General features: G+C 39.1%; 1 protein-coding gene across 4 annotated transcripts; it reads left to right on the top strand.

Annotated features, from left to right (window-relative positions):
- The first annotated feature begins 28342 nt into the window (after positions 1 to 28342).
- N4BP1 (NEDD4 binding protein 1) lies at positions 28343 to 45324 on the top strand. Of its 4 annotated transcripts, XM_059481397.1 has the most exons (8): positions 28343 to 28664; positions 30291 to 32047; positions 36110 to 36240; positions 36629 to 36725; positions 37991 to 38098; positions 39602 to 39709; positions 39876 to 39933; positions 41743 to 41961. In XM_059481397.1, the coding sequence occupies exons 1-7, from the start codon at positions 28422 to 28424 to the stop codon at positions 39892 to 39894; spliced, it is 2463 nt and encodes an 820-aa protein (XP_059337380.1). In that variant the 5' UTR covers positions 28343 to 28421; the 3' UTR covers positions 39895 to 39933; positions 41743 to 41961. The 4 variants fall into 4 exon arrangements, with proteins under 4 accessions (XP_059337380.1, XP_059337378.1, XP_059337379.1 ...); XM_059481395.1 differs by lacking the exon at positions 39876 to 39933 and having other exon boundaries at positions 41743 to 45324; XM_059481396.1 differs by lacking the exons at positions 39602 to 39709; positions 39876 to 39933 and having other exon boundaries at positions 41743 to 45324.
- The last annotated feature ends 26765 nt before the right edge of the window (positions 45325 to 72089 follow it).

Here is a 72089-nt window from a genome sequence, read left to right as displayed (position 1 = left end):
CCTTTTGTACAATCTCACATTAAACATAAAAGTTTTGTTAAGCTATCCATATCAGACATAAAGTATTGATGTCAGATTTATAGTACAGAAAAATAAATTTCTGCCATTATATTAGTCAGTATTCTTAGAAATCTGGTGATCTGATAATTCCAAGATAATCTGTTGGGTATTTTAAACCAGTTTTCTAACCTGGTTACCTGGCTTTAAAAAAAATTAAAGTATGTCCTTTAGAACCCCACAGTCCTTGTAGAAACCATGCACTGGATTCTCTCTCTGCTGAATCCAATGAGAAGAAGCTCTTTTTGGTTCTATCAGTTTCCTTTGAATTATCTTCCTATCAACAGAGGTGGCAATACTGAAGACTATCCATTCAAGCAATATTTCATCTCCTCCCTCTAAATAATGCTGCCCCTTTAAATCCCAGTAATTATGTTTTATTGGTATAAGACCTCAAAGATCAAAAATATACCAATGAAAAAAATTCATGCTGAGTGATTGATACATATTACAATTGTTAAGAGGCAGCTGACACCAGCTGGCTTCATGCTTCATCCAACTTGCCCATTAAACCTGCCCTGCTTCTCTGAATGAGTTCATATGGCCGGGTCTCTGGCAAAACCTTGGAATGCTGACAAGCCACACAATCATAACTATTTAATATAGTGTGCACAATTGTATCAGCAGGCAGACAAAAGATTGTTATTATCACTGAACAACTAAAAGGTACAGGGCTTTTCTCAGTAACAATTGCACTTAAATGCTCTATAGTAATGGTGTCTTTCAGATCACCCTGATTGGAAAATATTGATCTTTTCATCTCAGCAGCTGCTAAGCTTTACTAGGTTGCAGATGACAAGTGCTTAAAAAAAATAAAGTAGAATTTGGAGAGAAAAAGTGGCAGGAGGGAAACGAAACACAAATATGTGCAGTTGATTAAGCAGCTGGAACTACCAGGTTTGTGTCATGTATTGATTCTCACAATTTTTTTATTTATTTGATTGATGTCAATTGCGTTTCATGTCAACTCAAGCCACAACGATATTTTACAGCCACGTTTGTGAGAGCTGAACTAAATGAGAACAATTGGATCAGAAGTCCCTCAGTCACATTTCTTTGATTTAGTGAAGCAGGAGTCCATCGTTATTGTGCTGTTGCTAAAACCATCAGTAATTAAAGTTGAGTGCTTAAATCTTTGAAGTTCATCAAACAACATGCCCAACATGCTTGTTTATTGCTAGAGATGTGCTAAACCATTAAGTCAACTAACCCAGCAAAAGCAGTCCTCTGAACTGTTGAAGAACCACAAGAAATATTTGTTAGAAAAATGCCCATTTTCTTTAAAATATTATTCAGCAAATAGCTCTGACATTGATTGAGAAATGCAGAAACAATATGGTTTCTGCTGAAGCTTCTCATTTGAATTTTTTATAAAAATGGAAAAATATTACATTCAGAAAGTAATAAAAATTAAAAGAACAATGAGGTTCTGATTAGGAAAAACAAACAAACAAACAATAATAGTATATTTGTTGGGTCATTCCCATTCAGCAATACGTTAGAGGAATTTACTTAAGTTTAAGAATTTACTTAAAATAAAGCATAGGCTCAAATGATTCACTCAACCAGAATTCAAAATATCTTTTAAAAGACAGTCCAGCACATTTCAAACTTTGATTTTAATAGCTTCTTTAACAAATGGGGATGAGCTGTGGCATTTTTCTATGGATAGTTCTAATTACCTTGTTTTACTTTAGAATGCCATAGAAATACAGAATTGTTAAGGCTAGAAAAGGTCCAACCAAAGGTTGGTCTGTTGCTCTTCTTTTCAAACTCTGTAAAAATAGATTAATTCCTTCAGTTCTCTACCTGAACCAATCTGCAGAACCTACCTTCTCTTTAACATGGACTTGAGTTCTAAAAATTTCACCTCTGTTTCAAATATATGCTACTTTTAAACATCTCTGTAACTCACCTGTACCTGTCACTGTAAGGGACTTTTTAATTTAATATTTTTGCATATGTAAATTAGGTAATTTATTAAATAACCTGCAGTGGCACACAAGTGAAAAAATATCTTTTGCCAGGCAAGTAAAATCCATGTTTGCAGAAAGAAATAAACCTAGGAACTCACACTAAACTTGTCCTATGGAGAACATCCTATTAAAAATTCACTTCCAAGAAGTAAGACTAAATTTCAAGTTTAATTTTTTTCCTTACTCCAACAATAGCTTGTAAAATTAAACTTAAAGCTTGTGGAAAAAGCAAGGTTTGGCTTTTGCCCCTTCCCTGTGCTACAGTGAACCAGCAGTTCAGTGTGTTTTGGTCAGCATTAGTGGTTTTCAAAGGGCACGAGGAGCAAACTGCTCTGTCCTGCGGGAAGAGCCACTGCCAAACTCAGAGCTCCCTCGGTGGGCATGGTCCCCATGAATCAGGGTGTGAGATCTGCTGTAGGGACAGCTGAGATCACATCCACAAGGGCATCAATAGCAATTACTTCCTATTTTCAAAAACATCTAGGAGCCAGTTAAAACTCAGAATCTTGTTTTCTTACTAAATTTTAACTTTTGACCTTTTTCCTGCCTATATTTTCGCTTCCTGTGAAAGTACATTTGTGAAGGGTCAGTTTCACAATTTTTTATATCTCTGCAAAATACCTTTTTTGTAATAAATGTCAGCAATATAATAGCTAAATAATAAGTAATATAAATGTTTTATTTTCATGTGTTTACAAGTGTTAAAATTATTTCACTTCTTTTATTTTTAATCAACTACTATATTGTCTTGTTAGAATGTAGCAGCAAGGACATATATTAGCTGATATAAATCACACATGAAATTAGGAAAGTATAAAGCAGGAAAAATAAAATATTAACAAAAATATATTTCTTAAAATAAATATTGAATTTTCTCAAATTAGCTTGTCTAGCTATTCTCTGTACTAGCAAAGTTCACCATGCAGTAAAATTATTTTGTCAAACTCAGGGGCAGCTGTGCTGGAAAAAAATGTTATTTAAATAAAGTCACAGCTTAAAATATTTAATTGGATTAACATGAAGTCAACTGTCCCAAATAGCTGAGATGTAATTACCTATGTAACTAACAGCTTCAAACAGTAAAAAACAACCTTTGGTGACCACACTTGTTAGCTGGTGCTTTTTCACCACACCCAGTTGGTAAAAAACCAATTTAATACAAGCTGGTATGCACAAGAGTTTAAAAAAGGGAGCTAGATAATGAGAATTGTAGTTAACATTCAGTAATTCATATGAAGAAACAAAAAGGAGTGCTCTTTTTACCAGCAGCAGATTCTTCTTATGAGTAACAGATTGGAATTTTAATTTTCAGGGCACCACACAGATCTTGCAGTACAAGGACTCTCCAACAGAGTATCCTGATCTATTAGAAGGGGCTTTTCTATTAATTTGTTTTTATCCTGATGGCCAAAAGCTTTCTTTGTATAAATGACCCCCACCATGTTCATTCTGAGATACACCAAGGTCAGTTCTGTAATGGGAGGCATCTTTCTTAGTCCAAACTGAAAATATGCAAGGTGTCTCTATAACTTTCAAGGTAGTTCCAATGCTAATTCCTATCCCGTTCTCTTTACACAATAAATAAATACTTCCACAGCTATTTGTTGTCAGACTTACTTCTGTAAAACAACAAAAGGCAGAATTTAACCACCTGTCAGAGACTTAATCCCTAAGATTTCCCAATATTTTTGTGGACGAGCATGTAAGATGGAATTGAAAGCTGATCTCCCTCAAGCATTCAGCAGACAGATCTGCAGGCTCATTGTTGGTTCTGAAGAATATTTGGACCCCATGGTGAATATGCTGTAACTTTCAGATATTTTTAAGGGGAGAAACAAGTGATCCAGGCACCAGTTTATGAGATGTGGATGCAAACTTTGTGCTTTGTTTTCTGTTACAAAAAAAAGGCTGAGTTAGAAGTCACTGTGAATGTGTAGCAAGGATGTAATGAGGTGGGGCTGTGCTGCTGCTGCCTTGCACTGGCATGGAAATCCACAAGGATCTGAGAGGAAAGACTGAAGCAGCAGCCACTGAAGCCACTAAACCCTGCCTTGAGCTTCCTACTGCCCTGGGCTCTGGCACAGGCTTGGGGGTGCCAATCCAGGACCCTGCTCTGCAATGGTTCTCTCTGCAGAGATACACTTAATGTGCTTGCATTTCTCCTCTCTGTTTGGAAAACAGTGATACAGCAAAAACTCATACTCATGTGATGGGGATGAATGTTTGCTTGGAGGATAAATAAAAATGTAGGTAGCCCAGAATGTAGGAAAATCACTCTTCATGACTTCAGTGCACCAGCTCATACTAACACAATATAGCAACCATGAAGCCTTTCGGTTGTGTACTACAGCAAAAAAAAAAAAAAAAAAAAATGGAAAACCATTTTTAAAAGATGGAACTTAGTGTGAGATATTTAGAAATCTTGTAGAAACTGGATGGGGAATTCCATTACAGGCTGAATCCAATCAAGTAATGATAAGCCATAAAATGCTGTGGGATTCCTTGGGCTCATATTGTTATGACTGTTATCAGTTCTTTTTAACATTTAGGCTTAATATTTACAATTCATGTTCCCCAAATAAGAGAGAAGTCATATCATATATATATTTAAGGATATACAGTAGGTGATGTTGCCATTAATTATCTTTTAAAAGATACCAATCACTTTAAGCAGTAAGAGAGATATTACTTTAAATTAGTTTAAAAACATTTTTTTTTAATTCATTAGTTGCAGTAGTTAGCAAAACATACCCCACTGGTTGTTTTATCATACTAATGCCTTATCTGCTGTGAAGCATATATTTAATACCCTGAGAAAAATCTTGTATATTATCAAATATTCTGCTTTATCTGGTAAAAAGGAGAGAAACAGATTGGAGAAAGAGGCTCAGTATGACCAAGAACCATTCATTGTAGTTCCCAGTCAATGTCAGGCTTTATTGTTCTCTCTACCCAGCTGCTTGACCAGTTGCTTTAGGCCACAGGAACCTCCCATTCTCTCAGCCTTGCTGGGCAGCAAGTTTTCTGCCAGACGTGGTGGACACATCCCATCAGAGGGATGTGGGCTCTGGAACCTGCACTTCTGCATGAGGCAAACATTTCTGGCTCCTGCTCTGGTGGCATTCCTCAGTTCACCTGGCTGCACACACAGACCTGGATCCCCTATGACCACCTGAGTGTACTTGGGCCCTGGTTCCAAACTCAATCCACAGAATTGCTCCCACTGGTGCTGGCAGACTCCAGTTTAGTCCTTTGCTAAGCATTTATAGGAGGTATCCCCATCCCACACAAACAAATCAAATCTTGTTCTGATGCCAGATAGTGCTGTGCAATGCACAAATAAGATATAGGCTGAATACTTAATATTTTGAGCTGACCATAGGGAACAATAATCCTGTTCATGCTTCTCAGGTATTTTACCAGCTATGCTGATATAGCACTATTAAAATTCAGGAACATAAAAATCCTAATGCAACCACTAAAATTTTGGCAACATATTTTTAATTTAGATAGTTACTTTGAATGCAAAAGTATCTTACTTAAATCTATTCTGGCAAATAGAGTTACAAACCTGAAATGCACACATAATTATCAGCAAATCACCAGCTAATGATTTGAGTACCTTTATCTACTTCATCTAAATACCTGATGTGTGCTTGCCTGTCTCTGATTGTGGGGTTTTTCCTCTCTTTTTCCAAGGATTTACAATAAAAATCTGGTATCAGTTACGTGATAATAAGGTGTCACAGGTTATGTGACACCTACTTATCAGACATTGCAGTAAGTAATCTGCCATAATGCAGAATGGAAAGAAACTGCCTGAATGCTGACCTGTTCTTTTCCACTCTTAACCACTGCATATAATTTTACTGACAACACAAGAATCCTTCATGTTGTAGAAGTCAGAACTGTGTATGCACCATCCTTGCCTCAGAAGACATATAAATCTAAGTCCTGGGTTTATATAATATGATAAGTAAAGCCAAGTGCATCTCCTGGGCAGTTCCACTGAACTCATCCTAAACTTTAAATATATCTGCATATATGACATAAATACTAAATTTCTTAATTTCTCTCACAAAAATGCTACATGAAACAAGAATGCTACATTTAAGCTACATTTAAGCTTTAAAAAGCCCTGTTTTGGCATTGTTCAACTTAATAAAAGAAAGAGTACTTCTGCATTAGTAAACAGTTAATGAGCAGTGATTATAAAGCTTTAAGAAGTGTCAAATACATTCTAGAAAACTCTAACTAAATTATGTATTCAAAGACCAGAAAACCCAAGAAAAAACCCTGTTATGGAAATCTATAGGGATTATGGAAATCTATAGGCATGACATGGGAAACATGCTGATCAAATGCTCATCTCTCCATCATGCAAACGGTGGTTCTTATCATTCCAGAAACTGCTTATCACTTGAGGGCTCTTTGGCAAAGATTGTTCTTTGCATGATCAGTCTTCCAAGACCTTCACATTACTGAAACATCCAGCTATTATTTATATTTGATATTCAATTTTCCATGCAAATGTAATGGTCTTCATCTTTGGGCCTCTCGTTTTAAATGTTTTGGAAACATCAAGCGGAAAAGCTAGAAAGCTGAAAAAAAGAGTCCAAATTTACCAGGGTAAATAAATGTAGGCTTATATCAAACATGTTTGACATTGACATGTTTGAGAAAATAAAGTGGCCATATTTATTCACATTGCTATCTTCTTTTCAGCACCCTGTGATAACCACATTTTTAAAAGACCAACTCACTAAAAGCTCTCTAAATTCCAAATAAATGTTTAAAGAACATCAAAAATACAACAGAAAGTGAACATGGATGATCAAGAGAGCATTTTTCAAAAGTATTTATGATCAACAGAAACAAATTTCACAGAGATTTTTTTCTCATCAAAAAAATTTCAACCTACAAAACCAGAAGCACAATAGATTTCATTTCATGTTAGCATGAGCTGATTTGTATTGGTTTATTGAAATGACATGAAGTTTTTCTTTTCCCTCAGATCATCAATGTGTAAATGTGTCAGTGTGTCACAGGAGTCCCCTGGCAGGAGGCAGTTAACAAGAGATGTCTGTATGTAGTGCATTCCAAATGAGGTGTGAGCAACTTCACAATTGCAAAAGCAATTTCCTTTTAAAGACTCCATTTGGATCAGAAGCAAGTGCTTGATTGTCCCATTAGAGATTTCTTGAGCACGTACAAGCCTTGAGTTGGTAAAGTCCAAAGCATGCAGATGGTCCTGCTGCCTATTCTGGAGTTTTTCTAACTTAGCCTACACAAGTACTCAATAAAATTAGACATTGCTACCAGGGTAAAGATGAAACAATGACTCACTTGCTATGGGGAATAAAGGAAAACCACTCAGCATCATGAAGGATGATGTCCTGATTGCTGGATGTGAAGTAACCAGAAAACCATGCATAGTCACATCCAATTGCTCAAGCATAAATGTGAGGTTTAGAAATGACACAAATAAAGAAGTTCAGAAATGAGCAGTAGATGCACCACAAAATGCTCCTTACCACCTCATATGCTTCATATTCATTTTTTGCACCTTATTATCTTTTGTGGCCTGTGTCCATTCTATATAAACACAACAAAACTAATTTGGCTGAAAGCCAAAGCTTTGGCTGGAGACAATGGAATCTTATTGGCCAAATACATTCTGATAGATGTGTCTACTTCTCATGTCCAGCTCAACTGTCTTGATGATCAGTCTTTTCCAGAAATGCCAGCTAACTTTAATATCCGTGAAATTTTTCATTCTAACTCCTGTGTAATGATCAGAATCCAGTATTTACTCTGAAGAAAATGAGGAAATAGTTTTGGGCATGTAAGAATTATCTACAGTTCTTGATACTAGAGCAGGTTTTTGTAAGTAACTATAAAAAATTTGATAGCAATCATGGAAAAAGTAAACTTGCTAAAACATCAGTCCTTATGTATCTCATCTAGTAATTATTAAATAGTCAGTATTTTTATCAGAAGGATTTCTTGATATTGTGTTATTTTAACAACACCCATAGAGTTCTAGTACCCTAGTGGTATATGCCAAGCCAAGTTACCAATAAAAAAAAAGTTATACAAAAAAAGTATTTAGCAGAGGAAGTAATTATCAAGATAACTTTCTACCTCCTACAAATATTATTAAGGAATCTGGATGGCTTAGCTGAAGATACAATAGTGATGCACATAAATATCTGTGACACAGGAGACAAAATTATTTGACTGTCAGATAGCAGGTGGTGCGAGCTCTTGTTAGTGTTCTAACAGTTGAGAGATTGTTAACATTTTTTATCAGTGTTGCAAAGTTATTTCATCATTCTCAAGTCTTTGTTTTGGTAGGCAAAATAAAAATAAAAATACACAGTACAATACGTCCCCACTCTAACACCTTTACATTAGTAACAGATGAGTACCATGGGATTGATTTTCTGAAATGCACAGGAAATCTTTGAAATGAAACAATATTTTTAGAGAACTCATACAGATCTAAAGCCTGTGTGGCTGTCAGAAGCTGCTGAATAGAAAACCTAAGGAGTGCTCTGGGAAGGATGGTAAAAGGTTTGGGAGTGTCATGTGAAAGTAACCCTGGATTTAATCAATGTTAGTCTGACCAGACGAGAGCTCTAACAAGTGAGCAGCAGTAACGTTTGCCTGGAATGCTCCTGCTGAGTCTCTTGACTAACTGAAGCAACTTATATTTTTCCAACTGGATGTACTCAAAAATAGCTTTAAGGGAGAAAGGACACAGAGACAAATATTTTTGAGCTAGGATCCTCATAAACAGCCATCCCTGAGAGGAACTCAAATGAACACAGTCTACTTTGTTGTTATAAATAAAATGAAGCACCAACTAGGAAAGAGACATAGCATGTGGGCTGGATTGGTGGAACAGGTTGGAATGTTTGTGCTTATCATATCACACAATATAATACAGGGAGAGATGGAAATTTTACCTATTTGATTCTTTAATGTAAATTAATTTTTTTACTTGTCAAAATTTTATCAAAAACCGAGTGGAAAGAACAGACTATTATTTTTAAAAGTAAACAAACAAACAAGACAGCTTTGATTTGAAATGAAAACAAACAGCAGTGAAAGGATAAGCTTTCATCATTTTGGAGACCTTGGCATTCTTGCAGATATATTCATGAATTAATCATTGAAAAACTTAAACTCAAAAGATCATGCATTTTCCAATGCAAGTAGTCTCTAAAGAGTACTCAAAATGGTTATTAAATTATAGTTCTTTAAACTCCTTGCATCAAGAATCTGTTTCACACACAGCTAACTGAAAGGATAGCTTGATGCTAAAGTCCCTGTGATCTTACAAAACCAAAGAAAATTGTGAGCAGGAACTAGCATTATGTCACCATGTATAACAGTACTAAAATCTGTTAACAAAACTACCATACACATAGTAAACAGCAGGAGTTTTGGAATGCCATGCAGCTTTTAAATTATTAGCACTAATTAGCTAAGTCAAAAAAAGAGATCAGGAAACACATTAGAAGTGAAGACAAGTCTACCTGTATTGCTGTGTCAAAATTACATTTCCAAACAACCAATTAGTAAAGACAACCTTTCAGCCCAAGGAGCCATATGTAAAGTGGGACGGCTTCATTACAGTGGCTCCCTAATTAAAATGTAAAGGCTGCTGATCATTGCATAATTAAACAACATGTCATGTGGTTTCATCTGGCAATTGCAAGCAGCTAGGCCTGAAATCATTAATGACTAAGATGTCGTCTAAATGAGTCCAGAGACTGTAGAACTACATTCTGTCAGAATGGAGAGCATCCTATGGTCATTATGGAGATAATATCCTCCAAAGGGACTGCTCGGTACAAAATGCTGAAGTTCTTTCTCTTAAAATGACTTTGACTTTTTATATTCAGTTTTCTTACTAATTAGCCCAAAAGAAAAAGGCTAGCAGGGCTAATTAACTTCCAGCTACAGTAATCTAAATATGAAACTGAAGAACCAAAGATTTTCCCTGTGGATATTCTAAACGTTTTTCGTAAGTTAAAGCTCTGCTATTGAGAAAGTATTTTTTAGGTAACCTTATGCCTTGATTGAGTATTCCTTATGTGGCTTCCCACTTTGCCCAAGGATCAAAAGCATTTGCAGCACCAGTTCTCTGTGTTCTGCATACCACAGACCATCCATTCAGCCTTCACAGGTGGTGCACAGAGATATTAAAAACATAACGTGAATTTGTAGTTCCATGAATTTACTGGAGAATTTTGAGGGTGGAAATTGTTTTGCAAAATAATAATCCCAGTCGCAAGAAAAACATGTACTATGAAAACACACACATTCCCCAGTCCATGCTTTTGGAGTTTCAAAGTGTAATGGACAAAGCTACATGAGTTCAAGATCCTTTGAAAAGCTCAAAAAAACAGCAGATGTGCTAAGTCTGTAACAGACATATCCTATCATCCTATCACTTTCACTCTGAGTACAGCTGGAGTCTGACTCAGGTTTGGAAGTATTCTTTAAGTTATTCCTCAAATCAATAGAGATAGCAGCCATTATTTAGCATGGAGCTAAACACCAGACAGTAAATTTACACTTAATTTTAAACTGTAGAGTATAATTGGACATGATTTTTCTTCCTTATACTATTCATTTTTATCACCACAATGTACACGGAATTCTTTCTCTGGTAGGATCAGTCTGAGAGCTGCCTGCAGTTCAGTGAAACCCTGGCAGACAAGCCTGTCCCTTCCCTGCTCCATGCAACCATTCTTTCAGTTTTGAATTTATCAATCATGTCACAGATAATTATCCTACAAATATATTAAAAATAAATAAATATAAAATCATGGTGAACATGAATAGGTTGCTTTTCCATATCACACAAATAAAACAGAATTTGGTTCTGTATCATAGTTCTTCAAGGGCAGTGCCCCAAAGAACTTTTTAACAAAGTATCTTACTAACAGCACATTGAGTACAGAGAAATGTGGCAGCCAAAATTCTCTCAGCAAAACCTCAAATGTGTTCATAGGCAACAGAAGTTCTTTTATTGAGAAGACTTGTTGCCCAGGAAGACAGTTTATTTCTGTTCTTTTTCACCAGAAAGAAAAGGCCTGAGACAAGTTTTTCTTCAACAAGCATCCTCTTAGATTCTTCACATCAGATGTGTTAACTGGTTTCAGTTAGAAGACATGGTGTTTCACACCACCTAACACAATATTGCAAATGGAGTGCTGAACAAAACTGTGGTGAAAATAGTACTAAACTATAGGGATTCTAAAGAAATGAGTAGCCTATGCTGTTCTGCTAATACCATGATGTCTTCTGGAGTCTGAAAAAATCTCTGATACACAACTCTGCTGATGTTATTAGGGATGATAATTATCGGTGCAGACTCTTGAATTTGCAACAGTCAGTAAATGAGGAATGTATCAGCACATATATTTCCACAATATGTTGCATCCTAGCTATGGTACAGGAAACACTGGAAGCTACAGGCAGAACTAAAATAATGGGACTGACACTGACAGTCACACTGGAAATGTTCACTCAAACTCTTGCAGTCCTTGAGGATATATCTGCACATTTTTGGAAGTGTGAATGTTTTTGTCCTGTTTTTATCTTCCCTGTAAATATCAAGTTCCACAAAATTTAGCCTCAGATATGGGTACTTCCTGCAGCTTCCTGTGAAATTAGAATCATGTGCTCGTTTTACCACAGAAGTGGTCATTCCCAAGGCCAGCTTTACCCTATCTACTCATATTCCTCTGTCTCCCATTCCTAGTCCATCCACAGATCGCTCAAATTGCTGCTTAAATGACTCCTTTTTATTGCCTAATCTTGCTACAAGTTGGGTGGTTTTGCAATCAGAGTCACCTCAACTGCCAGGTTCTTGAATGCAGAGACATTGCTTTTGTGGGATGGGCTGGACATCCTGGAGAATGACAGGTAAAACCCTCAACTCCAGCATTTCATGAATTAACATCACTTAGAGCAGTCCACTAAGGGCCACAAACAGTGCTCTGGGAGCTCATGGGAGCCTTCTGCTGTGCCAGTACTGTCCAAACCATTTTGGGTTTTAGCTAGTAAGATGTATCTTCCCTTCAGGGCTCCAGCCAAACTTAATTACTTGGCTTACCCCCAGGCTGCAAACTGAGGCAGCTTCAAAATTAGGGTGGCTTATATTAACTATATTTTAATTACTGTCTTCTGCACCATAACAGTAATGGTGGTTCTGTTAATCAAGGGAAATTAATTTCCCTTCACTCAGGTCAATAATAAGTCCATTTTGGACTTTCAATGAGAGAAATTCCTGCTAATTTTTTTATAAGATAGATATATATATATGTATCTGCTTTCTTAAAAATTAAGAACATCCATGGAAATCAGGAATCATAAGTCTGTAAACAAAAGATGCACCCAGATTTTCTACTATCTCCTGGGTGGTTACATTATAATTAGGAAATAAAAACAGCTGTTAATTCTCCTGGTCTGTAGAAATTCAAGCTTCTGTGCAGAGGACTACAGTTAAAAGCTGAAAATGGGCACTGCTCTTATTCTTGCATGTTTTGTTTTCAAACTCATTTTCACATTTATTGAAATTCTTCAATGCAGCTGTGGAGCTTCCTATGACTTTTTTAACTCCAACTGAAGAACCATAAGCATATCCCATACTTTAGCCAAATGAAGCCTGTCAAACTAGAGGTCAAATTCATCCCAGCTATCTCAACAAGTAAAATAATTCCTAAATATCAATTTCAAGATCTTGCAGATAGAAAGACAAATAAAACAGACCTTCACAATGTCATGAAAGTACAGAAGAAGGATTACAAGAATCTGTGAAGTCCAGAACCTTTTAAACAGTGCTGTTTGCTATAAAGCATGACAGCATCAGAGAATGTTGAGAGATTCTGCTGGTCACTTTTCAAACATTCTGGACTATAGAAGACCAAAACAGATTTTTCTGTGCTTAATTTAGTGCTCAGTGTTAAGCAAATAGCTGTTTAACTGAAGCTTCAAACTTCATTTTTTAGAAACAGAAAAATTTTGTTTGAAAGAGGAAAATATTTAAGTTATTTGTGGCAGGATTTTTAAAGAAATACCTGCCCTTGTTGCACCTCTTATACTGTTAGGCAGCATTAGCATCATATTTCCATCCCTATTTTAATGCTCTATGGTGGACTTAGGCCTGATCTTAAGGAATTACAGGTCAGACAGCATTGCCACTCAGAAATTGCTACTTCTAAGTACAATTTAATAAAATTTGAAGACAGAAAACTAATTAATCCCAAGTTGAAAATGTCAGCCAAAAATGAAAGAAGGTAAAGGAAGAAATATTGGAGTGATTATTTAAAAATTCAAAGTTGAATCTCCAGAGAGATGATGAAAGTCAGAAGGACAGCATAATTTCGCATCCTAAATAATGTTTTCAAACAAAACAATTATCATGTAGGCATATATTGAGAAGACCCCAGCTCTCCACTGGCTAAGAAAGTTACTGAGTAGCAACCAGGTAAGATGCTTTGGAAGATCACAAGTAGAGCAAAATTCACCAGCATAATTTTTGTCCTATTTTAGCCCTTGCTAAACTTCATTTTCTCCAGCCCTGTATGCCAACTAACTGAGGGGGTTGAGGCTTGTATATTAACTAAGGATTAACTCATTTTTCCTCAGGTACTTGGGTAATTTTGACCCTTTTTTTACTTTTTTTTTTTTTAATAAGGTCTTGGCATTAAAACAAGTACATTAGAGGAGTTGAAAAGAGACAAAAATCTTCTCATAATATTCAGGTCAAGGTCCTTTTATGGAGTTTGCTGATTATATAACTCCCTGTATTTTCATATTCTACGACTACAGTGGGAAAAAAGGCTCAAGCCCATAATATCCTATACTTTCTGACAATCAGTAATATGATCCTAAGAATATGATTCAAAGTCCACAGAAATCAATGGCAGCCTCACCCACTTGTAACATTTGTCATGATGCTCTTCAGTTATTCATCTAATACAAGTGAATCAAAGAACATAAGACAAACTTTGCAATTTTTATTTAGATAAGTTCTGCCTGTACCCTTTTGCTATTTTCAAGCCACCTACCACCATGTTCACCAAACCTGAAGCTGAAGAATCTTATCTGCAGCTGATTATTTAATTTTGAAAAAAGAGCTGGCTATTCCAAAAAGTCTTGCGGAGGTACATGGAGATTGTCAACTCTTCAAATAGAACTGAGACAAGAATAAACCTAGACATTTTAAATATCATTATTATAAATATGCACTAAATTCAGTTGCTAATTGGATTAGAGTTTCACTGACTACATTTAAACTACAATCCTGACTATGCAGTTAACCTAGATATGAGGAGGTTTCCTAAAGTAAATCCATAATTTACTGTGCTTCTAATGATATATTCAGAGGTCTCTGCACAACACTCAGTAATAAAAAAAAAAAAATTCTCTTATGGAAAATAGCTGCTGAACAATGACATCCACTGATACTGTAGCCTGCTATCCCTCTTATTAGAAACCCCCTATTCTCTCCCACATTCATCCTCCTGTAGTATCCTGTGGAGCATCTCCAGTGCATCTAAGAAAGGGTAAAAGCTTTGGGTTAATAATTCATTATGAATAGTCTACATTTTCATGCAGTGTGTATCCATGCTTAATATAAATTCAAAATGTCAGCTTTAAAAAAAAAAGGAAAGAAAGAAGAAAGAAAGTCTTTGCTTTTGTTTTAAATGTGAACCCTGAAATAATTTATTCATGGTACCATAATAAACTGCCAACTATCTTGACAACTAAAAATTAAGTGCACTGTACTCCTTGGAAATTCCCAGAAATATTTTTTTTTGTTACAAAAAAGAATAGAGAGAAAAGACAACACGTTGAAACCCACAGCCAGACTCCACATGCTCTGAAACTTCATTCAGATGCCACTGCTTAGGATCTGTAGAGCCCTTAAGTCATAACAACCTATCAGAAAAAAATCACCTGAAGTGATCTCAGCATACCTAAAAATGTTCAACTGTCCTTTTGAAGCAGTAATTCAAGTATTTAAACTCAGGAAAAAAGAGGCTTGATGGAAAATACAAGGGGAAAAAGCATGTTAGTGGAAGAGAAAGTGCCTTAATTGGGTAGTTAGGAGTATTTGATAGGATTATAAAAAGGCAAAACTGTCAGAATGCAATTCTTCTACTGGCCATTGGCCAAAGCAGTGCAAATTTTAGAGGGAAGAATAAACCTCCACAATTATACAGCATCTCCCACACAAGATAATTTTGAAACAATTCTCAGCATTTCAGTTTCATTTGAGTGAGAGCAAATTTTCACTCACTTTATAGTTTCCCACTGAATTTCTTCATCATTTAACTCTTTGTCTATAAAAGGGAATATGTTCCAATGAAAGGCCACTGAGAGCAGCTGAATCAACACATATGTCTAGTGTGGACAAGCAAGTATCCTCATTGCACCAGAATTTATTCTTTTTTGAATCATTTCACTCTTGCAAAATGCATGTACCAGAAGCTGTATCAATTCAGGTACACCAATGACTCAGCTGCAGCTGAAGCAAATGTCCACCCCAGAAAAGCTCTGGAATGATTAGAGGTAACAGGTCAGCAGCAGCTCCCTGCTGTGAAACTTTAATTCATCTTCAGCTACCAAAGTGCTTCTCTTCTCTACATGAGCCAAAACTTTCTCTCTCCCCAAACTTTAACCCTCGATTTTTAAAGGCTAACCATTCTTCTGACCTAAAAACCCTGCTGTAAGTAAGGAGAAACTCACCAGGAAAGGAAGATAGAATGAAGATCCCAATACTGTTGAGCACTGTTGGGTTTATTTTCAAAAAGAAAAATCTTGCATTCCTTGATGTGAACATTGAAGAGCTGTCAGAACTACTATCCATCCAGTGGAAAGATATTTCTACTCAGTAAAATGGAGGGTCTCATGATAGACCTTCATACCTGCTGCCTCTGACAAGTAAGGAAGCTTTTTTTTTCCCCATGCTGGTAGCACACATCTCTAAATATTCTGCCATAATATGCAGAATATTCTGTATGCAACGGCACAGAGGAACACACAAGAAAAATTGCGTTGTATATTCAGAGCTCAGAGCTACATTTCACTTGACCTCAGCTTTTAAGTGGCTACTGATAGATTGCTAATTTGTTGCTTTATATTCTATATATATTATCTATAAAGATATAATATTTTATATATTCACTGTATATTATATATTACATACATATAATATAATATTATATAATATATGCTAGGTATTGTTATATAGTATATTTTAAATGTATTTCTATTATATATATATGTCTTTCTTTCACAGTAGCCATTATGTCATGCAGTTTGCTCATTGCTGTCTCAACTTTTTTTATTTGATCAAATGAAAAAAGAATTTGCATTAAGAAAGCTGCTTTGAACTAAGTTTTTTATAGTCCATACCATTTGTTACAGTCCATTCTGAGAAAGAACAGGAAAGATGGAAGTCCAACAATGCAAATGTAGGACCAACACCTTCAGATCAGGATTTTTCTTTCCATTCCCTTCCCTTCTACTACCAGTATGACTTTCTCAAACCACTTGGCAAAGATACAGAGACAGCAGAGAAGCAACAACAATGTTAGAATCACTTCTGTTAGGTCCACAGGGACAATTTCAAGCAGATGAAGTCATAGAATCATAGTGTTTGAGTTTAGAAAAGACCTCTAAGGCCACTGAGTCAAACCATTAATCCAGCACTGCCGAGTCCATAACTAAGCCATGTCCCCAAGTACCACATCATTTAGATACCTTTGGGGACAGACTCCACCACATTGCTGGGCAGCCTGTTCCAATGCCTGAAAACCCTTTCAGGGAAGAAATCTTTCCTAATATTCAGCCTAAACCTCTCCTGGAATAACTTGAGGCTGACTCCTCTTGCCTCATCACCTGTCAATTGAGAGAAGAGGCTGACCCCTACCTGGCTCCACCCTCCTGTAAGGGAGTTGTGGGAAGTGAGAAGGTTCCCCCCCTAAGCCACCTTTTCTCTAGGCTGAGCCCCCTGGTTTCCTCAACCACTCCTCTTGTGACTGACCCTTCAGACCCTTCACCAGCTTTGTTGCCCTTCTTTGGACCTGCTCCATCACCTCAGTGTCCTTCCTTTAGTGAGGGACCCAAAAGTGAGCGCAGGATTTGAGGTATGGCCTCATCAGGGGCCAATACAGGGGAAGAATCCCTGCCCTGGTCCTGCTGAGCACACTATGGCTGATACAGGCCAGGTACCCTTGGCCTTCTTCATCCCCTGGGCACACCTGGCTCATGTTCAGCTCTTGTCAACCAGCATCTCCAGGTCCTTGCATGCTAGGCACTTTCCAGCCACTCTGCCCCAGGCTGCATCCCTGGATGGGGTTGTGGTGGCCTGGGTGCAAGACCCAGCCCTTGGCCTTGCACCTCAGACCACTGGCCTTGGCCCATTGATCCAGCCTGTCCCACTGCAGAGCCTTCCTACCCTCCAGCAGACCAGCACTGCTGCCCAGCTTGGTGTCACCTGCAAGGACGCTGATGGTGCACTTGGACCCCTAGTCCAGATCATTGATACAGATATCAAACAGGACTGGTCCCAACACTGCAGTCAGTTTTTACCCACCAAACAGGGCACCTATCCAAGCCACGAGCAGCCAATTTCTCCAGGACAATGCTGTGGGAAATTGTGTCCAATGCTTTGCTTAAGCCCAAGTAGGCAATATCCACAGCCTTACCCTCATCTACTAAGTGGTCACCTTGTCACAGAAGGAGATCAAGTTACTCAAGCAGGAACTGTCTTCCATAAACCCAGGGTGACTGGGCACAATCCCCTGGTGTCCTGCACGGGCCTGCACCTGCACTCAGGGTGATCTGCTCACAGCAGTCAGAGGAAATATCTGTCCTGGGAAGAGTCCTGGGATTTTATCCTATATTGTTTTATCATAACTACACATTAAATATTAATAACTGCAAAAAGGACAGAGAAAAAGGCCTCTTGACTTATCCTGAGGATGGCTGCAAACTGGGAACTATGACATTTTACAGTATATATCTCTTAACTGTACCACTTACAGGGGCAGGCTAATGCATTTTAGTGATATGCAGTATCCTCACATCTTTTTATCCCTCACTGAAGATTTTAAGCTTCCAGATTGGAGTTTCCAAACACAACAGTTCTGATAACAACATCAGATATTCCAAATTCAGGGGGGGATAGCTGGTGCACAGAAAGAGATCCTTTTTAAAAACTGATCAAACCCCAAGTGACAGTTTATTATCACTAGCTGAAAAACACATTTTGCCACAAGTGGAAGTTACCATTCCTTGATGTTCTAACTCTGTGAGAAGGATTACAATCTTAGAATTTGGTATTTATTGCAAATATTTGATATGGTTTGTTACAGTATGAATAACAGCTTAGTGCAATACATTTTATTGGTTCACCAATGAGGAGCACACCCTTCAGCTCTCACACAGCTTCTGTGTTCTCAAATACAACAGCCCACTATTAAAAAATAAATTGCCTTTTTTAATGTCATATGTGTGACATTTGAAAAAACTAAAAGCACTTCCTTTCTTCTTTCCTTCTTCTGTGTCACTAGAACAATTTCTTCCTCCTCAACTCACATTTAAACACGTTCTACTCAACACAGCTGCAGTGTATGAAACTGGCATAAATGATGGTGTCTTCAATTTTTACTATTACATGTTCATTATCCAAAACAATTAAAACTTAAGGGAAATTACAAAGAATATCTGTGAAAGTCATGCTGCAGGAAGATTTTCAAAATTACTCTTCTAAGATTGTAAGGAGTGTAATTACTCTGACAATCCATCACTGTCTATTGTGTGTCATGAGATGCAGCTGTTACTGTTGGATTTGCAATATTCTGCACATCTCTTACCTGTAACAAGCCAGCAGGAGCTGAGCTCATCCACTCACCGCTCCTCTATTGAGAGCAAGCTCAGCCAGAAGACAACTTATATCAAACAAACTGGAGAAAATTCAAATACCAGCACATACTACAGACACTAACAGTCTCTTCAGTTGTCAAATATTTAAATTTATGAGCAGGATTGAAACTACCATCAAACTAACCCTTGGTGCTATGAAGACCAAATAAAGTGATCCTGGGCTGTCCTGACATGGAAATGATGCAATTACACACATATTTTCTATATAAGCTTTCATGGAAAGAGTGCATAAATTGTTTGAGCTTCTTCATCTGTGTGGTTTAACTTCCTTTTTTCATTCAAAAATATTAATTCCAGACTGGAAAACCTATTTTAGAATCCTACCAAACAGCAGTACTCTTCCAAAATAGGATGACTTTTATTTTTATTCAAGTTTTTCTGCCCTTTAACTTGCACACACTCTATATATACTGAAAAATATTTTTATATGATTACTGCTATGATAAACACAGGTCCCAATAACAAAATACAAAGCCTGAGATGTGGGAGAGATTCAATATTCTGGTCTTACCACGAGCCTGAATAATCCTAAACCAAATCACTTATGAAATCAGCATATACCTCACACCCCATCCAAAACCTTCTCCACATGGACATAAAGAAGAAGTAATCACAGTACACAATTTAAAAATTTTGGTTTTTTGCTTGAAGAGCCTGGAGATTAGTAAACTTGCTATAAATTTGTTCTTCACTTACAAACTAAAAGGCAACTCAAACATTCAATGCAAATTAAAATGCAGTGTTTTTCAAAGAAAGAAAAAAGTTAAAATTCATTCACTTAAAATTTAAAAAATTATAAATAACATATACATTATAAGTCAAGGCAAGGGCTAAAGAAACAATTTATTTACATGCTGCTAGTTGTTTAATCATCTTTGAATTGACTTTGAAAATCAAATTTTAAATGTTTTCCTGATCTCAGTTATTTTGCAAATAAATATTATGCATATGAGTAGCTTGCTTGCTTTGTTTCCACATTTCATAAAGTTTCTATGCATTTAGACATTCCAGGATTTATGTTTATTGGTTTGAAATCTGTGTGAGGGAGCAAAGATTCTATGAATTACAAAAATGAATTAATAAATCAACCAAAAAAATGTTTGCACTGTTTAAAAAACATAATCAGAGGTTAAAAAACTAAGCTAAGACAGTAAGTAAATTAGATTTATGTCTTGCATGTAAAGATCACTGATATCTAAATCTCACTTGTCTCAATTTATTTTAAGAAGAAGTGAGGGCAGTGGCACTCACAAAGAGTCTAAAAATAATAAATTACATCTTATTGCACAAAGTCAAAGGTTAAACTTATTATTGCTCACCACAGGCCAACCTTAACCCCAGGATTAATGCCATAAACAAAACGAAAATTCAGTTTGCACACATAATGCATGAGGTTAATGTCTCTGAAGAATTACAAAAGGGAAATGATGCCCCCTACTGCTCCCAGAAAATGTTTCTGTACAAACACAATATTTTGGTTCAAAGGGAATTATCATGTAAAACCAATGAACATGTATTTTCAAACTAACTAGTACTCATTAGCATGACATATGCCAAGGACAATTTATTTCTTCTTTGGACTTTAATTAAAATATATGAAGGGCCTTTCCTTGTGCAGGAAACTCTCAGGAGCACAAACAGCTAGAGGATCTATAATCTAAGTTGCTCAGGAGTTTCACATTTTGGTGAAGAAAATATGAAGATTCAATTCAATTTTTTTGTCTTCATGCATTTTTGATTACATCAAACTTCAAATAACTTTTCTGTAGCAGTGATATTTTGCAAACAGCAAAGTTGATAGGATGGTGTTTGATGTCTGGTAGCAATTTGACACAATTCATTAAAAGCTAACAAAGCCCATGCCATGCCTTGGGGTTGTGGAAGACCACAGCTCAATTCCTAACCCAGTTTTATGTTCTGGTATCACAGACACTGTTGTAATGGATTTCTTGGTGGGCAGGTAAAGTAACAAGGTTATTGTTTGAAATACTTTTCAGGGAAAGAGAGCTCAAATGCTGAAGAGCTTTTACAGGTGTCTCATTTGTTCTGCTTTTAAGCCACAGTAGACCCAATGACATCAATACTGTTAAGTCTTGATTTCCACCAGTGTAAGTGAAAAATAACCCCCAAATTCTTAAAGATATTGGACACACTGAACTTCTCCATTTCCAAGTAAACTACATAAATATTATTGAGTACATTGTTGCCTTTGATCTGACCTTCAGCACCCTTGTGACTATTCCTAAACATATCTAATCTTACAACTGCTATCACCTACCTTTGTTCAAGGCTTGCAAAGTGAAATGGCTGCAGTTCACAAGTTCTTACGCCACAAAAATAACCAAAATTTAATCAGTAAGCAAAGCTAATGAGCTAACATGAACAGGCATGCTTTTCTTATTACTAAGTCCTATTTTATTACAAATCTTACCATGGCTGATGTTATTTAGACAGAACTACTGGGACCTTGCATGGATCATTTTCAGCTCAAAGCACAATGAAACACTGATACAAGAGGAACAATTTTACCTGATTCTTATGAGAATGCTTCTGCAGTAGAGTGTGAGAAATGAAAAAATTTTGTCGTTCATTGCCAGAGCACACAAAACTGAAATTGCAGCACCTGTATATTGGGAAACATTTGGTTAGAACCATTTCTGCTCATTCATAGTAACTTTACAACTCATTCAATTAGAGAAAAAAATGTTCATGATGGTTTACTGTTTCAAAATGAACTAGACCCAAGACAGGCTCAGTGATGAGGTTTAGCAAAATAAAAATTCTATTCAAACTTGTAAGATTATATGTCATAAACATATGTATCATGTTTTCCCAAGAGTATATTTTCAACTGAGCTCAGAAATCAGGTTCCATCCCAGATTTTTCTTTTTCTCTTTACTATTGATGGTTTCTAGCAGGAAGTTTGGCCCCCACAGTACTGCCTCAGTAACACTGGTTCAGGTTTGCAGCATGGCTATGCTCTTCTAATAAAAAATAAACAATAATATAAATCTCCCTGGATTAACTGGACTTAGAAGTAGATTTAAATAAATATATAATGTTCTAGGGTCAAAGGAGATGATTTTAAACCAGTCAAGAGTAGGCATTTTCCAGGGAGGAAATTCAAATAATTGCATTTTATTTCTAAGGAAAATTTGTATTTAACTGTACTAAAATACAGCTCAAATGCCACTGGGGATAGTCCTGACTTATACATGTTGCTACATGCCTGATGGAAGTGTGCTGTTTGAGGATTTAATAGTCTGGAGAAGGCTGCAAACTGACAGAACAGCAGTGTGAAAAGGTGGATAACATGAATGACAGAGGTTCAAAACATTTTTTCAGTCATATAAAGCAAATTACCTCCAAGTTATTTTTCCTAGATAATGATGTAGGACTCTCCAATAAATACTAACACTTATAGTGGAATAAGCTGAAATTGGATGGTATCATTCTGAAAACATTTTACTGTTTTTCTACCACTGTGAAAGCAAGCACATAAATGGAGGCATCCCATTTCTCTAAATATGCTTTCTAAATGTTAAAGGGTGGAAGCAATTTCCAGAGGTCTCTGTCTAGAAAAAGCCTTCCACTGATATTTAACTGAACTGCCTTTGCTCTGAGACATGCAATAAAATACACTGGAATAAAATGTAAATGCATCATTGTGCTTTATGTAAAGAAAATCAGCTTAATTTGCTTTTTTCACCACTATTACACAAGCCTAGCATGCCCAGATGATGTAACTAAAATTTTATAGACATTTTTAGAAATATTCTGATTTACATCATCAAGCCTTATTCTCACAGGAAGCCTGTGAGTCCAATTTTTGACTGCAGTGTTTTCATATACCCCTCAAGAGAGGATCAATTGCAGTGTAAATATATCAGAAACATCTTCACACACTTAGCGTAGAAATCACTGTACAGAAAGTCTGGCCCAGCTTACTCTGCATACACAAAAGTTAAAAAACTTGCTGTATTTAGAGGGAACTCATCTGTAATTGAGGAAAAAATATTGCTCTATAGAAGAAAATATAAACCAAGTATTACCATACTGTTTCAGACATTAAAATAATACTGAAATTTAGGACCAGATTCTGGAAACCATTACTGAAGTAAATCAACATTTAGTCTGCTCAGCAGTCAAACTGAAGTGAGCAGGACCATACATTCAGGTGAATATTCACTTATCTTGGTCTTAACCTTATAACAGTTAGATTTTGTGCAAGTTATCTGCAAACTGACATCATTCAGACACAGATGTCTCTATGCCTATTCTCATCCTGCTTTGCACAAATAGAAAAACAAAAAGCACATCACCCACAGTAAGGCACACTACAGACTGCAGCTTTAAAAGCATTAAAAAGCCATTGTAAGCACATCTTCACAGCTCATTGCACCCCTTGTACCTTCAATTACTGGTGCAACTTCCCACCCACGCTGAAGCTGAACTGAACCTCCCAGAACAGAGAGAACTCAGCTGTAAGGTCCTGTCCTGTTAGCAGTCAGCCACCTAACAGGTACAGCACATGCAAGCACATTGCTCAGCACTTAACCATACCTAGTGCTTCACAGAAAAAAAAAAAAAAAGAAGAAGAAAATTAAATTCCAGTAGTCAGAGTAGTAGGAAAATGTTTATGAAAATTTTTTAAAAACCCAAACACTTGGCTGCAAGAGTCATAAAAACTTAATGATGCTCAAGAATCTCACTTTTGATAACCTATAAAAATTATTTGAAAGGGCTTTATGAAATCCCTAGCTTTTAGCAAAATTAGCAAGAATGCTGCTTTAACTTTTTGTAGTTTGCAGAAACTTTGACAAAGTACTCTATTTTAAACTAACTTAGGGTGGCACCTGAGCATGGCTCACTTTCTGCACTGCTCAGAGCCAGCTGCATGGTGCTGCCACCCCTTCAGACACCAGCTGGCATTTCTGCAACTTGTTCAGTACTGTTCAATCCCCTCTCACAATAAAGATTGTACTCTCAGGTTATCATTTGTTCTGTCAGTCATCCAAGTGAAGCTGCAATGTTTACTGTGTGACACAGCAGTCACACAGTGTGGAACCTTTAAAATTACAGGTAATAATATAGCTAAATATTTACATTAGAAAAAAGCCCCACAAAACTGTCTCCTGGAACATTTCCCAGGCTAAATAACAGTCTTTGCCAATACACCTGCAGCTTTTTGTAACTAATTAAGAAACTTGAGCCAACACACTCAAAAAGCCTCAAAAAATCCAAATGCAGAGTCCAGTACTTGAAAAAAAATACTACCCACTCTCAATAATTGATGTATGTGTAATTGCAGTACTTTTCTCTTTTCTTCCCTTTATAAAGACTTAATTATTTACAACAGGGTGTTTTGAAAGGAAACGGGTTATTTTGAAAGGAAACAGGTTATTATGAAAGGAAATTGGAATTAAGAGAAGTAATTAATTCTAAAAATTAAGGGATCAAATAAGTTTCAGTTATAGAAACTATTAATTACAGAACCTATACCTTGGTTCATTTTCAAAAAGTTGGCCTCTTGAGACGAAACTTGATGATCTAAAGGTTCATTAAGATGGCAGCATTGCAATAAATTCTCCAAAAGGGAAACCTTCATCACCTTCTTAGTCACCAGGGCTTCAAGCACACATTAATGTCTGTCACACCATAACTATAACTGGGGACTTGAACAAGATGTAAAAGTTTGTCTCTATGAAGCATCTTAAATAATTCCATTTCAAACCATTTTTGGCTTTTTTCTCTGTAGTTCTGTAAACAACAAAAAACCCAAAAGAAATTTAGTTTAAAAATACACAATTTCCTAATGAGAATTTGGGGTTGCCTTAAGTTTTAAGGCTATATTATACACAAAACTTGAGGGCTCTAGTCACATAATTTCTGTATATTTCTTTCTGAAACACATAGAATTTATTTGAGGTATCTCTCTTGGAATATGCTACTATTTGTGCTAAGACTGCAAATTAAAGCTTTTGCTATTCATATTAATGCAGAACACTTCCTATACCCTAGTATTTTAAGCCCACATCCTGCAATCAAACAAATATTTAAATTTATGCATGCAAATAAGCCCACTGAAGACCATAACACTGAGGATCAGAGCACCATCTGTAAAGTGCATTCATAGACTCCATAGCTCATTTACCCAGCACAGGTCTGAAAAACAGTTTGGAAATTTGTTCTCCTCATTGTTTCAACCAGTCCAGCTCCTGTTTCAAGCATGCAGCCAAAAACCAAACTACTCAGGAAGGTCCAGTTTCATAAAATCACTCACACAACCAATTTTCAATTGCAGAAATTCTAATAAAGAGCAAGCAGTTGCACCAGACAGCTGAAGCAAGCTATTGTGAAACATCAAAAAAACCCCACACCTACTTACATATCACCATTACAGTATTTCCTCAACAGTAATGCAAATAATAAACTTGGCATCAGCTCACATTCAGGAAAATCTCTAATATATCCTGCAGGTGTGCCAAGCAAAAACCAAGACCAGGCATTGGGTGTGTCAAATTCCTTCAACTGCTACCAGCAAAATATTGCACTTTTCCATCTCTAAAATAAACTTACAAGATACAAGCAAAGATCCAGGAAAGTGAAACTTCCCCTGCAATTAAACAGAGTCTGCCCCTTTGGATAATTTACTGCAAAATAAATTCCTCCCACAGGAGGAAAACAAAATCATTCTTTCTCAACAAATTCACTTGGTAAGCAGCCTAATGTAAGATGTCAGAGAATTTCCAGTGTCCTCATCCTAGCTCACATATAGGGTTTGTACACCTGCATTTGTGCTTATGGCAAGAGGCTTGAAATTTCTCCAAAGTATGAGGAAGATTGAGGCCGCAGTTCCGAAACAAAAAAAAAATAGGTAAAAATATTATATTTTTTCTAGTCTGTATCACAACAATGCAGGGAGAAAGTTCCTACTTGTTTTAATAATTGTCCCAGGTATATAATCATTAGTAAACCTTTTCCATAGCATCTTTTTTTCCACCTCAAAAGGGCTTTATTTGTCTTGAATGTCACAATGTCGGGTGCTACCTAATCTCAGCAGGGTGGGTCATACAGCCACAAACGCTCGTACAGTGACCTCCCTGAGAGCAGCCTCAGAGCACTGTAATGCATTTGAATAGAGATTTATCAGGAATATATCTAGAATTATACTCATACAATAAATTCAGCAGTGAAACTGTGTTTTACAACATACAGCATGACACAACAGGCAAGAAAAAACCCACAGCACCAAGCATTATCCACATCATTCATAAGTCAGTCAGCCTTCTTTTATATGAGAGATTCCAAAAGGCTGTGTTGATGAAAATAAATTTTCTTTCTGCTTTTGAATGATATTTTGTGTCTCAAAATGCTGGCAATTTCATTTTTATTATGAAGTTCCTTGCTTAAAATATCGTTTTTAAGTAATAATAGCTAAAAGAAACGTTGGCTGCAGTGTCTGCGTTTTAACAGTGGATGGCACCAATCACCTCAGAAATTGCCTCCCTAAATGGTAGATTGCATTATGTTTGAACTTTGTAGCATAATTCTACGGGAAAGCAAATAGCAAATGTCTAAACAACAACAACAACAAAAAAAATATTGTCTTCAGGAAAGTACTTCAGGGAAGCATCTTTCTTAAATATGACACTCTCTGTCAAAACCATCCTGTGCAGAATGAGTGTTAGTGTGCAAATGCAGCCTGTGTACACAGATTTTTTTTTTTTTTCATTTTACCACTGTCACAGACAAATATTTTATTTGGCTCAAAGAATGACTTCAAATTCAGATCGGAAAGTGTATATAGCAATATTTGGACATAAGCTTTTAGTGAGATTTTCCTATGGACTAAGAACTGCAAACTGTCATTTGCTTAAGTTCTAATGGGGACACAAGTGGCTTTATAAAAATGATATTTCATATTTCTGTATTAAGCCTTTCCTGGTTAAACATACAAGTAGATTAAAACAATAAATGTACATTTAATTGCACAAGAATAAAACATTTCTTCAATGAACAGCTGCTAAAGTCTAACTTCACAGTGATGCTAAAGAGATGGCCAAAACATTCAGGAATCAAATAGTTCCAAGGGGAACTTGGAAGACACTAACCTGTGTCTGGGACGGTATGAAAGGAGACATTTACTCCTTTATACAACAGCTGGTCTGAATTGTCAGCTCCAGGCACTTAAAAGTCAACAGCAGTCCCAGAAATACTTTTTAAGACCTAATGTTATCCTTCAGGTCTCTTTTACGGCTTGGGGATAGGGTGGGGGGCGCTAAGTAAAAATGTGCCCTCTATATTTTCCCAGCTATCAGAGTTAAAGATTTGGGGATGGGAGCTACACTTCTGTCCCCTGCCATCAGAAGGGATAAAGTTTGCATTTATTTTTAAATTAAATCCAAGTAGACAATACCAGAGCTGCCTGTGCCAAGAGTGTGTTACACCAAAGTTTCCCCGCCGGGCGGGCGGGACCCTCTGGCTGTGGCCGCGGGGCGGGGAGCGGCCCCTCCGTGGGGCTGTGCCGGGCGACAAGGGCGATGAGGGCTGCAGGGAGCGCTCGCATTCTCCCGGGACACATAGACGGGGACGAGAGGAGCCGTGGGGCGGGGAACGACCGGGAGGCGGGGACGAGGGGCCCGGGAGGCGGGGAGAGATTGTCCGGGAGGCGGAGACAGGGAGGCCGTGAGGCGGGGACAGCGAGGCCGTGCCGTGAGGGCTCTGTGCAGTTCCGGGCCCCTCAGCAGCCGAGGCGGGAGCCGGTGGAGAATGGAGGCCGAAGGCAAAGCACCTCCTGGAGCGGTCCTGCAGAGGGTGACAAAGCTGCTCAAGGGACTGGAGCATCTCTCTTACGGGGAAGGGCTGAGGGAGCTGGGCCTGTTCAGCCTCGGGAAGAGGCGACTGAGAGGGGACCTGATTAATGTGTATAAATATCTAAAGAGGGGAAGCCAGGAGGACGGACCAGGCTCTGCTCGGTGGTGAAACTGATGCACAGGAAGTTCCGCCTGAATATGAGCAAGAATTTCTGTCCTGTGCAGTGGCTGCGCACTGGAACAGTTGCCCAGACAGGCTGTGCAGTGTGGAGCTGCCCCAGCACGGCCTGGGCGCAGTGCTGTGCTGCATGTCCCGGGACAGCCCGGCCTGGGCGCGGTGCTGTGCCGCGTGCCCCGGGACGGCCCGAGCGGGCATCCGGTCCCGCCGTGGCCCCGCCCCGCGGCCCTCAGAGGGCGGTTCGGCCCCGCCCACACGGCGGCGGGGCGGGGCCAGGCCGCCGGTGCTAACCATGGCGGCGCGGCTGCGGGCGGGCGCTGCCCGGCGCCGTCGCGGGCCGATGACGCGGGCGGTCGGTGCGGCGTTTCCCGGTGTCGCTGTTCCCGGTGCGATGGGATTGCGCGCCCCGCGCTGATGGCGGCCCGCCGGACACCGCACGGCTCCGCGCCGGAGCCCAGGGTGGATGAGTTCACCGTCCCCGCCGAGAAGAGCCGCCTCCTGGAGCGCAGCCGGGACCGCATCGAGGGCTTGTTCGAGGTGCGGCTGGCCGTGCTGGGGGCGCAGGGGGACTGGCGGCCCGCGCTGCAGCCGCCCAACGCCAGCGCCAGGATCTGGGTGCAGCTGGCGGGCTGCACGAAGGCCGTGAGCAGCGCCAAGGTACGGGGCCCGGCGGGGCGCTGGGGCCGGGGGCAGCGGGGCTGGCGTGCGGAGGGGCCCGCCGGACCGGCACTGCCGGGACCGCGGCTTGGAGGAAGAAGGGGTGGGGAAAAGCCGAGTGCCCCAGGAGGAAACAGAAACGGCGCTGCCTTGGCAGGTGGGTGTGTGCCCGGTGCCAGGGAGTCTCCCGCCGTGTTGACATAAGCGCAGGGAATAAAGCGAAACAACTCAGCTGGGAAGAGCGAAGTTCACGGGCAGCGCGTTATGAAATAGCCCGGCCCGCAGCTGAGGGGGAGCAGCGCTGGGGATGGGCCGAGGTTTGTTTTAAAGCGAGATTAAAATGTTTCGCTTTCCTTCTTCCTCCCGGAGACAAGAAATTCCTCGGAGTTGTTTGGGCGTTGCCATGTTTTGCCTTACGGACTTCGCTTATTCTGTGGCATTTAGCGGCTCGTTGGCAAAGCTCTCGCTAAAGCTTAACGCATTTATTATTTCCTTCGTGTAAAAGTTGTCAGATCTGAACAGTTTCACCAGGCTGGAGCAGATAGTTCTCTTTTCAGCCCAGCTGTGATGAGTTAAGAGAACTGTCTGTGCGGGTTGTGTCTCAGAGGGGGCAGCAGTTGCTGTGGAGTATCTTCTCGCGTGTTAAATGTCTTGCACAACTAAACTTTGGGGGGAGTTTCTCAGCAGTGATGCTGAAATTGATATTACTCATAATGAGCCTGGCAAGTACAGCTGTTGTGATGAGAAGTTTGATGTGAGCAGTAGCTAGGCTGAGGGTGCCTTTCCAACCCAAAATCTCGATGTATGGGCGTTGGGCGGATCCATCCGGAGCGTGTGTTTTGTGACTGATTTCAGACAAAAACTTGATTCCTTACCTGTGTCATACACGTGTTCCTCAACGTGTTCCTTCAACAGAAGGAGGCAGTTTGGGAAAAATAATACTATCTGAAAGAATAAATAGTATACTGTATTGACCGAGTTTTGAACTCTTGACACATTTAAAACTACTATAAGGTAGTATAGTGAATTTACCTTTACCTGTAGTAGTTTACAGATGGCAGAAATAGCATTGGGATGATTTTTTGTTTGTTTGTTTTGTTTTTTTTTTCTTTTGTGTTTGAAAATCTTGAACTTCACAAACACAGAAGTATCTGGAGCCTGGAGTTTTCTCAGTCAGTAACAAAAATATAGGATGGATGCTAGCATTGTAAGCCTTAGGAAATGTACTTTGAAACTTTTTAGAAGTTCAGGTTTATGGACTAGGTAGAACCCTAGTGAAAGGCATTTATTCACAAAGAGTTCTCTTTGACCAAAGAATAGGGATAGGAAAATAAATCTCTTCTGACAGTCTCTTAAACTGTTTGATCTACAAATTTTGTTACCTGTTACTATCAGGTATAAACAAGAAAATATAAAAGAGCCTTCTGTGAGAACTATTTAAAAATTATTTTAGATATTGGTGTTTTATTTCTATTGTCCTGTTTACTGGTAGTGTTTACTTTCTCACATGACTTATGCTAAGTTTGCTTTGTTTTCTAATGTTTCTGTCCATTACTGACCTAGTAAAAACCAATGGGATATGTTGGGATTTCACAACTATTCACTCTGCTCTCTTTCTCCCCTTAGGAGTACATCAAGGGAGTGTGTGAACCTGAGCTAGAAGAAAAGGAGTACTACCCAAAGGACATGCACTGCATCTTCGTTGGTGCACAGAGCCTGTTTCTCAACAGCCTTATTCAGGATACCTGTGCTGATGTAACAGTGCTGGAAATGGGATTGCTCAGTATTAAGGGGGGTGCAGAAGCTGTTGTTATGGCACAAAGTCATGTGCAGCAGTTTGTGAAGCTTTTTGAGAATAATGAAAGTTTATTAAATGACAGTGAATCAGAGGTTAAAAAGCAGTTCAGACAATTTGTGGAAGCACATGCAGATAAGTATACAATGGATTTACTGATTTTGCCTAGTGCACTAAAAAGAGAGCTCCTAGCTCTCACCCAAATTGCTGTTTCTGAAGGGAAGACTGATATAATAGACCTCACAGGCTCTGACAGCCCACAGCAACTTGGACAGAACAGCACCTCCAGAGTCATTGCTGCAAACAGAGACGGAAGGGCAGGTGGGGAGGAAGCAAGAAGCAATGCTGGCACACCTGTAACTGAGCTGACAAAACAAATGGACGCTGTGCTTTCTGATGCTTCTGAAACAAGATTTGTTCCCATAAAGGACCCTCTGTTAGAGGCAGTGGCCTTTAAAGAGAGGCAGTCATGTAAAAGAAGGTCCTCTGATGAGGAGGAAAGGCTCCCTAAAAAGCATTTCTCTTTGGAAAAGGATCCACAAGTGAAATCTGCTTTACACAAGAATCCTTCGGACCCTGATGCAGTTATTGATCTGGTTTTGGATAGCTGCATTGAATCAGATGGTCCTACTTACTGCCTTAAAGAAGGTGATGCTCTTACTGAGGAAATGGAATATAAGATTCTTGTGAACTTTTTCAGAACAATGGGATATTCCCAAAATATTGTAGAAAAGGTTATCGGTATCCTAGGACAATCTGCGGAACCGTTACTATTGCTAGAAGAAATTGAAAAGGAAAATTTGAAGTTTAAAAAAGAACATGAACAGTCGTCTCAAAAGCCTAGAACTGTCAGTGTTCCTTTAGGAAATAATGTAAATAATTCACAAAAGCTAGAAGACAAAGGCATTTCTGGGAATAAAAGTCCACTTAAATCCAGCCATACTTCAAAGGAGACAAAAAATGAATATCACCAAGTGAGAGGTGCTTCAGACACACAAGTTGGTGCAGAAGATAAAATGCATAGATTGGTATGCAAATCTTCTCCTCCCAGCAAAAATTCAGTTCTGTGCTATAAACAGAGAGATGTTTATGGCCCTGGTAAGAATCACAACCCAAGGTTAAGCAGTGTAGAAACTGACAGTGGGGTGACTTCCAGCACTGTGCACGCCGGAGCTCTAAAAGATGTTGGCTTTGTAGCCAGGGGGAGCTCAGATGTGCAGCATATCTCAAGTAAGAGTAAAACTGCATTTCAGCAAAAAACTTCAGGGCCCTCAACTGTACAGAACAGCCAGCCTGGTTCTGAGGAGCAGCTGGGACACTGCAGCTCTTCCCAAGCCAGGCCTCTCCACCAGCGCCTTTCCCAAACCTCGCATTGTGACAATCCTGTCCCAGACCGGTTACTGTCTTCACAAAAACACCCTTCAAATCCAGACAGACACACAATGGGACCGCATCCAGATCATTCAGTTACTGGAGTTCAAAGATTTTTGGACTCTCTGAAGAAGCCATACAAACTGGAGTTGATAAATGAGCCTGGAAAACCATATCTAAAACATATAATTATTGATGGAAGCAATGTTGCAATTTCGTAAGTATTTTTCTTTTCAGCTATCTTTTTATTAACAGTTCACTGAACTTTCAGATGAAATGGGGGCTAAGAGGTTGCAGTGGCATGTGTTAAGGTTTTGCTAGCTAGGTTTTTGTGTGCATGTACACAGTTGTGCCATTTCAGTGTAACCTGATTTGAATCACCAGTGTTCAGCTCAATGTAACACTTCAGTCAGAAGTAATCTCAGGGCAAGCTTTGCTCTGTTGCAATCAGTGTTATCATGAAGTTTAATTTGCTTTGCCAGTGCCTAACAACGAGGCTAAATTATTGTCAACTTAAGTGGTTTGGGGGAATTTTTTGTGCTCTTAACATCTTGTAGTCTTAAAGTGGAGGTTCGTATCTAATAGTGACATATTTCTCATCCAACAGCATTGCTTGGATCCTGTTATGCTTTGCAAATGTGTATATTTATATTTACCAACTCTGAATGTGCATTGCTGAGGTTCCAATATTTCCTTCATGCACGCAGGTTGATTGGCTGCACACACCCCACATTGCAGTTGGGCATAGTAGCTGGGTGCTACTGACATAGAGTCCCCAAAAAGGCTATATAACATCTGGTGTCTCCTACCCAACCAAATGAAAACTGGTTATGAGACATAAAGGACAGAGCTGCCTCAAAACAGCAGAACCATTGAGATATTCAAATGTCCTACTAAATAACCAGTGCTTGGGGGGCTGTTAGTTTGATCCTGGAGGTAATTCTGCAGCTTCCCTCTGGCTAAATAATGCCTCATTTGTTTCTTGCATTTCATAAAGTGAAGAGTTGTTTGCAAAATTGCTTTGAATTGTTCTCAGTTTTACTGCTCAATACCTTGAGAACTGCTTCCATGCCTGTGCTGGTTCAGGGTTCTTTTGGCCCCCTTTTTTGATGGGGCTGTGGGTATCAATGCATTACCCACATGCATAGACTAATGCTGTATGGGTTCCTGAATCAGTGCTTGCCTCATAAGTCTAGAAAGCTGCAAAAGCTGTAGAATATTTTCGTTTGACACGTGCAGCACATTGATCTGTTATCACATTGTCTCAGGGTGCCTGTGGGATGAGAGAATGTCCAGAGTTTACCCTAGCTACTAACAAGTAATTTTTTTTAATTGCCTGGTTTTGTATGCTGAAAACAGGCCTTTTGAAGGCAGACTGCAATATCCAGTTGTTGGATCATTGAATTTTATTAAAATGTGGAAGAAACTCAGAATGAAAGAATAATTGAATGGAATTATATCTTCCTAGAATAGTTCGTAAATAATATGTACTTGTGGTGGTGCATCCAATCAGAAACATCAGGTACCCCAACAAGGTGGGAAGCAAAGGGTAAACAATTATCCTTTGAAGCCTTGGTAAACTGTTTACCTGAATCATAGCCCAGGTGGAGGGGCACCATTGCTCCTACACTTTGGGAAAGAAAGCCCAGGAGTTACTGGGTTGGGTTGTGGCCAGGGGGACCCTTCCTGCTGGCCAAAGTCGGTCCCCCTGTAGCAGCAGTCCTGAGTGAGGCCCTGTGAGCTCTCCTGGGGCTCAGCAGCTGTGCCAGCACCTCCCTGGAGTGGGGGACGCTGCTCAGAGCTGTCAAATCCTCACCTTCGTCATACTCAGAGGACTGTTCCTGGTGTCAGAGCTCCCACACACCTCTCCACATTTCCTGAGGTGTGACCCTTGTCTGTTGGGAAATGCAAAGGGACTTCTGGGAGCATCTCACGCTGAGTGGAATTTGTTGATGAGTTCCTTTAGGCACTGGGAATTAGATGTTCACATTGTGTACCTGTGTGTGTGTACTGATCATGGTTTGAATGGTACTGCCTCAAATCTACCATTAAGTCATTGTTACCACTAGAGCCAGCCCTATGGAATTGCTTTGTCAATGTCAAAGTACTCCATGATTAAGTGCTGCTAAACCCTTTTGCACCCTTATCTTGGCATCCATTTGCTTTGCACCCTCACCCCCTTCTGCATTCCTGGCTTCTGTGTAAATCAGTGCAAACTGATTCTAATTTGATCTTTGTATGCCTTAACCTGTGCAGTAAATAATGAACTTACTCTTCACAAGTTCACAAGAGTGAATGTTGCCTCCAAACTGTGTGAAGCCATATTTTCACAAATTCACATCAAACCTTGCCTTTGGCGATGCCTTTGACAGTGTTTCTTTAAGTAGCCAAACCACTCATTTGTGACAGTATTTACTTTAGTCACAAACCAAAGGGAAAGTGTTACATGACCCAGAAGGCAACCTGCTCTTTGCTGCTTTGTGCTGCTTGTGATCATCTTTTGTTTAATTTAGGAAATACCTTTTTAGGGTCTTCACAGGATTTTAAAGAACTGAGACAGGCAAAGGCAGTGTTTGCAGTGGCATTTGGAGAATAGATGCAGTCTTTGAGATGGATATCTTGAAAAAGATCATCTTGCTGTGGTGATTTGCTGTCCCTTCAGGTGTTTATCTAACTCAGTTAAAACACTTCTAATTTAATGTAGTTTCACAGTGACATATTTTTTCATATTATAGCTTACATTAATTCTACATGTTATTTGATGAAGTTGCTTCTATTTGCATACTCTTTTAAGTTGTAGCAGAGCAGAATTTTGTGAACATTCAGGACAAATTGGCAGCTCTTTGTATACCTTATGTCCCATAAGGTATACAAAGAGTAACTCTTCTATGAAAATTGCCTTTTGTTTTTGACTGTTCTTGACACCAAGAATGCTTAATTTTATTAAGGGCAACTGTGGCATAATATTTTTTTTCCTCTGGAAATTCTGTTAGTAAGTCAGATTTTTTTGCCTTTTGTATTTCAGATATGGCTAATTCATTTTTCTGCCTTTCTACATAAAGAATTCCTCTTGAAATTCAGAGAACCTTAATAGATTTACATTTTGATAAACATATTTTTTACAGAATTGACAAAACTGGAAAAGGATAAATGAATGCTACTGAAGGCTGAGTAAAATATTTCCATGGAAATCCTTTAATAACCATTATGTTGGGAAGATTTCTTGGTAGGTTAAATTAGGGTTTAAAGATAGGATTCTGTTCAAAACTGACAGGGCTTACTATTAGGGTTAATAATAAGCACTTGCCTATTATTTGGGAGACTGGTTTAAAAAAGGAATACCACTTGCTCACTTATTGTTATAAGTACTTTGTAGTGATTTGGCATCTAATTCAAAACATAGATTATACACTATTTTGCAAGACATGCTTTGGCTGTTCATGCCATCAGTGCTCAATCGGTGTGTCTTTTCTAGGGAATCATATCTTTGTTTTGTCTAAGTGTAGCCTCTCTGGAAATGCTGGAGCCTGGTTAGACAGTTAATTGTGTCATGTGTTCAACAGGCAAATAGGGTCAGTGGGATAATTCCAGTTGGGAAGGGCCTCACAAGGTCATCAATTCAAATCTTTGTGTCCCCTCATTTTAGGCAGTTGCTGGTTTTTCTGGAAAGTCACTTAAGGGAGTTGTAAAAACAGATAATGAATATCTTTTTTAATTGAGAAAAAGATTAATGCCAAAATACAATGTTTTGAAAATGTTTCTCCAAAGAAATTTAATTATTTTGCTTCAGAGCAATTGTTCAGACTGTTGAAATGAAGAGAGAGGAGGCCCTAGTGGTTTTCAGAGAGCTGTTCAGATGCAATCCTCGGTAATCAGTCGAACCAAAGGTGTTCTATTTTGTAGTAGGACTGTATTTGGAACTAGTACAATATTGGATTATTATCGTTTTAATCTATACTCAATAGAGTTCAGAAACCATCACTATGGGCCTCTTTTTTTAAAGCTAAACCCGCTTCTGATTACTCCATTGTTGTTGTGCCCAGGAAACTGAAAGGAGACTGAGCTATGAAGTTGCCAAGTGATGTATTTGTTATCTTCTGCTGAAGAGCTCTTTCCATTTAGAACATTCCTTATCTTTAACACCATCTGCCTTTTCTTTTCCTGAGGCTCTGTGTGAGACTTTCAGCTTCACTTTGCAAGGTTTTGTTCCATTTTCTTTGTTTTCCTGGTAGTAAAACCCTAGTGAATTTAATCTCCCTTCTTTTTGTTTCACTCTCAGTCATGGTCTGAGGAAATTCTTCTCCTGTCGAGGAATTGCAATAGCTGTTGACTACTTTTGGAAACGTGGCCACAGAAATATTACTGTGTTTGTTCCACAGTGGAGAACAAGACGTGACCCTTCCATTACAGGTGAGGGACGTTTCCTAATGTTTCCTTAATTAAAGCAGGCTGTAACTTTTTCTTTGGGACTTCTGTGAAGAATAAATGGAGAAGAAATGATTCATCAAATGTTGAGCAGGAGCAATCTGGCTGCTCAGCGTGAATAATTGGGTTTGCATACCCAGTGTGAGAGATCCTGAAATGCTCTTTAGGCTAGCAGGTGTGCCATCAGTGGAGGCCTTTTTGGGTTGGTTTTTTTTGCTCTTTAATTTCTAGTTTTGACCTCCCTTTTCTCCTTTTTTATATGAGCAATTCATCACCTATCAATGACATTTCTCTAGCTTAATTGGTACAAAAATAGCCCATCTTCTCTCTGGTAATTTTATCTCAAACTAATTGTCAAATCATGTTTTAACAGAGCAGAATTTCTTAACGCAGCTTGAGGATGTTGGAATATTGTCTTTAACCCCTGCAAGGATGGTTTTAGGAGCAAGAATTGCTGCTCATGATGACAGGTACAGAATATGTGTAGTTTTAAAGTCTTTTTGAACATCTGAATAATGGTTGTAAAAGCTCTATATTTCATGAGCAGTTCTGTTAGCTTGTTCTGCAACCTTTCTAGACAGAGCTAAGCATCCAACTTAAGAGTGAATTTTACATCTGTTGCATTATTTCACTGTTGTAGGAAATACTATGATGTATTCAGAAAGTCATGGAGAACTACAAATTTTCATGGCAATTAAAAAAAAAAGGCTATCTGAAGAAATTAATCCTCCAGTAATGTTTTTATGCTTTCCTAGTCATCATTCTATCCCTGATCTGCCTTTTATTCTTGGGGCATAAATCAGCTGCTGATCAGAGAGCATTTAGCTCCATTTTCTTCTTGATGCCACGTTGGTACACAGACCTTGCTGTGTGTTTGGAGCAGTGTATTTGTAACAATGCATAAGCCATTGAACCTCCAAGTTAATTTGACCACCAAAGATCAACTTTAAAATGTGGGGATCATCTGTCAGTGAACAAGACACAGTAAGCTTTAGCAGTCTGTGGCAGTTTCCTAGTACTTCATTAATGTTTTATATATACCCAGCCTTTCATAAGAAATGCTCTGGCAGTGCAGTTGAGATTACTGTGGAAATAAATGGTATAATAACATATTTGCACTTTTGTTAAAAGCATGCACTTTCCTTTAAAAGGACACCATCCGTTATCTTGTGGCTAAAATTGATTCAAATGGCAAAAAATGTATTTTCAGAGACATTATAAAAGAAAGCAAACATTTTTTCCTTAATAAATCAGTAGTTGTTTTGTCATAGTTTAACAGAAGGTTTTTTAAGAGGTTGACAGAGCAAACAACTAATGTGCAGAACACTGACTTGCAGAACACAGTCATTAATGCTAAGCAAAAAAGTTTATGGCAATGAGTTTGTGTTGGATTGTGTAATAAATACTGTACTGCATAAAGCATGCCATTTACTTGTGTAAATATTTAGATCATGGGGTTTGGGGGCTTTTGTTTGTGTGGGATGGTTTGTTTGGGTTTTTGATGGGGAAGAAAACATCCCATGAAAACTCTGCTGCACTAAATAAGTGCATGCTACCCAAAACATTGTTGTAAGTTTAAGGTGGGTAAAATCAGAGTCATTTCCTGGTAATGAAGGTGCTTGTTTTTATGCAAGTAGATTACTTTGGGATGATGAAATGTTTAGGTTTTTTTAAGCCTTTGGATTGTTTTCAGCAAAGCAAGCTATCTTAGTGATCTTTGAAATTAATTTTACAGATTTTTGTTACACCTTGCTGCTAAAACTGGAGGTGTTATTGTGACTAATGATAACTTCAGAGAATTTGTGACAGAATCATTTGCCTGGAGAGAAATTATTCAAAAAAGGTAATTATTGAATTTTTGTCAAGTCTTAAAAGGATGTCTGTCCTTGCAGTTGTAGGCATTCTACCTACATGTGGGATTTTGCTATCTGTAATTAATCTGTCATGCAGTTCTGCTAGATCCAAATAAAGTACTCTGTGACTCACTGTGGTGATTCATGGCCTTACAGTCATGTGTTGAGTAGTCCAATACCCTTGTTATTCATACATTCTGTCATGTATGAGTGCTAATTGCTCTCATAAGCAGTAGCTTGGTGTAACAGCATGTGTGTCACTTCTGAAGGTCAGTGTTGAGTCTTGTTTGAGCAGTCCACTTCCACAGCCTCTCTTGTCTGAAAGCTCATTTTTTTCAGGGACCCATGATAGCTGATGAGGATGTAGTGTCACTTTAATTATTCAGAATCAATCACTCTTTACTCAAGTGGGACAGACTGTCACAGCTAAACAAAATTAACACTTGTAGCATATCCATGTAGCCATTTCCCTGCAAGTGTTGTTCTTTGAGTTTAGATGAGTTCACTTAGTTGTCAAATATCCCTTCTTCATCTTGTGGACTTTGTTTCTGCTTGTTTCTTCTTGTTTATTGGGTTTGGGTGTTTGGGATTTTTTTTTCCCAGTTTCAGTTAAATCAGGTTATTTTACTGCTGAGGTGTGATCTGTTAGTAAAATTCCCCACTAATCCCTCAGTGTCCCTGACATTTTCTGAAGGTACATATGTTACAGTGGCTGGGGTCAGTATAGCTCTAATGAAATAAGGAACTAAAAACTTGTCCTGGATTCTCAAAGTATGGCTGTGAGACCATGGAGTTGATGCTGGCTAATCATGTATGCATTTACATCATTTCTTGAGTGAATTCTACCCAAGTCAGGTTCTGTTCTTCCACAGAACTTTAGCAAGAATACTTGATGTGGCATCTTGAGTCTACGGTTTTTAAAGAGCTTATGTTAACATCTGCTATTAGTTTTACTTCTGGGGAAATTCCACTGTACCAAATCATCTCCTTACAGACAAATTTCACTTGAACTCAATTTGGTTTTTTTTTTAATACAGATTTCTACCTGTCCCAAAGTGACTCCAGAGAAAAGGTTTTGTGTCTTAACTGTAAGCATTTAATGCTGTATTTGCTAGTTGTGTGGCTTTCTGCCAACACAGGCATTTCAGCTACATGACTGAAGATCCTTGCAAGGAAAAGGAGTTAAAACAACCAAAAAAATTCTGATCACCTGGAAAATTCCACCATAGTCTTGTTGCAAATCTTCAGTCATAAAACAGTTGCTGTAAAAAAAGAAAGGGGGAAAAGCTGTGTTCTGCAGTGTAATAGGGAGAATTCACAGCTCCCATGGAATTATTTTGACAGGGAATGCTGGTTGTGTCTTAGCTGGGTTTACTAATTAGTCTTTAGGGACTCCTGATGTGGTGTCTACTCTAAGGAAATTCATCCTGTGCTACAAAGGTGAAGGACAACAAGGGTGAAATACCTTGTTATTTAAAAGAACTCTCTTGCAGGTTGCTCCAGTACACTTTTGCTGGTGACATATTTATGGTTCCTGATGATCCTTTGGGAAGAAATGGACCCAGATTAGATGACTTCCTTCGAAGTGAAGGCTGTTCTAGGTATAAACACTGTTTTCACTTTTGTTTGACGCAGTTGTTTCACATTTGAAATAAACTGTTCTCCTGCTTCACTCACACACCTGTAGAGCAGAGTAAAGTTAAGCAGGAACACTGTAGCATGTAGCAGTTTAACAAAAAAAAAAACACATTTTTCCTGTTACTTCAGTTCATTCAGAAACTGCTGATGACATTTGCCTCTGAGAGCTCTCTGAGAACTGAGATAAGTATGACAAAAGCTTCTTCTGAGATTTGTTTCTGGTGGCTTTCATGCACGGGTGTGTTAGCAGCACCCAGAGGTGCCAGAGATGTGGGTGTGTGGTGTTAATTACTCTGATGTTATCTACGACACCTTGGTTGGTCACTTCTTCATCGTGGGACAGTAGGTGCTACAAACACTCAGGTTTTCTGTCATGGGGACACACTTCACCTCAAGGCTGAGGGTACCTTGCTGTTGTCAAAACAATTTTTGAGGCATTGTTATTAAATCTTTGTATTTGAGTAATAATTATAAATGTTAATGAACATAAATTGTTTAAGATTAATGTACTTTTTAAATGTGCATGTATTCAAACTATGAATTTGCTTTGCATGAACTGCCAAGATTTGAGGATTAGTTTGCTCTTTAGCAAAAGAAAATAGCATTCTGTTCTTTCACCAGTTTGGGAATTAGAAATGCTAAGAATTCTGAGGCGTAGTGAGAGGTCTTTTAAAAACAAGTGAGGTAACTTAAAAATTATCAATAGAAAAGGCAAGCTATTCTTAAGGATTAATACAAAGAATAAGCAAGAATCTCATCTATTGTAATCATTTGAGGAAAGTAGAACATTGTTATACTATAGATTGCAAGCTGATTTGAAAATAAGTGTATTCACATTAAAAAACCAAGTGCAGTGCTAGGACTCCAGAAGGAAATGCTGAGTGTTCAAGCTCTTGTACAAAACCTTTGAGAAGAACACTGTGTTTTACCTGCCTGTGTCTGAGAGAAATAAAATGAAAACAGAGTGTTCTGAGGTAGGTGAATGTGATGATTGTAGAAATGGAGAGTGTCTTTTGAAAAGACCACAGAAAAGCTTGGTTTCATATCTGTAAATTTGGAACTGGAACTGGGTTTGAGTGTTTGTTTTGGGGTTGGGCTGGGGGGGGGGGGGGGACCAGAAAGAGCAGAGAAAAGCTGCCAGTAAAAAAGAGTTAATTTTATTCCTTCCTTGTGACTTTTCTACACGATTTAAATGATGCAGAAAGCATAAATGGCACCAGGAGCAACATCAGAAACTGGCAGAATCTTCAGCAATTAGAAAATCTTTCCACACTGAGTAACTAGAGGTGTCATAACCCAAATGCTTTTAAAATAGAGCTCTGTAATTTAGGTACTGTTTCCCTTGGTGGTAGGAAACTAGACTGTAACATGAGTTCCACTTCACATTTCTCTGATATCTGCTGGCGTCTGAAGTAGACTGACCTTTATATTTTGTAGTGCTAGCAGTGCATAGATTAGCATAACTTTTTAAATTTTGAAATGAAATTGCAATAATTAAGAGTATTCAAGTCCTGAGACTGCTAAAACAACTTCATTGCCGTGTTAAGGATACCATACAAGGGAAACAAGGCCTTGATCTAAATATGAGCACAGCTCAGTCCAGAGCAAAAGTACATGAGGAATTGTCTTGTGAAGCACTCTTGGAACTGGTCTGTCAGCATTTTCACATGCTCCATGTCAGTGTACATGTATTCAATTTATCTTTTTATCTATACCTTCATAAAATTTGCTATAATCTGACAAGTAAAGGACTCACAGCATACTGATGCTATTCCTGGGTGATATTAATGTTAATTGTGCTGGATTCATATTGAGAACTGTTATACCCTGTTTTGTTTCACTTTGAAAGAATGCTTGTCATTTGATTCCAGTCAGTAACTGGCTGAGCAGCAGGGATATTTAAATTATACACATTTGTCTCTTCTCTCTCATGTACAGAGAGAATTGCAGCTAGAATGTCCTTTAGCTTAATTAAAATTTTTATTTTGTTCCACAGAGATTCCTGGTCAACCCACAAGGCTTTACAGAACAGTGGACAATATTATTCTGAGACACCCTCTTTCCTCCCCAGAGTGAGCAGTAGCAGTCAACAGCCTGGAGGCAGAGTGTATGATGATCGTTCATCCCCATTGCTTCCATGGGAAGAAAACACAGAGCCTTGTCCAGCAATTCCACCACAGAGATCTCCCTCAGAAACAGCCCAGCTAAGAGAAGCCCTGATCAAAATTTTTCCTGACTATGATCAAAGGCAGAAGATTGATCAAATACTATCTAATCATCCATTCATGAGAGATCTTAATGCACTGTCTGCCATGGTGCTTGACTGAATGCTTCCACAGCTTTATATCACAACTGCTCTGACTAACGATTATCAATGTGAAGAAAAATGTTGCTCTTTTATGTTACTTTGTGAATATTAAAAACCTAATTTTATTTGTATAAACAAAGATATTTTTGTGTATGTTCTGTTGCTAATAGATGCCAGGTTTTGGTAAATTAAAAACTGCTGCTACTACAGATTTTTAGTAATATTTTCTATGGAAAAAAAAGTCTTCTGCTTCACTGGAGCTGCTTGTTAAAGCAGTTGCAGTACTCCCTTTTGAGCAGTGTTAGTACTTTTTGCAGAACCCTTTTCCTGAAGGCAGAATTCCCGTCGTTTGGAGACCCGTGCGTGGGAGCAGCTGCCAGCAGGTGGCGGCTGTGGGTCCGTGAGGAGCCCCGCGAAGGGCGTGACAATCCAAGGAAATGCATTTGCTCCTTCAGGCTGGGAGCGCTGTGTGGGGCAGTTAGAAGAGAAATTGTGAGTTCACAGCTCTCATCGGGAGAAGGTGTTTTGAATTCTTTAAAAGATCTGAAATCTACACTTGTTTTTAAATTGGAAATTATCTTGACTATCTTTCAGGGTATTTTTAATATCTAACAATTGCACTGATTCCTTGTCTGTTCAAAGTGTGAATGGTGTGATGTTAAAGAATGAGACACTGTATGTATAGAAATGGCTTTTTTGTGCAGACCTACAGCTGTAGTCACCTCTTTAGATCTGTTCTGGGATTTATCCCAAAAAGTAAGGGGCAAAAAGGAAGATAATTTATAAAAGCTGACCAATAGGACCACTTTCTAGAGCAGAGCAAAGTTAAGATTGTCTGTATCTCTGTACACACTTAAGTCTGTTACTCCTTCCTTTTAACCAGTCTCTGGTGCCAAGTGTTCAAGTGAGTAAAATCAAATTAGCCTGGAAAGACAACTTGGGCTCCAGAGCCTACATTCAACTTCTGATGTACTGAGCCTTACCCTAAAGCATTAGTGGCTTTCTCTCCAGTTCCATGGGGTCTGAAGTCAGTCTTTGTTTATATGCAAAAGAACTGAAATATACTTCAGGAATTGGGCATTTTGAAAGACTGTTTGAAAAACTTTTTTGCATGGCCCTTTCACATTTTGTGAAGTCAGAAACAGAAGGCAGTCTTGCTCTTCCCTGAGCACAAGCAACCTGGATGAGAATTGCAGCAAGAACAAAAAAGTTTTATGAGCAGTAGTTACAGCTTCTCAAAAATACAGGTGGTGATAAAGAGAGGCCCTTAATGTTTCTGCATCCAAATAGACAAATCTAAATTATTCTTTTTTCTGTATAAGTGAGTGGGAGATTTGCTATTCAGGTGGGAGAGTCCTGACCAGCACATTTTTGCCAAGAACTAGTTCTTACCTGTGAAGTGTTATGTAATCTCTGAGTTCTAACCCCATAAAAACTTAGGCATGTTCTTAAAGCCTGTTTCACTGAATATAGTTGGTATACTTTTAATAAATAGTAAGAGAATAATCACCAGCTCCCTCAAACTGCCTGGGGGGCCTGTGTACATGTGTGAACATGTTCCTTGAAGAACTTGCCTTCTTTTCATTAGATATATCCTTGGTTGCATATGTTGTTTCCACTTTATAGGTGCTAGTGTGGGGATATAAATATATTGTAATCTTTATTTCATAGAGAATTGCTTCATGGAGTTGGAAGAGACCCACAAGGATCATCCATCTCAACTCCTAGCCCCCCACACTTCAACATTCCCACCCCATGCCTGAGAGCATTGTCCAAATACTTCTCGAGTTCTGTCAGGCTTGGGGCTGTGGCCACTTCCCTGGGGAGGCTGTTCAGTGCCCAGCCACCCTCTTGGTGAGGAGCTTTTTCCTGATCTAACCTAAATCCCCCCACTCAGCTTCAAGCCTCAAGTCCTGTCACGAGAGCAAAGAGATTGGTTCTCTTTCTCCTTTCTCTGTTTCGTTCTCCAAAGTCTGTTTCTGAAGCATGCCTCGTGCTATTCAACCTTGGTTGCTGCAAAAACTCAGCGAGAAGCAGTGTTTGGAGTGGAAAATACCAGGGACTTTCCCTTACGTGTGAGTGACCTGGCATTTCCCCTCCCTCCCTTTAAAGGGGTAAAGTCCCGAGACTGATTCCTGGTGTGGGGCCAAGTGCAGGATTTCTGTGACAAACACAAGAGTTTACTGCCAAAAGGAGTGTTTTCTCTTATGTCTTAAGAGCATGTAATGTAAACAATTTCATTGCAGTTGTCAACAAGCAAAGTTCAGATGAGCCCCAGTAGTCGGTGCTAGTGCTGCTGTTTTCCTTCCTGTCTCAGTGCCTTTTTGGGGTAGCTTGTGTTTTGGAAGAGCATTTCTGAACCAGAGAGAGTGCCTGTGAAAGTTCCATGACAAACAGTGACTCACAGTGTCTTTCTAACGCTGGCAGTGTTTCCTTCTGTTTTGCAAGCTTGCCGGCTACGTTTGATATGAATGCCTTTCCTGCTAGAATTCTGTGTAGCTGCATTAAATTCTATTTTTAGATCTGGGGCTGGATTATGTTCTGGATGGCTCTGTTTTATTGGAAAGGAGTAGCTCTGCTATAATTCATGTATAAGACCTGTTATTTTCACAAATACAGTTTAGAATAATAATGACTTTGCAGATTCTGAGACCTAATCTGCTGTCTGGTATTTGGAGGGGTCTGGTTATGTAAGCAGGTGTTTCTCTGATGTGTTCAGTTTCTCTTTTTTATCACAGAATGGAAACCCAAGTGCCTTACAACAGTGTAACTCATGGTGTCCAGACTATTCCTACCTTCCTGACTGCTACTGTTTGTGCTCGATTTTGTACATAAATCTACCAGTTTTGGATATGTTGGTATGTAATTCTGTGCATACAGTGGAAATACTGCAGTGCTCAAGTAGATGATGTAGATGATAACTTTTAAAGAACAGATGGATTTTAGATTTGTACATTTTTTATCTATGTATTGTGTGCATTTATGTTTAGAATGTGGTTCCATTGCACTGTTCAAACTCTGCTGAGGTGCATATGACAATCTCAAATTTTTCTTGTCTGCCTTGTGGCTCACCAAGTTCTGTCAGATTGCATTGTATAATTTTTAAATGACTAATTCAAAGGAAGCATTTTTTTAAGAAGAAACTGGGTTTGAATGCACTGGATCCCCTTTTCAGTCTCCACTTGAGTATTTTTAACTGTTTCAGGAATGATATTTTAAGTGTACATAAGAGAAATAAAATATTACATATTTTTAATTAAACAGAAACAACAGTCCAAAGACATCAGAATTCTGAAATATATCAATTGAGTTTTATTATCATTTTTCACTGTGATTCAAGTCCAAAGTCAAGTATAATTTTTCTCCCTGGTTGCTGAATGAGCATGCGATATTTAAAGTATTGATTCTTAGTATTGATAATTTTAAGATAAATCTTTACTGAGCAAAATATTAAGAGTCTATTAATCAAAAATAAAAGGCTGGCTTGCATGTGTTTTATACAGAAACGCACGTCCTTCTCAGTAAGAAGGTGAATCCAAGGCGGGCGCTCCAGCTGTTGGACTGCAGGGGGTTGTGCGGGCGTCCCGCGGGGACAGGAAGGGACAGGAGAGAAGGGACAGGAGGGAAGGGACAGGAGGGAGGGGACAGGAGAGAAGGCACCGGAGGGGACAGGAGAGAAGGCACAGGAGGGAAGGAGCAGGAGGGGACAGGAGCAGGAGGGGACAGGAGAGAAGGCACAGGAGGCAAGGGACAGGAGGGAAGGGACAGGAGAGAAAAGGCACAGGAGGGAAAGGGCAGGAGGGGACAGGAGGTGGCGCCGCCGTCCCGCGCCTCGCCCGCCCCGCCCCGCCCCGCCCCGGGAGAGCCGGGCCCCGCCTGAGGGCAGCGCTGGGTCCGGGTTTTGCATCCCGGCGCTTTCGCGGTGTCCTCACGGCTGCTGCGGGGCAGGCTCCGTCTGCCTCCGGCTCAGGGACCGTGCTCTGGTTTGCTGACGGTTTATGTTTGACAGGCACATGAAATTGGTGGTAATATATTTAATATATTTACCTTTGATACGAGTTCCTTGAATTCAGAAGTGCGGCCAGGAGTCTGCTGTTTGAACAATTCTGATTGCCAGGAGTTTAAGATATCGGCGCATGAGAAATTATATTCTTAAATTTAAAAAAAAAAAAAAAGGAAAACAAAGAAAAATAAATTAATTCCGAGATTCAGAAGTATTGCATTAACATCGTGAGGGCAGAGCTGGCTGGCGAGCCTTGGTGAGGGGCAGAGCAGGAGCCAGAGGCCGGAGCCGCCCTTTGCTGGGGCAGTGACCTGGAGCACACAGCCCTGGCCAGGCTGGAGGCACTGCAGGGCGATTCCTCCTTTTTGTGAGCAGCATCCCTGCAACGCGAACCCAAACACACCCAGCTCAACGAGGGGTTTTGCAGACAGGGAGATTGGGAATATCTAAAAGGCAGAGTGTGAATGTCTGGGATTATTTTCTGTGAGGAGAAGGAGGAGGTACACTGTAGTTTATAAATACTTTGTGTGGGAGATCACAGCAGAGGGCCTTGAATTGAAAGAGGCACATCAGAGTCTTTTGCCAGATCTACTGGCAGAACACCAAGAATATGGATAAGGGCATTCTTGACATTCTGAAGTGAAGGGGCATTAAAATAGTAATATTTGGCATTCATTGGGAATAAATTAATGTTTTCTGTCATAGTTGTAGCTATCCACGGATTCTATACATTAGGAAAACAGAACTTGCCATATTTTAACTTTTAACAAAATTTTTATTCTCTTGGCCTGTGTGCCGATCAGCTGCTCACACCTAATCTGAAGAGAAGTTTCCTGGGCTGAATATAACTTATTGTGAAACATATACCATCAACACACAGCCTCCCAGTGTCCAAACTTGTTTCCCTTCCAGACTTGAGCCAGAAACAGACTTTTGAGTATATGAATAAGATAGCACTAGAAATGAAACAGTGTAAGAAAAGAATCGTGGTGATCAGGGTGATCATGAAAATAATTTGCAAAGTCTCTATCAAGTCAGTGTGTGCACATGATTATTTTTTTGTATAAAACCCTTCAATGCATTGATTTTGAATAAAAATTATTTAGGTCTGTGATTCATAAGCAGTAGATGCTATAGTGGCCTAAAATGCTGTTGGGGTGATTGCAGGAGGTTGACTGCAGCTGCCCTTGCTGGGTGCTGTGTGCTGGTTTCTCTGCTGTCACAGCTGGCACAGTGGTTTAAACTCTGGTCGGTCATGAGTCTGAGCCCTCTGTTCTCTGCTGTCAACAAAAATGCAGAGAAGATAAAGATATAGTAGCTAGATTGTTATCCTTTGTTTTATAGCATCCATCAAAGCCCTACTTTGTAAATGGAAATCAAATTAAGCTTTCCAATATTACAGCAGCTATGAGTCTTCCAAATGATGATGGATTGAAATAATTCATGCAAAAGCCCAGGATATCTCATCTATCCCATCTGGTGGATTTAGTCTCAGGGCCTTTCAGGGACATTATTCAAATGTTTCTGGTAGGAGGTGAATGTAATTGCTGCTTGAGGAGCTATTTGGGAAGAGAGGCTATGATTTCTTTTAATATAATATTTAATTATATACAAATAATAAAGCAGCTTAAGTAAGTTTGTAATGTTTCTGTAGAACTATTATAACCCTTTCTTTCTTTCCTCACTGATGGGCTCTTGCTTGTCTTTTATTTGTCTCATAATGCACCAATGGTGAGTGATGCATTGTGAAAAGGATTTAATGGGACTCTGCCTAATATTGAAGTATCTGATCAGTGTTTAGTCAGTGTTGCAGGGGCAGAGACAGAAATACTCTGCTTCTTTTTTCCCCCCAGCTAAGGTGTATGTGACACCTTCTTCTTCAGACTGCTGTGGTGGTTTTGGATTAAATACTAGTGCTGCATGCAGATATTCTCTTTCACCCATAAAACAAGGGGTAGGTGTACATTGATTAGCATATCTCCTAAAGCTGTAAACATACAGAAACACAGGCAAGAGGAACTCAGCTCAATTAAAGCAGGCAGGCCAGTGGGCAAGGAGGAGCCTTGTTTGGCACCAAACAAACAGAGGCTGTGTGCTCTTGTGACACAACAAAGTCAATAGTCCTACACCCTGCTATGAAAGTGGGGCTTTTTCTAAGTATGAAAAATTGAAGTTATGAACATTGGTTTCCAGTTTCTTGCTGGGTGAAACAAGCACAAAATCTGTGCATTAGAGTCTTGTTTCAGGCTATCGCATGGTCAGTGAATGCAGGGGGGCTGATCAGATATCAATGTGCAGAAGGGTGGGGAATATGATCAGAAACATTCAGTGCCTCTGAAACACATGGGGTGGGTGTAGGGAGCAAGTTCTATACCACGAGTAAAAATCTGACAGTCTGTTTGAAAACTGTGTTTATATTCAGAAAAGACTCTGTAACAACTTATTAAAGTACCACAGGCAGTGTTACTGTCTCACTGCACAGACTGCAGCTGTGAAAGGGCTGGGTATTGAGTCATATCCTACTGTAAAGCACAAGTTCAACAGGCATAAAATTTTACACTGACTTTGATCTGATTAAAGAGCCTTTCTGAGTGTTCTGTGTTCTACTAAGTGATTTCACACTCTAGGCTACTGAACAGTCTTGGAAACAGGTGCACATTTTCTGTTATGTGTATCTTGGTAGAAATAAGGTATATGTATGTATATATGTGTGTGTGTACAGGGCACACACTGTGGTGGCTGCAGCCTTCTTTGTGTTCCTTTTTGACCAGGTTGCTCCCTGAAGCTCTCAGCAAACACCACGTTGAAGAGATCTGTGATAGCCCACTGCCCCTGGACTCCCAAAGCAAGGCTCTGCAGACAAGGTAATTTAGCTCCCAGCTGACTAGAATAGCTACTGGAATGATATGTAACTGATATTATGGAAACACCTGACAGAGCAATCTGAATTAAGGTTTTTCTATGCACATGTTCTGTAAATCCACAGTGAAAAAGAGTCATGTTTTGGGGGTTTTTCTTGTCTTAACAGGGCAGCTTTAGTTCAAGAAGGTACTCAGAGCTCATGGCACTTAGGGGCCTAAGGATACAGAAGGGATCTCTGTGGCATTTTCAGAAATACATAGGTACATAAATACTTCTGAAGGACCACAGTGCTTCAGGTGAAGTGTTACTTCAGCACATAAGCACTTACATTTTTGATAACCTCATATTTTGTCTTCATAGAATATCACTAAAATGTGATATCCCCAGAAAGGAAATCAGATGTAGATTTGCAGTGGGAGGTAAATGTATTTTAGATCCCATGCCATTAGCACCATCTGGAGCAGTGTGTCATATGCCACAGGAAATGCACAACTGCAGCCACGTGGCTGTGCAGCATTTCCATGTAAACTGCCCCAAAAGTGGCTACAGTTTGTTGCAAGATCCATGAAACTCTGAGAAGGAAGAAAACACCAGTGAAACTGTGGGCTTGCTAAGCTGGGGGCAGCTCCAGTTCTGATCATTGCTTCCATGAAGCTGGAAAGGGTCTCAGGAAAGAAGCTCAAAGTAGAGGTATAAACATGAAGGAGCTGCAAGGGAATGAGCAGTTGGAATTTTGGAGTATGTGGGGAGGCTGCACTGCTTTCATTACAGCTGTTGATGCAGGCAGAGGTTATTTAGAGGTTCCACCCTGTGTTTGGTGCTTAAATAAAGGAGCACGTAAGAAAATTGTGAGTCCTGAGGTACTGAGCATCAGGACCAGTAGTTGTCACTTGCTGGCATTAAAGGAGTGAGTTCAGGGTCTTGGTGCAGAGACCAACCTTGAAATGCTTTCATAGGAACTTCAATGTGCATCAAAGTGTCTGCTTTTGTCCAAAACCTGGCACAGGATGTTACCTTTCCAAAGCAGAAAGTGCATTTTCATCTGAAGTATTCCAGAGTCATTCTGAATGTCTTTGGCACATTAAATTTGTTGATGCTTTGATCTCACATTAATGTGAAGTCAGAATCCTCTTGGCCTGAGCTTGTCAAGAAGATCCATCTCCTTCTCCCTCATGAGTTTTGGTTTTTTTTTTTTTTTGCTGGTGGTTTCCAGGCTCATAGTTCATCCTCCACCATAACTCGTGCACCTGCTGTTCAATACAACAATTAGCATAAATGTTTGCATTGCTTACTTGAAGCATTGGTGCACAAGCAGGTGTTTTGGTGGATTTTTTTGAGTTTCTGGGTTTGTTTTATTTGGGTTTTTGTTAAATATATCATAGAATGATTAGGGTTGGAAGGGCCACAAAGATCATCCACTTCCAGCCCCCTGCCATGGATGGGAACCCCTCCCATTAGAATAAACTGTTGTGGGTTTAAAACACAAAACCAGCAAGCAACAGAAATCTTGCATAAAAGTGAGGGAATGTGGAAATACAGCTTGAGAGGAGGACTGAGAGCACAGCTTACCTCTGTGATAGGAGTGGCTGTGTTAGCCACAGCAGCCATAAGCCTTGGCAAAGGAAAGCAGAGCTCTGAAGGAGGAATGAAGAAGTTCACTTGGTATGATGTGCTTAGCATGCAGGAACCATGCAGGAACCATGCAGGAACCATGCAGGAACCATGCAGGACCCTGCACACCTGCGCAGCTCTGTGGGAGGCTTGGATTAAGCAATGTAACTTAGTTACATAAATGTTATGGCTGTGCCATTTTTAGCTACACCTGAAAAGGTACAAAAACTGAGCTGTGTGGATCAATAAATGGCTCCATGCATGCAAAAATCACGGAGCCCCTGTCTCCTCAATGGCCAGCAGGGGAGCAGCCTGACAGTGCTGTTAATCTGCCCGGCCTGGCAGGGGGAGGAAAGCTCCTTACAAGTGTTTGTCTCCTTAGGAATTCCCCTCTGCTCAACCAGTGATAAAGAGATGATGGTCCATTTAACCATAAAGGCCTCTCTACCAGCTGCCTCTGTATTTATTAGCACAGATTCTATAACGTGAGAATAATTTATAGTACAATGCCATATCTGATTACACAAGTGTTTGGTGATATTTTCTGTTTCTTGTGAATTGTTTAATATGAGGCAGCCATGCAGAAATGCTTGGATGTGTGAAGTTAGTGAGGCATTTAATTAAGTTGCAAGAGCCAATGCACTCACAAATGGAATATTGAACATACCACTTATTTCATTCATGGAACAAAACTGCTTGTGGATCTGAAAATGAAAAGACTTGCAGGCAGGCATGTTTCTCTGAATTCTAGAGGTATCATAACTGATCTACAGTTTGGGTTTAATTTGTAAATGCCCTAAAGTGGGGGTTTGTGTGTTAACTAGTTTAATAAAGCAAATCCTTCTAGCAAATCCACTCTTGACTTTGCTTCATCCGGACCAAAAAAAATGCAAATCTCTTCCTTTCTCTTTGCAATAAAAGTATGCTATACTTAAAAAAAAAAAAAAAAAAAAGTTTTGTTTGAGCTTGCTTTTTGGGTGGGCGCATCTTATGTTTTGGTGGAAGGTGTATTTTGGAGAAAGTAGGGTTTTTTGGGGGGTGATTTTTGTTATCATAGTGAGGGGTTTCTTTGAGAGAGAAGAGACTCTTAGTTATTGCTGCTGCCTACAAAAGTGCCATGTGTGGGGTTTGAGTTCACACAAACTGGGTTAATCTGGGACTGCCATAGAGGGCATATGGTCTCACAGGGAGCATATGGTGTGCAAGAACTCATCCATTGTAGTGCCCCAGAACCTTCCCAGCTGGTTTGTCCATGGGGTGACTGAAGTGTTCACTGGGGCAAACTGCACATTACCTGGGGAGGCAGGATCAGATTTCATTATCTGAGCCAGGATGCACAGTTCCCATTGTAATCTATTTACTGGAACTTTTCCCTCAAAAAATAGCTCAGGAATTAAAAAAAAATCTTGGCACAGAGACTGTCTTTGGAAATAGTCCATGTAACAGTGAAATTGCTATTTAGGAAGCTTATAGCCTCATGAATTTCATTAACAATGTCTATTAAATACTCTAAAATTATACTTGAATATCATAGACCATCTTTCCAGTTCAACAGATGTTATTCAGCTGACCTTAACAGGATTGCATGCTTGTTTGGTTTTTTAAAGTTTGGAGAAGATTGTCTCAATGGCTGAACTTTTCCCACTAAATGTATTATTGAAGAGGCTGATGATGTTTGCTGTGTACATTAGTTCTGTTTGGCCCATTGTTTGCCTACTCAATGGCAAACATAAGGTTTTGAAAAAGAAAATAGAATAGAATTTCATTTGTAGAATTGAGGCAGCAATCTAAAGATCCATGGTTTTCCAGTGCTTGTAAAGTTCTAAGCATAAACACAAATTACTTGGATATTTTTTGTTCCCATCTACAGTAACTTACATCTCTTCAAATGCTTTTGCAGAGTCCTTGAATCGTGATGTATCTATGTAAACAAAATGCAGCATGGCCTTAGAGATCCTCCTCTATTGGTAGATTTTATAGCTGTATATATGCAAATTAGGATTCAAGACTCCCCATAAACACAATAACTGTGAAAATCCACTGTTATTGAAGCAAAAATAAGGCTCCAAGCTTGTGTGGCAGACCCCAAGATAATTTTCCAGAACACTCTTTTGATAAAAGGTGTAGAAGAAAATTAAGTCCTCATGTGTAGATACAAGAATTTGGATATGAAAATTCTTGTTTCCATGAATATTAATATTAGTGCGGACTTTTTAATTTTCTTTGGCTTTTTCAGTACTCATGTTCCTTACATGCTCTGCAGTGAATGCTTTTGTGAATTCTAAGCATGTTTAAATAAAAGATCTTAAATTTTTTTTATTGTCCCTGCTGTTACATTTGGTTAACAACTAGTGCAAAGTAGGGCCCAAATTTGCTTACTAAGGCAATATAATCTCAGATCAATTTGAGTCAGAAAGGACCTCAGGACATTACCTAGTCCAGGCTCTTATGGAAAGGAAGTTAAAGTTAGTGCAGCAAAACTTGGGTTGAGAAGTGTGACGTGTTCCCGTGCAGGAACAATTAAATCCCAGCAAGTTTTGGTAGGATCATCTTTGCATGTTGTTTTCCTGTGTGTACATTAGTTGGTACACAGAGCTGCAGACACAAAATATCTCTCATATATTTTGTGGGAAGGAAATAATCTCCCTCTGCAGCATTTCAATTTCATCTGGCATTTTCAGAATGGCCAGGACGTGTAAACGGGGAGATCACACACATAGAAAACCTGCATGGCAGTGTAAGAGCCTCAACATTCCAGTCTTTTGGCAACAGAAAACCCTGCCAAGGAAAACTAGCTGGATACCTAAGCAGAACAAGTCAACAGGAAATAGCCCATGGAAAGGTTTCCAGCAGAAAGCCATTGGGGTTTCTCAGCAGAGCGGGTACAAATTTCACAGATTATACGCTTGTTCAGTCATCACGGTAAATCTGGGGGAGACAAGATCTCTTAACACTTACACAATTAACAAATGGTATGGAATTGATCAATGCTCTGTGTGTCACCATTTTGCTTTTAACTCTGACTTTTTAAGATGTTCTTTGCCTGTTGAAGTGCACTACATTTGTTAATTAACTCCATCTGCTGGAAGTCTGGTCTGGCAGTTTAATAATATAATGAGTTGCTTTATTTAAAAATTGTGCTTGAATGTGCTACTGTTGGTCAAAACAAAGAGAATTTAAGGTGAATATATCTTGTAAATATCCTCATTGTGCAGGTGATGTCACATATCTTAACCTATTTTATCTATAGTTCTCCACATTTGAGATTTATAGGAAATGGTATGCCATGCATTCATTATGCAAAACATTAAATTTAACAGAATAATCTTGATCACACCAGCTTTTCTATGTAGATCATGTTAAGAAATATAAATAATCCCACTGAAAGCATGAATGGGCTTGAATTTTGCAGCTTTGAAGAGTAATTGTTAATATTGAATCCCGAGCAAATTTCTGACTTATTTTTAACTCTGGTTTCTTCATTACATATACTTAATTGTAAATCAGAAGTACATTTTAAAATACTTAATGTTTATTATTCAAGGAATCCCTGTGCCTGCTCCTGCAGAAGCCACAAGCATTCTACCATGTTCATGATTAGCCTCATGCTGCTGTGTTGTTAATAAATAGAATTATATTGCACTTCAAGAGAGTTTATAGCCAAGCAGTAGATTGTATAGCCTGACATGTGGATGACAGGCAATTGTAGTTCACCTACTAATCTGGATGCTTGTCCTAGGGCTCAGCTTTTTACATCCTGGGAATGAAATGTTGCAGATAAAGAATTAGGAGAGAGGATGCCATGATGACCCATTTAATGATGAGTAAGTGGCTAGATGAGGATCCTTCTGCCACCCATAAAAAAAAATCCCATGACAAAAATGTTTATTAAAACCAGTGGAACCCCACTGGTAGGAAATACTGGCTTTTTCTTGCATCCATTTCTGGTTTTCAGAAGAACTGAAAAGCACTTTTTCTAATCTGTAAATACCTATGCTTAGAAATTGTCACCTATCAAAATTTTGTTTGACAAAACTGAGGTTTGTTAACCTTCTTCCTGCTGTGTCACTTTTGTACCATAAGCTTTCCAAAATATTTTTATAGTTGAAGAGAAGCTGTCTTTCCAAACATTTGCAGATGTCGAGTGTTGTTTCCAGTTGATATTCTTGTGTAGAAATATGCAAAAATCCATTGTAAAGACCTGATTAAATAATCCAATTATTCGTGTGGGTATTGCAGACCCTTTGTATTACAAGGCTGCACAAAGAGCTGAGCTGTGCTCGTTGCAATGACCCTCAGGTCTTCCTGTCACTTGCTGCTTTTCAGGATGGCTTCTGTCTTAACCATACATGTTTGTGTCCTTCCTTCTTCCTTCCTACATATCTTGTAATGCAGTCAGTGTTAGGAATATTCAATATAACCACCAAACCACGTATTTAACATCATTATTGGAACTTGCTATCCTATGAAGTTATTGGCAGTAAAGATTTTGTACAACTCTTTAGATTGCCTCCATGAGTATAAACAGCAGGGTCTAGCATGGATCACCTGGCAACCTGCAGGTGTTGGGTGTTATGTTTAAAATTTATTGCCAGCCTGCTTTTAGTCCTTTTATTAGTATTTAATAGTATTGCTCCTATTCCAAACAGAATATGTTATATACATATATCTCACATCTAGATATGTCATATGCATTTGTATATATAATAAATGAAAAGCTCTTCTACACACAGGTGAAATACAGTTGCCTTAACCACTGGTATTGTCCCCTATTTGTCCCGGCCTAATCTTTCTAACTGAATGGAAATCTGACACTGCCAGGGTGTGAAGACTGGCAGTACTTGCACCAAAATAAGTTGTAGTTGGTGACAAGCACACAGTATTCTCTCACAAATCTACCTGCTATCTGCTCCTAGGAGTTTATAACTATGATTAATCTACCTAATTCAAATTGCTCCTTAATCACTGCCAGAGTTCATTAAAAACATACTTAAGCTTAAAAAACCCTGTATCTGCAATAATTTATTAATCTCTATTTAATAATAAATAACTAAACCTTGGGGAGTTGACCTGGACTGTAACCATTAAGAAAATCCTGTCTGTAAGTAGATGCAGCTGTAACTTCTTTTGTTTCACTGAAAGTGTCTGGATGGAAAATAAACTCAGGCTATGTAGTGGAGCTTGTGGAGATAATTAGGTTGAAAGTCATATTGCTGATTAAAAATAAGACCCACAGGTTCCTTATGTCTAATGTAGCCTGGCTGTATCTGTATACACCTGCCCTAATGTATTTTTGTTTCCTGGGAATACAATCCTTTTTATCAAAAACATGAGTAATTTATATGTTACACCAGGACAATCTCCATTGACTTCTTTAAAGTCATGCAGAGAATACATCTGGGTATCCTTTGCTTCAGGAGATCTGTGTCTTTTCTTTAAAGTACAATCCACAGCATTAGCTACCACAATGGATTGTAAATATGCAATTTATCCAGACCACTCTAGCTCATTGAAAATTCTGGCTATAAATATATTTCTGGTAACTGAATATTCAGATATATACCTAATGGAATTTTCAGAAGTGCCTAACTGGCTCCTTCCCATTGATGTCAAAGGAAAACAAGTGCTTTTGGAGCACTACCCTTCTGCCAGAAGTTTTTATTATTAATTGAAAACAGCTCAGGTTATATATTATGAGCACATTTCAGTTTGGCTTCCCGAAGTGTCTCCATAATGTCCAGGCAATATTTATTTGGCTTGACAGAGTTAAAAGGGATTGCACAACCTGAGTAATTTACTGTTTTAACGGGTGCTTAGCAAAGGGCGTGTTGTTTGGCACAGGTTCAAACAGGCACTAATTACAAAACAATGTGAGGGCCAAGGCGATGGCTGAAAAGGCCTTACTTTGCTAAGCTCCACTATGCATTACCTAATTTTGTCAGTGTTTAAAGAGACTTTTAGAACACTGTGGAAACATGTATGGTCAAAATGGTTTTCAGGGGGAATTTTAGCATCTCAAAACAAAGCAGCTGGATTTTAAACAACTGGGAAGAAATGACAGTAGTCAATAAAATTGGAAAGTAAAGGGAATTCTCTGTGTGCCCAAGGTAAGATCACAATGCTCTGACTAGTGATTATTAATTTAATAGAAAAACTAATTGTGAAGGGGAAAAAGTTACTTACCCAGAGCTGGTTTGCATTATAGATAGTCAGAAATGACAGTTCCTACAGTTGGTTTGTGCCTTGTGTATAACATGTAATATTGCTTCTTCTAATTCATCATTAATCTCATCATTTTTATCTTTGCATTTGGTTATCTAGTTGTTTATAGTAAAAACCACACTGAGCTATGACCAGGATAATTGAAGGAATCTTAAAGATGTCTATGATGGGTTGCTCAATCACTTTTGTTGTGCAATCTGACAGAAGGGAGAAAAGGGGATTTGTGCTGATTGTGAACTTCATCAGTTTTAATGTTATACATCTAAGGAATCCTAGAAACCAAAACCATAAAGGACTTTTGTTTTAGTTTTTCCTGTTAGCGCATGGGTCTTTGATTGCTGAGTTCTATATTACAAACTTCAACAACATTGCTTTGCTTTTTACAGTTGCTTACAGAGACTTAGAATGAGTCTCTGGGTAGGGTCTTTTGGATGGTGGCTGATTGTGTCATGTCAAATGTGACACATAATTGTGCAAATTTTTCTTTTGGATTACTGCAGCTGCTTTCTTCAGATATGGGTGTGATATTTTGCTTTAGGATTTTTATAAAGGAATTGTAGCTCAGGTCTTTTTTGAGCTGTTTCAGCTCTGCTGAATGATTTGAAGGAAAATTATTGACAAAACTGTATTTCTTAAGAATAGCCTCAGCCTGAGGTCTGAGTGAAACCTCCAATCCTTTCCAAGCTGAATGGTACTGAAAGGACAAACAAAAAGAAATAAGGAAGAGGGGGAAGTGCTCAGAAACTACAACGTTCATATGTGTCCTTTGCATGGTTTTGGCTATGGAAAATGTAATCCCTGAGCAGACTTGCCCAATGGGTTCTCAAGACTTAGACTTGGGATCTTTCCTTCTCCTTTCGCCTTTTACTGTTAGGAAAAGCAACAGTGCAGCATCCTGCATGTTGAATCAGTGCACAGACCAGTAAAGCTGAGAACAACACATGTGCAGAAGGCTCTGGGAGTGCAGCACTGACAAATGAGGAAGAAAAACATTAATGCTCAAGACAAAGCAGGTTTACATGGGAAATGGAAGGTGTGCCATTTTTCAGCTCTATTATTCTGTGTAACCTGGCAAAAGTTTGGCATGCCCTGTAAGGGGACTGAGCTACAATCTAGAGAGAGTACAGCAGAAACATGGTAAACAAATGTGTGAGGTGTCTCTTGATCTCTAGGGGACCACAACACTTTTTCATGTCTGTATAGATCAGCCCTAATTTTTTTTTTTTTTTCTAGTGGCTTCAGTTGTTAAGAGTGAGATCAGTAGGTTTTGTCCCACATTTGAGGAATTTAAATATTCGTTGAAATATTTGGTTTTCTTTAGTGCATTCCATTGCAGAGCATCTTGTTTTGCTTTTGCCTCTCCCACTTCCTTTCAGAATTGTACCAGCAGCCTACAGGCTTGTTCAGCATTTCAAAGGGGCAATATGATTCCAGCCTAGAATGGTGTCAACAGGAGACAGTCTGCCCAGTGTCAGGTTTTTTGTAAGTTGTTTCTTTGTTTACGCTGTGAAATGAGAAGGGGGGAAAAAATCAAATTGTGCACAATTGGCTCCAGTAAATGCCAAGAGACAGTAAATGCCTTGTTTATTGCCTGGGGAAGGCTGGTAACTTGCTGACTTTCCATCGAGGCTCCTCGGTAAAGATCTCCCTTGGAGCTGGTTATGCAATTGATGGGGCAGGGTTTTGGCTTCTGGAGCAGCAGGCTTGCATAACAGGGTTTATAATCCAGCACTCCCTTCCCAGCCTGAAAGGACCTTTTTCATAAGACATTTTCTACAACAAAAAACTTCTTCCACATTTCTACACAATTACTGAAATAATGGTACCCTGACTCTTAAAAAAAAATAATTCTACAAGAGATTTTTTTTTTACTTGATCTCTTTGTATGTAGGCACTTATAAAGGATTCATTTTTTTTTAGAAGTTCTCATTTTTTTTCCTACCATGAAGGCTACTTTGTATTTTATTAGCAGAATTCTTGTTGATACAACACTGGAGAAATTGAATTATGCCAACTAAGCACTTGGAGGCCTTAACACAAATAGGCTGGTTTCTGAGAGCTTCATTTTTCTTACATGACCTACATTTGAAATCAAAGGTGACCAAACCTGCATCTAGGAGGTTCTGTCTGTGTAGCTGGGAGAGGGAGGCCTGCATAGCATGACATTAATGCCACAAAGATGTCTGTGGAGATGGCTGCAGTGGTTACTTAAGGACAATGGCAATTGGGATGTCTTGTTCTTTATTGCAGCCTAGGGGCACGCATTCTTCTTCCTCTAACAAGAAACTTCCATCTATTATTCTTCTCCTTCCTTTATAACATGCACTGCCCATCTCCAGATGCTTGATTGCTGTGTGCATGTTTCTGTCCTCACAGGAATGTATGGATCTCCCTGGCAGCCCGGTGAGGATTCCAGGGCAGCTGATGGGGGTTGTGTGTCACCACCTAGGTCCTCCCTGCTCCATGGCCTGTCTGGGCAACTTTATGTGTCAGCATGAGGACCCATGCAGCATAAACTGACCTAAACATCCATATTACTACTTTGTCTTGCAGGTTCTAGGACAAAAAGGAGAAATGTAGGAAAAAATGTGTAAATAAAGTCTTTGGGAATTGGAAGTGGGAAATCTATTATCATTTCCCTCATGACACTGAACTGCCCCACTGAATCCTCATGCCCAGCAAGAGAAATGTTCTCAGCTTGTTACAAACGAGGAGGTTCTCAGGGTACTCATCAGCTATGAACTGGTGCCTTGGAAAGAGCTGAAGTTACATCTCACATCATTGTCAGCTGTAATTGCAGATGACTGGTCTTGCTGAAAATAACTTGGGGGATGAAGATGTGGTACTGCTATTTCAGACAACAGCAATCAGAATGACTTACATGACATCCCATGAAATGTTATTAAGATGTCTGTAGCAGTCATTACTCGCTTTCCTTCCATGAAAGCAGATATGAAAGATGAAACTAAGAAAGGTGTTTATTTAAATATTACTAGTTTAAGTTCTTTGATGAAATCACTGAGAATTCTAAATCTGGTTGCTGAAGTCCTTATTCACCATAGAAGCAGTATGGACAGCAGAACTGGAGGCTTTATAACTATTGCACAAATATGAGTTGTCATGCATTTATGCATTTTTAACCCACTGTCCTGAGGAGCTGGACTCTGCCAGCAAGATTAACAGGAAAAGGTTTTTACTGGAAAGCATTCACTGCAGGAAAATTGTTTCTCAACTCTCCATTGTTCCTCTGCTGCCACTACCATTGTCACCATTATTCTGCTGTTTCATCACACAAATGAATTTCCTTTCCTAATATCTGGATTGTCCTCAGCGAGGTGGTAATCAGAGGGGCTGCTGGTTTTTGTCTAGTGGATTCTCTGACACCCAAGGAGATGATTGTTGGATCAATCACAGTACCAGGATATTTTCATTTATGTCTCTTGGATTCACTAAGCATGGTCAGTTTGGATGTGAATGGCAGGAAAATTATCCTTCAGTGCCCACTTCTTTCAATTCCCTAAGGGGCTGACAAAAATAACACTAAATCTCCAGCAGGAATTGTTCAGATACATATTTTGAAAAGTCATTTTAGTTGTAGCAAAAGAAATCCTCTGAGATGAGGCATGGGCAAATTGAAGTAGATTCTGAGATTATTTTGGATTTTATTATTGAAATACATTTGTAACATCAGTTGCATATAAATCAGGAAGTATGTTTAGAGGTTATTCATGACAGTTAAATCTTTTATGAGGAACTGCACATTTATAATTTGGGGCTACCTAAAAGACAAAATATGAGTCCCTGCACGCAACCTGGCTGCTCTCCACTTATCAGTCCTAGAGTTTCATCTGTGAGAAACTGGAATCAAACATTCTGTTTATGCAATCTATGTTATTTAATTAGCTACTCACTCTGGAGTTATTTGATCTTTGGCAGTTTAGGGGTGGGGATGGGAGAAAAGTTGCATTCTCACTGGAAAAATCTGTATTAATTTCAGAGTTTTTAACTGAGAGAAATGTGAGGTCTACACTGTTGTATACCAACACATTCACTAAATTGTATATGATTGCTAGTCCAGTTCTTACAGTAAAAACAAGTAAAGTTATATGAATTAAATATATATTCAATTCAATTTTTATGTTCTGAAGGAGTCTGGAAAAGCTAATCATGAAACCAAAACCTATATCTGAAACTGTGAAATATCAAATAAGTTTCCATGGACAAGACTTACTGAACAAGGGAACTTTGAGTTTTTCTCCTTCAGCTCAGTTTGTCTGGCTTTTTAGGCACAAAATGAAAAAATTTCCACTCATCTCTCCTTGAAATTGTTCCATTGAGCTCAGGAGCAAAGCCAGAGGGGAAGAGAGAGTGTGCAGCTCTAGAATTACAGCTGTGAATTAAACTAGAATCATGTGATTGATATTACAATATTCATACTCTATGCCAGCATTTTTTATGGACACCAATATTAATAACTGCAAAACAGGAATTTTTTTTTTCTTTAGCTATGGGGTAAAACCCTTTCCATAGATTCAGTAAATATATCTGTGAGGGCAATGTTAATCTAGAACAGCTCCAGCCTTACCAGGAGCTCACATCACGTCCCTGGGTGTTCAGCTGCCCAGCTGTCAGTGTGCCCTGTCTGTAGATTTGTCAGTGCAGCCCCCTGAGCACAAACACCTCCTCCTTTGCTACCTAAGATGTATTGCTGCTGCATAAATCAGTCAAAAGCATAAACTATGTTTATTAAAAAAATCACTTTATATTTGTCATGGTATGTAGTGGATGCTTTGAATGAAGGTTCCATGAAACAAACAAAATTTGTCTTATCAGGTTATCTAGTTATGTAGCAATCTGGGATAATTCATTGCAAGCAGAAAAGCAACATAATGGGGAAAGTTTTCTGTTTATTGGAAAAAAATCAAATTAGCAGCTTCAGAAATAGCCCTGAGTCAGACAGCTAGCTCTATTATTATGTTACTTAGAAGCTAATGTATTATGAACAAGTGCCAAATATTTCTGTGTAATGCAGAAGAGATTAAATGGAAGCTTCTATTTTTGAGATCTGCTTTGTAGCATACATGTAATCAACAGAAAGTCCTAGATAACAAGTAGTACACAGATAGCCCTGCTAATTATGAATAATTATGTAAATGGTTATAATCTCAGAATAGTACTTATCTGAGAGATTAACATATACCAATCAACAGAAAAGTTTTGAAAATTAGTTTGCCAAAAGTCAGTTAAAAGTTTATTTTTAAATGGTGATGGGGGAGCACAACTCAGCTATGTAGTTTTGTTTAAAGTCACATTCCTAGCATGAGGAAGGAGAAAACTCCGTGAGAGGGCTGGACTGCACAAGCACATCAGGTTCTGAGTCTGCTCAGTAACTTGCACAGTGCTTGGTTGTCAGAGATGACAGAAGTTGTGAGTTTCTGAATACACTTCTGTGCAACTTTGGTCAGTCTGGTTTTCTGCTTTCTGTATTATTTCTCTGCTGGAAAGGTCACTGTGAAGGGTTGCAGAGTTGGACATGGTAAGAGCAGTTTCTCCAGTTAATACATTGCAGAGGCAGCTCCAAAACAATTGTTCATGCAAATATTCTCATTTGTGAGACAAATGCCAAAAGTGATTTCAAAGATCTCTCTGTTCTAGGAAAGTTCAGATCTAGCTGACACTGTGCACAGCATTGTCAGTTCAGGGGGTCAAACTGATCTGCTTCATTTTGAAACAGGATTTAGGATGCAGTTCTTACTGTTTAGAAATGTTTAGGACTCAACACAAGTGTCTAGAGTTGCACAGGAATGGGCTTATTTTAAAAATTCTCATCCAGAGCAAGTAGATGGCCTAGTTATGAATGAGAAAAAGCTGCAGCAGGAGTTGGCTCACTCAAAACTGACCTCCTGTCTTTCTAATTCTGTGCTTGTGGAGCCAGGGCAGAGAAAACATCAGGGAATTTTAGCAAGGACTTACAGGCTCTGAATATGTTTGTGTTCTCTGAATAGTTAGTGATAGTTCAGCTTTGGGTGTGTGGAACTGTTGCTGAATTTGCAGTGATGGTTTAAGCTTTTGTGCCCGCAGCAGTCACTGTCCTGCACAGCTCCAAGGGCCCAGGGAAGGCTCCCAAGCCCTCCCCAGCACAGCCAGGCACTCCAGCTGCAGTGTGTGGAGCAGGACCCGCCCTGCAGGGCTCCAGTGCAGATCACAGGGGCTGTGCCCACCCGAGGAAGCAATAATGACAGAGGGAGGGATGCACTTCACAGCTTCCCAGCAGAGCAGCGAGCGTGGCAGCATATTGCTGATGCGCAGGGAGCCCCGAAGGCAATTACTGCTGCCTCATTAAAAGGATTAAAACCACCTTCTCTTCAGACTTAGAACCTTCTCTGTGTTGGCTCTGCAGGCTTTCTGAAAGTGGTTGAACAAGAAATCAAGTTGTGGTTTGGTTTAGCTTTTGTAAGAGTACTATTTAAAAAGGACCTACTTCTAAATCAGAAAAAAACCCTGTCTTTTCAATAGGTATTGTTGTTAATTGTGAAGTAAAATGTACAGAGACACCTTGTTCCTCTTGGCTTTCAAGTGTTTCCATGCTATTAAAAAAATACTTGTAAGCTGAAGCCAGTTCAATTAGGAAGCCTTTGAAAGAATCTTTCTGCAAGATGTATTAAATTTACTCAGATTTTTTCCCCTTATGCAATCAAACACGTTATCCTTCATGGGTTAAATTCTAAAACTTACTTCTACCTGGGCAAATTCAGTTTTGGTTTTAATGATGAAGTAGCTTCAGTTTAGCTCCAAGTTTTGAAATTCAAAATACAACCTATTAAATGATGTGGTAGTAGCAAATACACATTGATAATTATGCTATTGCTAAACATTTTGATTTGGATAGATGAAAGTTCTGGAGTTTTTGCTTCTACCACACAATCTTGGTGTTAGGTATTAGTTTCCCCTCAATATGCATTTACACCATTTCCTCGTTTGAGTAATCACTACCTCATTTGAATGAAACTTTAAAATTGCATAATTCTGTCTCTGAAATTCTGTAAAAGACAATATTCATTTGAATTTGACTCTCAAATTCTTACCAGATGGTTGGATAAAGTTTCTATTTATGAACAGTCTGTTCATGAGTAGGAAATCCTCATGTGATCACTATGGGGATGAGATTTTTGGGGTGTTTCAGGAGTGTGCCAGCACTGATCCACAGCAGCCCACTGGGGACTAAACAGTGTGTGATAGGGACAGACCATGCCTTCAGGGAGCCTAACACAAAATTAACACTGGGAGAAGTGGTAACAGGCAGAAGGGGAGGTTCTGAGGAAAGTCTGAGGTCTTTCCTCACTAAAAGATGATACTCATAAACCTTTTATAGCCATTTCAAGTGCTTAGTTTAGGGAAACAGGGTGTTATTTATTGGCCCAGGTTTAGGGGGATTTTTTGTTTCCTCTCTGAAAAGAGAGGATGTAGAGTGTATGTTTTACTTGAGCTCTCACACTGATTGAGTCTCTGGTTTTGTTCATAAGGCTTTATATAAAGGACCACAAATAAGGATGCACATTGTGAAAATAATGTTTTTTCTGTATCTACCTGCTTCCTCTTTGTTTGTGGCACCAGGAGGAGTTCCAGTGCCTGTGTCTCCAGGAAGGCCCTGTCCTTATCCCAGCACATCTGCAAGAGGGTGAGCTGGTCCTTTCTGCACACTGATGGTATCTGACATGGAACTGGCCCAGGGAAATCCTCCAGGGGATTCCCACCATGCTGCCTTAGCTGCCCAGTGATCTGAACACCATGGCTGAGCCTTATCAGTGCTGTCACTGAGCAGCCACTGCCTGCCAGGCTGGGAGGGAGCATCTGGGAGAGCTGTGCAGGTGCCTGCAGTGCTTGGATTAGGGACTGGGAGGACCCTGCAGCGATGCTCTTTGTTCAGCACTCACTGGGCAGGGCTAATTGCATCCGAGCTCGTTTCCTCCTCTTTTTAACACACTCTGTCATTTGAAGTTCAAACTGGCTGTGACATTGATTCCTCCCTGGTGGCAGCTCTGCTCCTTACCAACAGGAAGTTTGCCTCTTGTGTGGTTGTTACCCACCAGCAGGATTTCCTTCTCAAGAGGGCTGTGTACACTAAACATCTTCTCTGGATGTGTCTTCTGTCATCAGTCCTGTGCTTGAATTGTTCTTTATCGTGTCTCATGTAACTGATGGGGCTTTCAGAGTGTGTCTGAGCCCAGTCCAGAGCTCCATGTATTGTGGGAGCCATGCTCAGTGAAATAGAGCTTTCTCCTCTGGTAATGCTTGGCTAAATGGTCTTGCTGTTCCATGGATTAAATTTACATAACATCTTGTCTTCCGAGGTTTTTTCATTCATTTGGTGACAAGGCACAGTAGTTAATAGATCAAACCACAGCTACACTGAGGATGGAATTTCAGTCTCTGAAATGCTAAGACAACAGCTGTGCTCCCATGGGACAATGTAGATCACAAAGTCCTGGATAAAGTTTTTTTCATTTAAGTGGTTCTGGCTTAGAAACATGCTTCCAGGGCTGATTAAACCCAGACACTGAACATCTTTGGGAACTTCTGCAAATTATCTTTATGGAAAAACTCTTCTTACTGTTGGAATTACATCTGGATACCAGCTTTGCCCCAAGGAAACCCAGACAGCACCAAATAACTATTTTAAGGGGAAAAAATAGATATATTTTTAAAGTAAAGGTGTCTCAAATATTTGATTTCTCAAGAAAGACACATGGCAAAGATTTTTATGGAATATGCTTTGGACTTTACTAATTCTGACATAGAAAATATTCAGACAGTGCCATGGTAGATGAAATCAGGGCAAATATGCTCAGAGGTCCTAAGAAAATCACAGCTGGTTGGTTGTTTCAGGATCTGACCCAGAAAAGATTGCAAACCATTCTGGAAATCAGAAATTTGGGTTTTACAGCCAAATCAATCTGATATTCTTAATTTTTTATCTAAGCCTAAGGGTCCTAGTGGTAAAGCTGATTTTCTGGTGGTATCAGCATTTTCATATTTAATTTGCCTGCAAGTGCCCAAATCTGCCATCTTTTTTTTTTTTTTTTTTTTTTTTAACATAAATGCTTTGCTTTCCCCCCCTAGTTTCTGTGTGGTAATGAAAACACTGCTAGATGGTCTAACCTCCAGATATTTTTCCTTAGTGACATTTCCTGGAAAATGTGCTCTCCAAGAAGTACTAGGCATAACAATAACCCAAAAGAGCTCCAGCTAAAAGGAATGTAGAAGCTTACAGCTACAAGCATGTTTTCAAGTGCAATCTAAGTAGGAGGCTACCAACTGTTGCTTTTTTTGTGAAGTAAATTTCCATGGCAGAAGGGAGGTGTCTGAGTGGACTGAAAATGTCCTAAAATATGTAAAAGAAAATATAGGCTACAGGAGGAAAGAAAATAGACTGGGTTTTAGTCTGCCCAAGCAAACTAAGGCAGAGCAGGCCCAGATTCAGGGGCTGGCCCTGGGTCATCCTTGCTGGTTAATTGTTGTGGCCTGAGCACAGAGTGAAGGGATGGCTGGGAATTCCTTTTTTCCTACTTGCACAGATCAAGAATCTCTGAAATGGCCAGGATTTTTGTTTAATGTCTGTTCCTTAAAAATTAATTTAAAATTACTGGGGCATTTACTGTTCTTGTTCTGTTTACAGGCTGCAAGTGCTTATCTAGACTTAAAAGCTAAAATAAACTCTTTTCTGTTGTCTCCTTCAGTATAAAAGGTACCAAGAATTAATGGTCAGGATATTTTGGTCTAAAAAGATGAAGCTCTTTTTCCTACTAAAGCACCTGCATAAATACAGCCAAATCCAGACTCAACAGATGATATGAATGTTACATGGTGTGACTCAGCAAAAGCACAGATGTCAGATCATAGGTGAATACTTTAATTCTAACTACTTTTGTCTGTCATATAGAAAAGTGTCATTACTAGCAAAGTCAGAAATTGTCAGTTTTGCCTTTTTAACTATTTATTACATATTTTCAGTTCAGTTGTGAGTAGCTGTAAAAACTTCTCATGTGTGAAAGTGTGGGAATGTGTGTGCTACAATCCTGTTGCTTTTATTCTGTACCACTTGCAGACTTTAAGTATAGTCAATACCTTGTTTCTCTGCAATTCTCAGTCCATTATCTAAGTTCCAAAGTGAAACATTTCAAAGATGCTATGAATTATTCTCTGGAACTAAATATGAATGAAAATTATCTAAACACCAAGGTTTGGCATGGCTACCTCGAGCTTTAAGCATCCTTTCTTTGATTGCTTTACAATGTGAAGCTATTGGGGGAAAAATGATAGGAAAGATCCTGTTGCTTTATTTAAATGATAAGGCATTTGAAACCAGATTTGATAATTTGGAAGCAAGCAATAGCTGCAATTTAAAGGGAGTGGTATTATCTATTACTACAGTTTTGCAACAGATCTAAAATAACTAGAAGCTTCCATGGAAATACATTGGGAACCTGAGTGCATAACCCCCTTAAACTAATGGGCTAGGGTCCTCAGGGGAGGAGAGGGGCCTGGAGGGGGTGAACTGTAATCCAGTTTTTATAGATCTGTTACTGCAGTTCTCTCTGCAGTGTCAGAATACCCTCCTGCAAGCTGCTGCTTTTCTGTCAGCAGGGAGTGGCACAAGTCTGCCTTCAAAATAAAATGTGGGCCTAAATCTTGTTCTCCAAATGCAATAAAGGTGGAATATTTTGAGTGACTCCATCCATCAGTGGAGGGCAGGAAAGAATCCTCTGTGTGCCATCTCTTCCATGTGTTAGTCCAGCTCTGGACATTTTTGTACTGACATGCTCAGGATCTCGTTTCAGTAACTGATATGAAATTCAAGGAGAAGGGAAGGGAGCAGCCATGTGTGTGTCTATGGGCCAGCAGGTCTGTCAGCCTCTTTCCCAGGGGAGTTCTGAGGAAAGTCCCTGGTAGCAAACCCAAAAGCAAGACTAGAAACTCTCCCCCTTTCATCAGTGCCTGTTTTAGAGTCAAGTGCTGCTGCAAAGGAGATCGAGGAATTTGGATTCCTCACGTACTTTCAGGTTGCAAAATTAATTTGATACCTTCTGCTGCCTTTGACACCAGATAGGGTCTGAAAAGGGCTTCACCATCTGTGTTTGTGTTGGCTTGGTCTTTGCATGTCTGGTGGGTTAGTCCCACAAGTATTTCTCTGTGGATTTTTCTTAAGAGCCTTAGCTGATGCATTTTTGCATGTTCCATTGTCTCTTCACATAGCAAATGCACTGAAAGCCTTTAACAAGTCCCAGACATTTCCATCTCTTGCTTTAGGGAGGTCTAAAACAGGATGGTAAAACTCTCCAGTCTATCTGATGTTGCTGAGCATTCTTTGAACTTAGTAGTAACTCCACACTGCATTCATGGACAGACAAAATGCTCCAGAACCCTCTGTGCCTTATGTAGAATTTCAGCTTTTCTATCTATATATTGCATTTTAACAGATATGTAACATAAACAGCTTTCCTGGTCACAAAACTGTACAAAACCAGGTGTCCTGGTTACAAACTTGTCTTGAAGAAATCTCTTCAAGACTTCTCTTGAAGTCTTGGGACATGCTTCTATTCTATGATAAAGCCACATTTAACCATTTTTTATTTGGTAAGTATGCCTGGTAAATCAAGAGGCAGGAGATTCATTGCATGCAAAATGGTTGCAACAACTGAGACAGAGAAGGGACAAGAGTTTTGTCAGAGAGAAGTTTTGAGGAAGAAAGAAATTTGTGCATGGAATCTTAGTAATGAAGCAGTTTTCCTCACTAAACACCCAGTGGTACTTCAGGATAAGACTTCTACCTAGGAGAGGAATGGGCATTCTCAGCCTTCAAAAACAGGAATCAGGCTGTATTTGGACCAGGGCAGATGCAAGTTGGTAAGTGCCATTTAAGAAATGGAAATAAAAAAGAATAAGTATTTAACATACATTTCTGATCACCAAAATACTTTCTAGTACTGAAATGGACAATAAGTTTACTTTCTGCATGTTCTAAGTTCCTAATAAAGTAAATCAAGAAGGAAGCTGAAACCCAGGTGGGAATCTCACACTACCTTGCTGTATGCTTGAATTTATTGAAAATTAATAGAGTTTCTTGACCTGCTGTTGAGTTCTCACAGGTCAACTTCACACTGATTTCTATGAAATCTAGAATTTAGATTTGGATGAGTACAAGCTGCAGTCACAAATAAACTCTGTTTAGACAGAGTCAGGTAATTTTCCCAAGAAATGTAAAGAAGAAATGCCTTTCTAGGAATTTCCTGTTAAATAGTAGCCTCTCTATGAATTTAAACTTCAAGAGCTGGCACCCTGTTGAATAGGGCTGTATTGTTATGGGGACAAAATGGTGGGCAACTGAAGCAGCTTTAAAATGTAAATGTAGCTTTTCTTTTATGTCCAGATCTCTCTCTCAAAGATATCAGATTTATGTGTTGCAAAAATAAAGCTACAACAACTAAGTTACATTTATGGGGGGGCAAAGAGAAACAAAATTGGAACCATATGTTCAGAACTAAGTTATTACTCCTTTCACAAACGGTTTGTTGTACAGCTTTTTTCAGAATTATCCCAGATAAGTATTCTGTTGATGACAAGTTGGAATTAAATTAGGATAATACACCCTGCATTATTAAAAAAAAAAGTAAAATAAACAAAAGTATCTTTCTGGCTAAAGGTTAGTTGTCACCTTAAAGAATTTTTGGTTTAGGTTATTAAAGCACTCAATAATGATTGGCTGCCCCTGGGAGACATTTGTAATATTTTATTCCATGTAAACATATGGATTCAATTTAGTCAAAGGACATTGTGAGTGAAAGCTGGCCTCTCTCCAATGCACTGCAATAGGTGTCTGGAGGCTTGAATACTTCGTTTGCATTACTCTTATGAGATAAAAATTACCATCAATCCAACTAATTGAGACCCAGTAAGTGCCCTTTAATACTAAGAGTCATAAGAAAAAATTGAAAATTAAATTCAAGTTCACATGCAGAATGTTGCTGCAGTGTAATAATCATAGGATTTACAGGAGAGGTGTACAAAACCTTTTCAGGAATCACTTTGCACAGATATGGCAATAAAATAATTTCTAATTCAGACTAGTGGAAGTTTTCACTCAGAATTGATTTTTGAGTTTTGCCATTTGATATCATAACAGAAATAATGTTAAGCTGCTTTGCTACCCTTTCACAAATGGCTGATTTATTTTCTTCAAGAGTAAATGAATTTGGGCCTTTATGACCAAGCCAAGGCAGTACCAAGCATCTCCTTTTGAGGTACCAAATACCACATCAACACTGTCATGGATCCATGAAGAAAAACATCCCTTGATAACCATAATATTGATGGTTTTGGCTCTGAGCACCAGTAACCATGAAAGACATCAATACTGTTGATTAGTTAGTGAACAAATTTAATTCCTGAGCTATAGCTGTAACTTCAAAGTGATGGGCCTTCTTGATTGAATTTAAGTTTCATGGTCAAGTCACATTTATTTTGCAATTTATAACAACCTGGGAGGCTGTTCCCAGATGCAGTGAAAGCCTTTGGGGGAGCAAGGAGCTGGGTGGGGAGAGCTTGAACTGAGCACATGCACTCCAGCCTGCATTCACCCTCTCTGGCTTTCAGCAGAAATTTTCTGTCCTGGATTCCATGCAATTTTGCAGTACTTGGTATTAAGGAAATCAAATAATTGCATTTCAATTTGTAAAATTACCACATGCCAATATCTTACAGGTTATAAAGATTAACTCAGTAAATTTCCCACTTGTGGAAGGTGTTACCTCAGGTTTGATTAAGCACTGTCACATCCTTGTAAGGTGTGCAGTTCCTACTGTGCAGCTGCTTTGGCTTGGGGCACCAATCCTGCATGCTCTCACCTGCTTCCCCTGGGTTTTGGAACTGCATTTTTGGCACTAATCAGTTGTCAAAACATAACTGTCCACTACCATTGTGATGATTCAAGATATTTCACTTCTGCTTTGGCTTCCCATTCATCACGCGCAGATATTCTCACAGATGTTCTCTGTTAGATCGAAATAAATTTTTAAAATAATTTGAATCAGTATATGATCCACAATCTTGCTAAACACTAAATGCTATAGGTGTGGTCCTAAGGCCAGGGAGATCCTTCAGAGCCAGCTGGTGGATCAGGCCAACCTCTGACACATTGGCTCAGATGTGCTCTCTGACTTTCACTTCAAAAGTCCAACATTAGGGGGAATTGTAGAATATTTGCTAACTGGCAAGAAAGGGAAAATATAAAAATGCTCAGAAATCAAACAGTAAATATGAATGCAAAGGACTCCATATTGGGGTTTTTTGCAATAGCTTCTTAAATTTTATGGTATAGCAATTGGGATGTGCAGAACATGGATACAATATTCATTCCATGTGCATCAACTGTCTGAATATCCCTTGCCATGGACCTTATGAGGGGTTTTCCTTGAGATTCTGTTTACAAAAATGATCAGTCCAGAGTTTTGAAGAATAGAAATACACTCACTTTTTGACTGTCCCTCTGCAATTTTCCATGGCTTGATAGAAAACACAGCCATCAAAGCAAGTGAAAGGTTGTTCTTGGCCTCCTTCCCAGTTTGCAGTAGGTGAAGGTCCATGGAACTTTGGTATCCAGGTCCTTGGGGGGGGATGTGGGTGCATACATGGACTATATAAACCATAATAAATCACTTATTTTAAACATAGTTGGTCCTTTTTCTTGGCATCTAAATGACTGAGATTGTGCTGTATTTATTTTGTCTCTTCCTAAATGTTGAATTGAAAAGGAACAGATTCTTCCCTGCCCATTTCCTCCTATGAATTCATTTCAGTATTTTTATTTCTAAGCTTTTTTCAGGTTATTCAGAGGTATAATGGGCTAAGTTTCCAAAGTAGTATAACCATTTTTTCACTGATTTTCCAATTATATGGTATAGAAGCTCCACCAATCATATTTATCAGCATCCATAGCAAAAGTGTGGAGTATTACATGTGCCACTAACATTTTATTCCCCAAAAGTTATGGGCAGAAAATAAGAATGCAAACAAGCACTAAATCTAAGCTAAAGGAAACAAGGCCAACTGCTATAATAGTGAGATTTGAATGTGACAGCTGCCTGGCAATACCATGGCAGAAAACTCTACAACATTACCGGTGACAAAGAAAATCAGGAGTGCTGGTTGTTGAACCACTGCACAAAATGGTGGAAATTAAAACCTTTCTGATGTTTCCTTAAGTACAAATGGAAAAAGAACAAACAGTCAGAGATTCTTTGCAAGTCAAGTCATTTCCAGCTATAGTCTTGCTTCCCTGTAT

This window comes from Ammospiza nelsoni, chromosome 13, assembly GCF_027579445.1.
Source record: "Ammospiza nelsoni isolate bAmmNel1 chromosome 13, bAmmNel1.pri, whole genome shotgun sequence".
NCBI classification, from domain to species: domain Eukaryota; kingdom Metazoa; phylum Chordata; class Aves; order Passeriformes; family Passerellidae; genus Ammospiza; species Ammospiza nelsoni.
Note: the sequence above shows the minus strand (reverse complement) of the source record. Positions and strands in the feature narration are given on the sequence as shown.

Bases quoted from the DNA above. Each gene is read 5' to 3' on its own strand.
- N4BP1 (XM_059481395.1), top strand. From the start codon at position 28,422: ATGGCGGCCCGCCGGACACCGCACGGCTCCGCGCCGGAGCCCAGGGTG. The intron at 36,241-36,628 runs GTGAGGGACGTT...ATGTTTTAACAG, and splicing joins ACGTGACCCTTCCATTACAG to AGCAGAATTTCTTAACGCAG. The intron at 36,726-37,990 runs GTACAGAATATG...TTAATTTTACAG, and splicing joins ATTGCTGCTCATGATGACAG to ATTTTTGTTACACCTTGCTG.